General features: G+C 43.7%; 4 protein-coding genes across 10 annotated transcripts; 2 read left to right on the top strand and 2 right to left on the bottom strand.

Annotated features, from left to right (window-relative positions):
• The first annotated feature begins 2849 nt into the window (after positions 1-2849).
• Positions 2850-9931, top strand: LOC106607033 (intraflagellar transport protein 56). Of its 4 annotated transcripts, XM_014203583.2 has the most exons (20): positions 2850-3260; positions 3859-3993; positions 4137-4229; positions 4333-4447; positions 4564-4613; positions 4730-4875; positions 5042-5089; positions 5173-5344; positions 5507-5581; positions 5687-5789; positions 5910-5965; positions 6237-6275; positions 6438-6491; positions 7693-7756; positions 7881-7969; positions 8082-8165; positions 8285-8354; positions 8452-8558; positions 9261-9394; positions 9600-9931. In XM_014203583.2, exons 1-20 carry the CDS (start codon positions 3258-3260, stop codon positions 9709-9711), a joined length of 1749 nt encoding a protein of 582 aa, XP_014059058.1. In that variant the 5' UTR covers positions 2850-3257; the 3' UTR covers positions 9712-9931. The 4 variants fall into 4 exon arrangements, with proteins under 4 accessions (XP_014059058.1, XP_014059061.1, XP_014059060.1 ...); XM_014203586.3 differs by lacking the exon at positions 5042-5089; XM_014203585.3 differs by lacking the exon at positions 6237-6275.
• Positions 9932-10282: 351 nt separating this feature from the next.
• Positions 10283-20674, top strand: LOC106607034 (ubinuclein-2). 4 transcript variants are annotated; one of them, XM_014203589.3, is made up of 17 exons: positions 10283-10913; positions 11285-11416; positions 11536-11643; positions 12316-12426; positions 12543-12649; positions 12805-13267; positions 13890-13960; positions 14085-14214; positions 14374-14480; positions 14610-14720; positions 15577-15720; positions 16024-16074; positions 16192-16234; positions 16357-17481; positions 17948-18152; positions 19812-19880; positions 20101-20674. In XM_014203589.3, the coding sequence occupies exons 1-17, from the start codon at positions 10602-10604 to the stop codon at positions 20145-20147; spliced, it is 3336 nt and encodes a 1111-aa protein (XP_014059064.3). In that variant the 5' UTR covers positions 10283-10601; the 3' UTR covers positions 20148-20674. The 4 variants fall into 4 exon arrangements, with proteins under 4 accessions (XP_014059064.3, XP_014059063.3, XP_014059067.3 ...); XM_014203588.3 differs by having other exon boundaries at positions 20080-20674; XM_014203592.3 differs by lacking the exon at positions 19812-19880.
• Positions 20675-20951: 277 nt separating this feature from the next.
• On the bottom strand, positions 20952-23000 carry LOC106607035 (telomerase RNA component interacting RNase). Its single transcript, XM_014203593.3, has 3 exons — positions 22160-23000; positions 21724-21801; positions 20952-21629 (listed from the first exon to the last, which is right to left on the bottom strand). Exons 1-3 carry the CDS (start codon positions 22430-22432, stop codon positions 21525-21527), a joined length of 456 nt encoding a protein of 151 aa, XP_014059068.1. The 5' UTR covers positions 22433-23000; the 3' UTR covers positions 20952-21524.
• A 5489-nt stretch (positions 23001-28489) lies between these two features.
• LOC106607036 (protein Hook homolog 2) lies at positions 28490-43283 on the bottom strand. The gene is made up of 22 exons (XM_014203596.3): positions 42822-43283; positions 41891-41973; positions 40856-40928; positions 40649-40699; positions 38716-38848; positions 38371-38438; positions 38067-38129; positions 37801-37881; positions 35910-36073; positions 35665-35805; positions 35347-35548; positions 35114-35224; positions 34844-34931; positions 34607-34673; positions 33555-33692; positions 32800-32887; positions 32161-32195; positions 31962-32044; positions 31738-31841; positions 31473-31580; positions 31318-31389; positions 28490-31158 (listed from the first exon to the last, which is right to left on the bottom strand). Exons 1-22 carry the CDS (start codon positions 42864-42866, stop codon positions 31027-31029), a joined length of 2130 nt encoding a protein of 709 aa, XP_014059071.2. The 5' UTR covers positions 42867-43283; the 3' UTR covers positions 28490-31026.
• Positions 43284-56016: the final 12733 nt, after the last annotated feature.

The following is a 56016-nucleotide window of genomic DNA, read 5'->3' as shown; positions in this document are numbered from 1 at the left end:
TTCCCCTTTGCGCTACTGTTATCACATTCATAGAATCTAGTGATTTGTATTTTTTTTCTCTTCTGTGGCTGTTGTAATTCTGTTACATTGCTTTTTCCTGGAGTATTGAAGACTTGTTGGCCTGTTCATTTGCCCTCATTGCTTTTGCTGAAAATCCAAATTCTGTTTGCAGCTTTGACCAGGCTGTACTTTTTCAGGATGTCTGCATTTTGGAAGCCACTTGTTTGTCCTTGGCACTGCATGTTTTGATACTTTTGCTTTAACTCTGCAATAATGGCATTTTGAAACAAAATCCTTCAAGTTCTTCAGTTCCCATATTTGGGGTTCTTGTCTCCATTTTTATCAGTTAATCATACCTTTGGTATTTCTCAGCTTTCAGTAAAGATTTATCAAGTTTGACATTTGTCATGCAAAGATCTGTTTTTGAGTGACCTCTTCCAAACTTTTCCTTCCAGCAAGTATTTGACTTCTCATTCCTGTTGCAGATGCTAAGCGGCATCAGGGGCAGGTAAGTTAGGGTCATGTATGTTGCCCTCTGGCAAAGCTCCACAGAGGTTGGAGTATCTGTCCATAGGACAACTTTAAGCCGTACACTCTGCAGAACTGGGATTTACGGATGAGTGGCCAGAAAAGACATTGCTTAAGAAAAAAAATAAGCAAACGTGTTTGCTAAAAGGCATGTGGGGAAACTCCCCAAACATATGGAAGATGGTACTCTGGTCAGATAATACTAAAATTGAGCTTTTTGGCACTCAAGGAAACGCTGTCTGGCACAAACCCAACACCTGATGACCCCGAGAACACCATCCCCACAGTGAAGCATGGTGGTAGCGTCATGCTGTGGGGATATTCTTCATCGGCAAGGACTGGTAAACTGGTCAGAATTGAAGGAATGATGGATGGCGCTAAATACAGGGAAATTCTTGAGGGAAATCTGTTTTTGAGGTTCACCTTCCAGCAGAACAATGAACCTAAGCATACTGCTAAAGCAACACTCGAGTGGTTTAAGGTGAAACATTTAAATGTCTTGGAATGGCCTAGTCAAAGCCCAGACCTCAATCCAATTGAGAATCTGTGGTATGACTTAAAGATAGCTGTACACCAGCAGAACCCATCCAACTTGAAGGAGCTGGACCAGTTTTGCCTTGAAGAATGGGCAAAAATCCCAGTGGCTAGATGTGCAAAACCTATTGAGATGTACCCCAAGAGACTTGCAGCTGTAATTGCTGCAAAAGGTGGCTCTACAAAGTATTGACTTTGGGGGGGGGGGGGGGGGGGGGGTGAATAGTGATGCTGTTTTTTTAGGTCTTGTTTGTTTCACAAATATTTTGCATCATGTAAATCAAATGATACAAACCCCCCAATTATTATTTTTAATTCCAGGTTGTAAGGCAACAAAATAGGGAAAATGCCAAGGGGGGTGAATACTTTCGCAAGCCACTGTACGTTTGTGATGGAAATAACTGGGATGGAAATGACACTTCTACAGTTTTTTGGAGAAAAATGACAGACTGCTTAGCATGTTTTGGCTAGTATCAGAGCTAGCATATAGTTTACACTAAACACAAAATACATTTTAAAACATCAATTCTACCATAAATTAAAGAAATTATGGCCTGTTTGGAAATGACTGATAATAAAAAAATATTCTCTACACCAGCAATATTGAGTTTTCTTCAACTTCTGGACAGCACACCTGGAACAACTGTCCACTGCAGCCATATGCTTCAGTGTCACAATACGTTTCCATGGTAACTAAATTAACATTCTCTTGACTAAACGTTATGAGGAATTTTGCCCTCAGTGGCGGAAATGACACCACTACCAAAGGACAGATGTATTTTGTGCGGTGGTGGAAAAAGTACCCAATTGTTATACTTGAGTAAAAAATGACAAAGTAAAATGACTAAAGTAAAAAGTACAACTCCAACACTAAGACATAATTTAAAAACTAAGCATTTGTGTTAAGTGAGTGCCAGATCAGAGGCAGTAGGGATGACCAGGGATGTTCTATTGATAAATGTGTGAATTGGACCATTTTCATGTCCTGCTAAGCATTCGAAATGTAACGAGTACTTTTGGGTGTCAGGGAAATGTATGGAGTAAAAAGTACTTATTTTTGTGATGTAGTGAAGTAAAATTAAAAGTTGTCAAAAATATAAATAGTAAAGTACAGATACCCCCAAAACATTACTTAAGTAGTACTTGAAAGTATTTGTACTTTTTAAGTACTTTACACCACTTATTTTGTGTAAATATAAAGGTCATACTCACAAATATTGATACAGATTTTATTTAATTGACTCTCTCTACTAGATGACATTATATAATTAAGCAATAAGGCATGTGGTATATGGTATATGGCCAATAGCCCACGGCTAAGGGCTGTTCTTAGGACGACGCATCATGGAGTGCCTGGACACAGCCCTTAGCCGTGGTATATTGGCCATATACCACAAACCCTCGAGGTGCCTTATTGCTATTATAAACTGATTACCAACGTAATTAGAGCAGTAAAAATGAATGTTTTGTCATACTTGTGGTATAGGGTCTGATATACCACTGCTGTCAGCCAATCAGCATTCAGGGCTTGACCCACCCAGTTTATAATGTGTAATTATTCATGTTTTCTCATAGAAAAACATAGAAGCTCAGAAGTATGGGTCAGGGACAAGGGCAAAATAGTGAAATGTAGGTATAAAATGCATCTGAAAAGTAGCTAAAATACTTGATAGAAATGTGTTTAAAAAATCTGGGGTGATTGTAGTGTTAACTTAACAAATAAAGAATTAAAACATGTATTAATAAAATCCCCCCAAAATACCCGAGGACATAGTGCTGCAGAATCACCCTGTTACATCATATTGGGAGAAGTGGTACCATTTTCAACCACTGAGGAATCTGCTATTCCTCATCTGCTGTGATGATGAATGGATGTGAGACTTTATGTCCATTTATAAGACAAGCGTGTGTAATAGTGTTAGCAGTCTAAAACTTTAATGTTTTTTTGGCATACTCGCCTTGCGTCTATAATTCACTTTCTACAACTCCAGCTCTAAACACAGTGATAAACCAGTAGGCTAGGGAGGGGCAAAGACTGGTGGGGACGTTGCTTGGCGACAAGAGCTCCCATGCTTGTCAACAGCTATCTGTTACGCTAGCTGGTTAGCATATATTTCTCGATTAGAAAAACATGTATCTTGTCTGATTATCTGAGCGCTGTTACTGTGCTTTCGTGACGACTAACTCCATTGGCCATGGTAAGTGTTTGCTTTACTGTATGCAGCTACGCTAACATTAACGTACTGTTAGCTAGCTAGCTATTGAACCGTTTCTTAGTAGTCCATGCAATTTAGCATTAACGTTAGGTTAACTACCACACGAAGAAGTCTGTAAACATTTCCGTGCTGGATGATTATTATATTTTGTTGTTGTTGCAGAAATCTAACGTTACCTAGCACGCCAGCCTGGTCTCATAGACTAGACCGTAAAATACGTAACAGTACACTTAAATCCGGGATACTGAAATTAATATATTATGTTTGGTATGGTATGGTTACAAGACAGATGGTTACTTAGGTTGTATGGTTACATAGTGTATGTTTAGCAAATTCATAACATATCATACGAAATGGGTGATGGACATCCTCAAATTCATACATTTTATACGAAACATATAATTCTAAATGGGGTGTCTCGGATTTACATAGAGAATAATACGAAATGCTTTGAGACCAGGTTGCAGCCCAGCCACAGGTTTGAGACAAGTAACTAGTTGAATGGGCCCTTAGTAATTATGGCTGTTGTGGACAGAACCGGCTGTGGAGTTCTATATCATTTTCATATTCATTCTCTCAGATTCTGTCCAGAGTAAAGCCAGCAGCTGTTGGTGGGGAGATCCCAGTAAATAAGAAGATAAAAGAAAAAAAGTCACTGCTTGTGGAGGACTTCCTAATTCAAAGAGACTATCTGGGGGCCATTACATTGTTGGAGGTATAAATGCCACTCTGGCTGCATGCATCCTGAAGTGTGACATATAGGTTTATAGAGCTGTTATAACTTTGAACAATGCAGTGCTTACATTACTGTCTGCGAAATATGATGCTCATCCTATCAATATGGTTCAATTTGCTCAGTTTCAGCGCAATGTTGGCGAGCGAGGGGAGGATGCAGACCTGTGGTTGGCCTACTGTGCTTTCCACCTTGGTGACTACAAGAGAGCCATGGAGGTTTGAAAACCTTTATTGAATTTAGTAACATTGGTTTGGATGTGTGAAAGTATTTTCCTGTTTTTGTGAGACATGATCTAATACCTATGTGTTCCTTCCTCAGGAATACAAGGCCCTGACAGACAAACCAGACTGCCGCCCGGATGTGTGGGTCTACCTGGCCTGTACTCTCTTCTTCCTGGGGCTTTACAAAGAAGCAGAGGAGGCTTCACGCAAGGGTACCTCATCCACCTTGTTCCCCATTCTCACATTTTGTTGCTTTATTACAAAAGGTGATATTAAAAATTAAAGACCTTTTCTCCCTTACCTTACGTGCTTTCTCTACCTCTTTCAGCCCCTAAATGCCAGCTGCAGAATCGACTACTGTTCCACTTGGCTCACAAGGTCAGCTTTCGCCCTTATCGCTAACTCATTCATTCAGTGCTATGGTACCAAACAACTTATATAACAGAATTAGTTCTGTTATACCCTTATTTCTGGTCTATTTCTTTTTTTTCCAGTTCAATGATGAGAAGCAGCTGATGGGTTTCCACCAGGAGTTGGAGGATGTGACAGAGGACCAGCTCAGCCTGGCCTCCATCCACTACATGCGCTCCCACTACCAGGAGGCCATCGACATCTACAAACGCATCCTGCTGCAGAACAGGTGACAGGCAACAGAATGCACCACAGAGTGACAGAGACACCGGGCAACACTCCAAATGTAATCCTGACACATATATGGGAGTAGCGGCACAGACTGAGATGAGGAGAGGGGGAGTTAGAGAGTGAGTGGAGGGAGGGAGAGTGATAGTTTCCCTGTGTTGAGACAGAGAGAAGATAACGGAGACTGGAGAGGAGGATAGTGACTGCTTATGCAGGTGAGAGGGTGGGAAAGAGCGATTCATTGTACCTACTGTGAGTCGGGGGAGCTCATGCTGTGTTCATACTGTGTCTGCTGCAGAGACTTCCTGGCCCTGAATGTGTATGTGGCTCTGTGCTACTACAAGCTGGACTACTACGATGTGTCCCAGGAGGTGCTGGCTGTTTACCTGCAGAGCGTCCCAGACTCCACCATCGCTCTCAACCTCAAGGCCTGCAACCACTTCAGGCTCTACAACGGAAAAGCAGCAGAGGTAACGCAACTTGACAAGCGAGTCCTGAGCAAATCATTCTCAGAATTATACCTTGTTTGTCTGAATGTTGCTTTGTTAAAGTTTGTAAGGCTTCAGTCAGTGACTCAGCAATGTACAACATTGTAGTATTAAACAACTAAAATCACACTTTCCTTCTCTCAGACTGAGCTGAAAAACCTGATAGATATCTCCTCCAGCTCCTTTGAGTTTGCCAAGGAGTTAATCCGACACAACCTGGTGAGAGACATGATTTATCAGCCTAGGGAACATAGCAGTTTTGCACCTCACGTGTGTAACAGCATGCAAGCAAATTACCCTTTTGATTCTTTCTCTGGTGTTCAGGTGGTGTTTCGTAGCGGGGAGGGGGCCTTGCAAGTGCTGCCTGCACTGATTGATGTCATTACTGAGGCTCGTCTCAATCTGGTCATCTACTACCTTAGACAAGGTGGGCCGCCACTTTTATCACTGACTAGCCAATCTAATGATAACTGATTGATAACTAAGTGTTTTTTCTTTTTTTACTGTTAATATATGGATAGTAGTTGTATTTTTCTATCTCTCTCAGATGATGTCCAGGAGTCCTACCAGCTCATCAAAGACTTAGAACCCACCACACCACAGGTTAATTCCTCTATTTCCATTCACCATTTCCAGATTTCACTCCCTCCCTTTTTATTTTTTCATCCCGCCTATCATTCGTCTCCTGCCCCTCAGCTATTTTAGGGTCCAGTAATCTTACCCTCTCTTCCCTGCTCTCCCTTTTCCTCTTCCTCCTTCTACAAGGATAGTGTAGTTTGCGGTGTAGTTCTGCGTTTGCAGGGTAGTCATTTGTGGTAGGCGTTTGTGTATTAACCTCCCCCTTTCTCTCTCTCTCTCTCTCTTTCTTTCTCAGGTTCAGGGCAGTGTTAGTCTTAATGTACATCAGCGTACAGTAAGTGTGTGTGTGCAGCCAGCTCTCTCTCGCCATCTCCCCCTCTTTCCCTATCCTCCTCCTCTCTTTGCCAGGGTTAGTGCAGCCCTAGCCATGAACTCAATGGATTGTGGTGTATGGTAAGTGCATATGTGCTGTAACCTCTCCTTGCCTTTTTTTCAGGAGTACATCTTGAAGGGGGTTGTGAATGCTGCACTCGGACAGGAGATGGGGTCGGTGAGTACCAGAGATACATTTAGATACTACACTGAACAAAAATATAAGCACAACATGTAAAGTGTTGTTCCCTTGTTTCATGAGCTTTCTGTGCACAAATGTGTTTACATCTTAGTGAGCATTTCTCCTTTGCCAAGATAATCCATCTACCTGACAGGTGTGGCATATCAAGAAGCTGATTCATTTAAACAGCATGCTCAATGACACAGGTGCACTTTGGGCTGAGGACAATGAAAGGCCAATCTAAAATGTACAGTTTTGTCACACAACACAATGCCACAGATTTCTCAAGTTTTGAGGGAGCGTGTAATTGGCATGCTGACTGCAGAAATGTCCACGAGTTGTTGCCAGAGAATTGAATGTTTATTTCTCGATCATAAACCGCTGCCAACGTCGTTTTAGAGAATTTGGCAGTACGTCCAACTGGCCTCACAACTGCAGACCACGTGTACGGCGTCACGTGGGCGAATGGTTTGCTGATGTCAACGTTGTGAACAGAGTGCCCCATGGTGGCGGTGGGGTTATGGTAAGGACAGGCATAAGCTGATGAACACAATTGCATTTTATTGATGGTAATTTGAATGCACAGAGATACCGTGACAAGATCCTGAGGCTCATTGTTGTGCCATTCATCGGCCGCCAACACTTCATGTTTCAGCATGATAATGCCCGGCCCCATGTCACAAGTATCTGTGCACAATCCCTAGAAGCTGAAAATGTCCCAGTTCTTCCATGGCCTGCATAGTCACCAGACATGTCACCCATTGAGCATGTTTGGGATGCTCTGAATTGATGTGTAGGACAGCGTGTTCCAGTTCCCACCAATATCCAGCAACTTCGCATAGCCATTGAAGATGAGTGAGAACATTCCACAGGCCACAATCAACAGCCAGATCAACTCTATGCGAATGAGATGTGTAGCGCTGCATGATGCAAATAGTGGTCACACCAGATAATGACTGGTTTTCTGATCCATGCCCCAACCTTTTTTGAAGGTACCTGTGACACAGATGCATATCTGTATTTATTTCAATTGACTGATTTCCTTATATGAACTGTAAAATCCTGAAATTGTTGCGTTTTATATTTTTGTTCAGTGTATATATAACTATAGATTCATGTACAGTATATCTATAGTTCTGCCTTGATACCCGCCCTGATTTTGTTTGTGTGATATTATCATGTTATTTTTCCATTACAGAGAGATCATCTGAAGATTGCTCAGCAGTTTTTCCAGCTGGTTGGTGGCTCAGCTAGCGAATGTGGTGAGTGCTCCTCCAGATATTTAAAATACTGACTAGAGTGACATTTTTTGTACTGCACTAATTCAATGGTAAATACGTTTTTACACTGGTGCTTTCTTTAACAATTCCTTTCCCTGTGTCTTAGACACCATCCCTGGCAGACAGTGCATGGCTTCTTGTTTCTTTCTGCTCAGGCAGTTTGAGGATGTGCTCATCTACCTCAACTCTGTCAAGGTAAGCACAGCGTAATACCCTGACACACATTTGTGTCCACATTGATAATTATAGAACATCAATATTCTTTCTTCAATGGATTCTAAATACTCTGAACTCTCATTGCTCACAGAGTTACTTCTACAACGATGACGCCTTCAACTTCAACTATGCACAGGCCAAAGCTGCTGTTGGCAACTACAGGGAGGCAGAGGAGGTAAAACCTTGACATGTACTTTTGGGATTATTTGATGTCGTTTTGTTAGCTTTTTCACTGATACGAATGTATGTGTTTTATTGTCTGTTAAAAGTGTGTGCTTTCTCTTTGTCTCCCAGATCTTCCTGTTGATTCAAAATGACAAGAACAAGAGTGACTATGTGTACCTGAGCTGGCTGGCACGCTGCTGTATGTTCTCCTTCTCATTAAACGATGTAAACATTTGCTGGTATAACACTGTGTGGTTGTTCTATTGTTGTCAATGAACCCTGTTGTCCTATTTTAGACATTATGAACCAGAAGGCCCGTCTGGCCTGGGAGCTCTACATGAAGATGGAGACCTCAGCAGAGTCCTTCAGCCTCCTGCAGCTCATAGCCAACGATTGCTACAAGGTTACTCTCCTTTATTAATTCCAAAATCACTCAACTTCCTAAAAGTTTAATTTCCCCATCAGGACAGAAGTTATTTCATTCTGAGAGCACTTGCGCCAGTGGTGGGAAAAAGTACCCAATTGTCATACTTGAGTAAAAGTAAAGATGCCTTAATAGAAAATGACTCAAGTAAAAGTGAAAGTCACACTGTAAAATACTACTTGAGTAAAAGTCTAGAAGTATTTGGTTTTAAATATTCTTAAGTATTAAAAGTAAATGTCATTTCTAAAAAAGACTTAAGTATCAAAAGTACAAGTATAAAGAATTTCATATTCCTTATATTAAGCAAAGCATACGGACACCTTTTCTAGATTTTTTTATTTATTTACAGATAACCAGGGGCACACTCCAACATTCAGACATCATTTACAAATGAAGCATGTATTTATTGAGTCCACCAGATCAGAGGCAGTAGGCATGACCAGGGATGTTCTCTTGATAAGTATATGAATTCAAAATGTAACGAGTACTTTTGGGTGTCAGAGAAAATGTATGGAGTAAAAAGTACATCATTTTCTTTAGCAATGTAGTAAAGTAAAAGTAGTCAAAAATATAAATACTAAAGTACAGATACCCCCAAAAACTACTTAAATAGTATTTTTACTTAAGTACTTTACACCACTGATTTGCACCATGTGCAACTCTTCTCTCTCTCATCTACAGATGGGCCAGTTCTACTACTCAGCAAAGGCATTTGATGTCTTGGAGAGATTGGACCCCAACCCTGAGTACTGGGAGGGCAAAAGGGGAGCCTGTGTGGGTATCTTTCAGCTAATTTTGGCAAGCAGAGAACCCAGGTAGGTACCATGTCTACCATAGCAATCTATTGGATTGATATAGGATCATGAATGTCACCACTTTGTATAGCGTTGAAATAATCTGTCCTCAGCTCAGTGACCTAACAATTTTTTTTTACATGATGGGCTGTATTTTGCATTGCTGAAGTCTAACAATGTGAGTGTTTATGTTACCATAATGTGCTCAATTGTGTGTATTTTACAGGGAGGCTTTGAGGGAAGTGCTGCCCTTGCTGAGGAACACTGGGAATCCTCAGGTGGAATACATCATCAGGATTCTGAAGAAATGGGCCAAGGACAACAGGGTTTCTCTGTGATGTTATCATTCCTTACTTAAGAATGCATAGCCTATATGAAGAAAAGGGCCCTTTGGGCAAACTGACAGTCAAATGCAAAAATTCACCATAAGTGCCAGTTTGTTCATTATTCATTAATCTCTTTCCTGTTTGTTATTTTGCTAGTACATTGTATTGGTGTCGTTTTTCTGCACATTTATTCTGTACATATTTTCCTATGTGAATAAATATTTAAATCTTATACCACATCTGTGCTTTTACTATCTCTGGCCTTGACATTACGTTTTAGAGCACATAAAGACCAGTCCTTATCATGCATACAGAAATATATAACACTAGAATTTGTTGGTTTCAATGCATATTTTCTCATGAAGGGTAGTCCTGTGTTTCGGTGCGTTCAGTCCAGATAAGTGTTCAAGGATCCTCGTCAAAACATCCCGCGTGCCAGAGTCAGGGAACAATCGATTCTCCATATTCGCGCTAGTATGCAAAGTAGGCGGTTCTTGAGGGGCGTTCTCGCTCTATGATTGGTCAAAGACTGCTCCCCGACTTTTCTGTTTCCGCTTTCTTTTCGTACGCACGCCCAGTTACTACTCTCACTGAATAATGATAATAATGGTCAAGATGGCTACTTCAGATGCCTCCTTGCGGTAGCTACCGAACAATTTCATGGAAACAACTAAAACTACTCTTCCTCGTGATTTAAAGGCCCCGGAGCTAACCTGGGAGTCGCAGAAGATACCACTGTGTGGGTTAAGGCATTTTATTACCTGATATAGCTAGATGGTAAACTAACGTTAGTTGTCGAACATTCCCAATTTTAGATAGCAAGCTACAGTAACGTTAGTTCAGTGAAGTCTCGTCCTCCCTTGTGTGTTCGTACCGAGGGGCTCTGTGACGGTCAGCATCAAATGGCCGAACCGAGAAAAGTACCGTTTGTCACAATCTCTTCTTTTAACAACAATGCACCGCCTTCGGAATCCAAGAAACGCCGCCGGGAAGATGAGGCCGAAATCAGTTTGGAGGAAGATGGAGGGGGTGGAAGTGCAGCAACCAGGCCAGGAGGTGGTACTGGTGCTAGTCCATTCGGTATCGTGAAAGCCGGTGACGGGGATCCAGCGGAAACAAAACGTGTAACAGTGCGCTTGAACCTCTCCTTGCCCGAACCCAGCGAACGGGGATCTGCTGAATTCAACTACAGTGAACTTGTTCAATCTACTCAGGTAAAGACGTGAAATCAGTCAAGGCTACAAGTGATAACACAGCAGGCTGGGCCGGTGAACGCGTAGGCAGCTTGAAGTGTAAGCTCTCGAGGCTATGGTGCTGTTGTCAACAAGAGCGATGTTGGCCAACTGTAGCTACAGTATTCTTAGATATGATGTAAGCATGCCAACTTCATGTAGGCTATAACGTTCTAATTTTCATATGAATGTTTATATTACCGTTATATAAATCATATAATATGGTAATGACATCTATTTCCCATCTTGCTGGAGGTACAACTTTTAAGATGACATTTTAAGCTACTAAGAATCCACAGTTGAACCCATTTTACCTACTCTCATTTCCTGACATGCCTGATTGTCTCTTGAAGGTGAAGAAGCCTCCTGCTCCAGGACCTCCTGAAGGCCTGACGCCAGCCCTGGACCCCAACGACCCCTTTGCAGACGACGAGAAGGAGAGAAGAGAAGTAGAGGCGATTGCCAAGAAATTTGAGAGCAAATATGTAGGTTCCTTTACTTTGTGGGGGAAACAAATAGGTCTACACAGATCAAATAGATTGAATTACTTTCATTTGCCTTGTATATTTTCACCTAGCCAACTGTAGTTTTTTGTTTCCTCTAGTCACAGGCCAATACAGGGAAAAAGAAGCGGAAGGACAGGCTGCAGGATCTCATCGACATTGGTTTTGGCTACGATGAGACTGACCCATTCATTGATAACTCTGAGGCTGTAAGTACCCTCTGTCTGCTCATATACTGTAGAATCCTTCCTTTGTGAACAGACTCATGTAAACAAGCTTTAACATATTTACACTTTACCCCTAGCTCCTGTATCATAGATCCTTTTTCATTAACACATTGCATTCCTCTCCCCCATACTTGCTTATTAGTTTCTCTGCTGTTTGTAACCTGTTATACCATGGCATTGTTGAATAGTCTTTCCTGATTGGCTTGACGGGCATTCTAGAGCGGACATTATTTCCCTATAATGCACGGTATATCAGCACAGTAGAATTCAATAGCTACAGTTCATTCTTACATGTTCTATGTTTGAGCTGTATTTGAAAGCAAAAGTTGAGTTGAGAACATTATTGGCATTGTTGAATTTCATTTTCATAATAGCAAGCTGTTTGTTTGGTTACCAAGGCAATTACTGTAGCTACTATATCTACTAAACTTGCTAGCTACTTCAGTGGATGTTGAATGAATTTCTATCTGTAAATTTGTTAAATTATAGCCATGGTATAAAAGGGAAAATCAACTCGGAAAATAATGCAACTCCATGGAAGGTTAGTTCCACTCCGCTAGCGTGTAGTCGAACACACCTTCCATGTTGTTTATTATTTTCCAGAGAATACATAGCCCCTTGTTGATTATCCCTTAGCTACTTTCTTTCCCTCAGTATGATGAGCTGGTGCCAGCCTCCCTCAACACTAAGCTGGGAGGGTTCTACATCAACACTGGCACCCTGCAGTTCAGAGCAGCCTCCGAGTCAGAGGGAGAGGACTTCAAGGTGGGTTACACACACACACACACACACCTTTTCAATATGTGAACAAATGTTATTCAGTGTTAAACTCTATTTCTGTATCATGTGACAAGCTCAGTGTTTGTTCCTCCTGTCTGTAGAAGTTGAAAGATGGTGAGGAGCGTGTGATAAAGAAGAGAATGAAAAAGCAAGATGTTAGTAACATGGATGAGAAAAAGCCCAGGAAGATCAGGATGCCAAAGCAAGGGTGAGCAATGTTCTACATCTGTTGTGCCACTTCTGAAGTTAACTGATGTATAAGCTCATATCCGATGTATGAACTTTGACTTGAGCCGTGTGCTTCATAGTTATGCTATATGTCTATGGTATGTAGCAACTCAATGGTCCGATGTTATCTTCCAGAGCGTCTGGCCTGAATGTCCACCGGCCAGAGAAGAAGAAGAGGAAGAAGTTGATGAAGGACTCTCTGAATCTGGCCGCCATGCTCCGCCGCTTCACGCGGGAGAAGGAGGAGAACCGCAAGAAGAACCCCGGCCTGCCCCGTGGCCAGCACAACACCAACAGTGCCCTGCTCAACGCCCACCCTAAACCCAACGACATCAGCATGGCCGACCTGGCCAACGACCCTGCCATGATGTCACTGCTGGGCTCAGCCAATAACAACGACATGCTGCAGGACATGATGGGCGACCTGGACTTTGGGCTGCTGGACTCTCCTCAGCCCTCCAGCCCTGCGCAGGGGGAGAACGGTGCTCCGGGTAGGGTCCAGGGTAGGGTCCAGGGGGTACAAGGTCTCCTGCCCCCTCCTCCTCTGCCTAATGGACTGCCTGCCCCTCTCAGTAAGCGCATTGAGGACCTCCGAGTGGTAAGTGACTGACATCTTCAATCAAATCCAGCTGCAGATATATTTAATATTTAGATATTTTAGGTCTTAAGTCAGTTTCTTTATTTGATTTGTAGGGTCTAAAGGCCCTCACTGCTCGTTGAAAACGTTCAAGCACATTACATGTAGTGCATTGATCCCCCCCCCCCCCCCCCCCCTTAAAAACGAAAAGTGATGATTGTCACCATTTTGATATTTCCTTCCATAAAGAGACCTGAGTAACATATGCATTCTCTCAGGGGCACAAGTAGGAGTGAGAAGTAGAGGTTGCTGTGGCAACAAGAGAGCAGTGATGTTCTTTGAGGGAGATGATGAGGGGAAAACAAGTGCCAACTCTCTCTGACAGAACAGTGACGGGAAAGGGCAAGAGGGGAATATCTGGAAGAGGAGAGAAAGGTAGTGGAGGCAGGGAGGAGAGGAGGCCAAGAGCGAGAGGTACTGTAACGAAGGGACTCAAAAAGAAAAGCTTAGACGACAAGGTGAGGCTTAGAGGAGTGAAAGGGCAGGTGATTGATTGATTTGCATTACATTTCAGTGTCCATTTGAGCATAATATGTTTTGTTTTGGAGAATCTCTGAAATTGAATTATTCTCCCAACGAACAGGCTTCTCATCAGTTTGATCAAGAGGGCAGGAAAAAGTTCTTCACGCTGGACATGAACAACATCCTACTGGAGTGAGTCTCTGCTCTGAGCTCTTTACAACAGTACAAACCCTCTTTCCTCCCCTGACCGTCTCTCTGCATGTGTTAGTCTGTGTTTATCTCAATGTCTAACCCTCTTCCTCTGTGTGTTGGTCAGTATTGAGTTGCAGGTCCAGGAGCAGCCGGCAGCAGTGCGCTCTTCAGTCTACTCCCATCTAGAGGCCTTTGTGCCCTGCAACAAGGAGGCTCTGCTCAAACGCCTAAAGAAGCTCAGCCTCAATATCCAGGTGTGTGTTTGTTTGACATTTTATGTGTATGTTTATGTGTGCACATAATATGCCTGTTCTTGTCTTCTATCTAATTGTAGATTGTTTGTTAACGGAGTGTGTGGCGTAAGTGTCATCTGGTGTGCGTGGTTGTAACCTTTTCCATCTTCTGTCATCCAGGATGACCGTCTGCGTGCCCCGCTACTGAAGCTGAAGCTGGCTGTGTGCAGCGTGATGCCAGAGCAGATCGCCAGATACAACATGGACTGCATCGCCAAAGTGGCCAAGTAAGGCCTTCTCCTTTCTTCTCCTGCATTCTGTTCACCTCTTATTTCCTCTCATACCTCTCCTTTTGTCCCATGCTGTCTATTTTTCCACTCCTCGTCCAATATTCTCTCTGGGTTGTGTATTTACAGGCAGCAGTCAGAAGAAGGGGAAAAGAACGGATCAGAAGAGGAGGATGAGGAGAAGCCTGGGAAGAGAGTGATGGGACCTCGCAAAAAGTTTGTCTGGGATGAGAAGCTCAGGTGAGCTCTCATTTGTTAATTTAACGTCATACAATTATGTTATACAGGTGTTTTGGTTTAGTGTAGTGATGGGACGTTCGGCTCTTTTTACTGACGCCGATCTTTTCGACTCATTTTGTTCATTTGAGTCAGTAATGCCCAGAGCATGCAGGACCCCGGGGAACGATAACTAAAAACTAGAAATAGTCATAATTCTACAAGCCTCTCGTTCATAGGTCGTTCACCATAAGGGGCTTGTTGGAGATGTCGTTTGTGACAGACCTGTAAAATGGTGCTTTAAACAATGTATATTTGTTGATTGCTAGGCATACAAATACGATTATTTCTTGGTACATTTGAAACAAAGTCTAGTTGTGGCCGCAACCGGACAGGATTGTGAACGACTCTTGGCGGAATGCGATGCTTGAGTGGTGTGAGGGTGATGATAAGCACAATATCGTTTGCAGTTCATGATGATTCGAGTTTGTTGAGCAGAAGCTGTGTATCTTTTGGTTCTACAAAGCTGTGTCCATCATAGCATTTATTCTTGCACCATGCAATCATTAATTAGTTCTAAACATGTCTTTTTTCTTTTCTATGCTGCCTGCAGCATGATCTATTTTACCTGCGCTCATATGACGAACAGTTGTTGGTCGGAGCACATCTCCGGAGTGACTGAAGGAGTGCGTATCAATCCTGCTGTAGAACTAAATGCAGCCAGCAAGTCAAACGAATGACTAAAATTAACGAGTCGCCCAGAAAAGCGAATCATGACTCTCGAGTCAGTAAAAAGAGTTGTCCAAAAAGAATGAGTCATTCGCCAAAAGTGGAGCTGAAATTGTAATGCATAGTTGGTGGAACGTGTGTTGGTCTGTAGGGTGTTGCTGTGTAACCTGGTGAGGGTGAAGCTGGGATGCTATGAGCTGGAGGGCCAGAGCTCCCAGTCTCCAGAGGACTATCTCAAGGCCTTCATGGAGACTGAGGTGAAACCACTGTGGCCCAAGGGCTGGATGCAGGGCAGGTCAGTGTGTGCGTTTTCATAAAAGTATACAATTTGACCATTTTAACCTAGTTTGCATTTCACCACATCACATGGGGCGGCAGGTAGCCTAGTGGTTAGAGCTTTGGGCCAGTAACCAAAAGGTTGCTGGATCAAATCCATGAGCTGACAAGGTAAAAATCTGTCGTTCTGCCCCTGAACAAGGCAGAACTGTTGCCTGGTAGGCCGTCATTGTAAATAAGAATTTGACTGACTTGCCTGGTTAAATAAAGGTTAAAAAAAAATACATTTAAAAAAATCTCTCCACGTTCCTCTCCTCCTCAGGATGCTATTCAAAGAGAGCCTCATGGTTCATTGTCATCTCACTGGCAATCCGTGAGTCATTACTTTGATATACTTTACTTAAATATAGTGATTTTTAAAATAAGTAAAGGTTAACACTGGTGTTCTTAATTATGCACTCTTTTTCCTTTTGATTTCACTGTTATCCAGAGCCAAGAAAAAGATGGTTCCTACTCCCAAGTCTAAACCCAAGGTTAGTGTTTTGCAGTCTGATGCATTACGTGCATGATTGTCATTTCAATACCATTGTTTGAATAGATTTAGATCACACTAATTGTTTGCTCTTTCTATCTCCTATGCTGTTTGGTGATCCAGGAGGGTAGTTGGGTCCAGAGATCCACCCCCTCAGTTGGTGCGACCCCCTCCCCTGCAGCCCCAGTGGCCTGCCGGCCCTCCCAGTCCCCCGCTGAGACCATCTGTCTGCTGGACTCCCTGGATGAAGAGCTGACCGCCCCCGCCCTGGACTCCATCTCCCAGGCCCTGGCCCTCCTCAGCAACGCAGCCAAGGGCCTGATCCAAGGGGACAGTCCCCCCTCCCCTGATAGGCCCAAGACTGCCCCGTCCTCCCTCCACGCCTCACCTCTCCTCCAGAAGCACAAGAAGAGCACCATCAACACACCCAGCTCCAACACACCTCTCTACGTCTCTACCTCCTCCTCCTCTCTCTCTCGGCCTCCCACGGTCTCCCCTTCTCTGTCCTCAGCGAGGAGCGAGGGGTTGGGGTCGATGAAGGGTGGAGGTGCCCTGGCTCAGGCTCACAGACAATCAGTGCAGAGCACTCAGAGGCTTGCTGGGACGGGACTGAGTAAAGCCAACGCTCCCGGCTCTCACTCCCAGCCTAAGCCGCGGCCGCCCCCCAATCAGAAGGGCTTTGGCAGCAATAATACTAAAGCCAACAGCGGTGACACCCCCCTCTCCTCCCCCTCTCCCTCCTTCTCCCACTCTCTCTCAGGAGCCCAAGCTCAGCAGCAGTCCAACTTCATCACCCCCATGCAGGCCACTCTCACCAAGTCCTCCCACAGCAGCACCTCACCCATCATCAAACTCACCCCTCGCCTCCCCAACCCCTTAACGCCCACCACCTTCTCCTCACCCTCCCCCAATCCCAGGCCTCAGGCAGCTTCCAGTATGCACCAGTACTCCTCCAAAAGCCCAGCAGGGTTCCGCCCACCTTTCTCAGGTGCTCCGGGAGGGCCAGCCAAACTGGTCCAGGGCAGCTACACCCCTCCAGGAGGGCAGAAGACCCCCTCTCAGATCATCAGCAGCAGCGCCAACACCAGCCTTACCAACACCTCATCCATCAGCAAGCATTCGGGATCCAGTCCCTCCCCTACCACAGCCTCGGCCAATCAGCGACAAAGGCTGGCAGGTGGAACCATTCAGGGGGCTAAGCCTATTAAATCTGTCTCCACACAGTCTGTCTCTTCTCAGTTGCCACAGGTAAGTGAGAAGTAAGAGATGGTAGCTGGGTGGGACAAGGTCATGGTGCAGCAAATGTTCAAAATTTGTTTATCGTCTACTGTGTGGTTTGTGTTGTCTGTGTATTTATGTATTTTATCTCTTATGTTTTGTATATGTTGTCTGTTGGTCTGGGTCTATATTTCTAATTAAAAATTGGGTGGTTCAAGCCCTGAATGCTGAAAGCTGTGGTATATCAGACCGTATACCACGAGAATGACAAAACATTTATTTTTACTGCTCTAATTACGTTGGTAACCAGTTTATAATAGCTATAAGTCACCTCCAGGGGGTTATGCTATATTGCCAATATACCACGGCTAAGGGCTGTATCCAGGCACTCCGCGTTATGTCGTGCATAAGAACAGCCCGTAGCCGTGGTATATTGGCCATATACCACACCCCTCCCCCGGGCCTTATTGCTTAAGAATATGCCTTTGTTCTCCAGGTGTCCTCAGCCAGCAGCAGTCTTCTTGGCTCTGCTCCATCTCTCCCACTGGGCTTTGGGATGTTGGGGGGGCTGGTTCCCGTCTCCCTGCCCTTCCCGTTTCCTTCACTCTTAAACCTGCCCCCATTAGTGGGCACAGCTGGCTCCAGCACCGGGGCCAGCGGCTCCTCAGCCAGCAACAGCTCAGCATTCTCCCTGACCCAGAGTGAGTGACACAGCCAGTCCACAGAAACATGAAAAAACGGAAAAATGTACAGTGCTTTCGGAAAGTATTCAGACCCCCTCACTTTTTCCACATTTTGTTACAATACAGCCTTAATCTACGCACAATACCCCATAATGAAAACAGGTTTTTAGAAATGTTTGCAAATGTATTAAAAATAAAAATAAACTTATTTACGTAAGTATTCAGACCCTTTGCTATGAGACTCAATTGATCTCAGGTGCATCCTGTTTCCCTTTAATTATCCTTGAGATGTTTCTACAACTTGATTGGAGTCCACCTGTGGTAAATTCAATTGATTGGACATGATTTGGAAAGGCACACACCTGTCTATATAAGGTCCCACAGTTGACAGTGCATGTCAGAGCCAAAACCAGGCCCTGAGGTCGAAGGAATTGTCCGTAGATTGTTTTGAGGCACAGATCTGGGGAAGGGTACCAAAAAATGTCTGCAGCATTGAAGGTCCCCAAGAACACAATGACCTCCATTCTTAAATGTAAGAAGTTTGGAACCACCAAGACTCTTCCTAGAGCTGGCCGCCCGGCCAAACTGAGCAATCGGGGGAGAAGGGCCTTGGTCGGGGAGGTGACCAAGAACCCGATGGTCACCGACAGAGCTCCAGAGTTGCTTTGTGGATATGGGAGAACCTTCCAGAAGGACAACCATCTCTGCAGCACTCCACCAATCAGGTCTTTATGGTAGAGTGCCCAGACGGAAGCCACTCAGTAAAAGGCACGACAGCCCACTTGGAGTATGCCAAAAGGCACCTAAAGCACCCTTTGGCCTGAATGTCAAGCGTCACATCTGGAGAAAACCAGGCACCACTCATCACCTGGCCAATACCATCCCTATGGGGAACCATGGTCGTGGCAGTGTCATACTGTGGGAATTTTTCAGCGGCAGGGACTGGGAGACTAGTCAGGATTGAGGGAAAGATGAACAGAGCAAAGTACAGAGAGATACATCATGAAAACCTACTCCAGAGTGCTCAGGACCTCAGACTGTAGCATCATACCCAAGAAGACTAAGCTGTAATCGCTGGCAGAGGTGCTTCAACAAAAATACTGAGTAACGGGTCTGAATACTTATTTAAATGTGACATTTCAGGTTTTTTTGCAAACATTTCTAAAAACCTGTATTTGCTTAATCATTATAAGGGGGGGTGATTTAATTAATTTTAGAATAAGGCTGTAACGTAGCAGAAGTTGAATGTAGAACAGCTGATCGAGATGGGGTTGCTTTAGTCTAGTCTGTGCGGATGTTGATGTCTGGGTATGTGTATAGTTTGTGTATTTTATGTTGTTGGACCATTGTGTTAAATCCCCATGCTGTGTCTGGAAGCCTGCAATGTTTTTCTCCATTGTCTGACATTCTCCCATATTGTTTTTTTGGTTCATCCCTCATTTCTCCCCTTCTCCCTCTGTGCCTCTTCTTTAAAATGTTATTCTTCCATTAATCTCCTGTGCTTTTACATCCATCTACTATTTGACCTGGCTCATCTCTTTTCCTTTCAACCCGTTTCTTCTGTCTTGCTTCCTATTCTTGTTTCGTCTCCACTGCCTTTCCGAGCTCACCATGCCCTTGACCTACACTCTCCTGTGTGTCTCCTCCTCCCTCCCATGTCCTCCTGTCTCTCCTCAGATCTGTTAAAGAGTCTCCAGTCAGGGTCTCAGGTTGCTCTGCCTCCTCACTTACAGCTCGCTTTCTCAGGTAAAATCTGCCCTTCCCTGTGACCCCGCTCTCTCCTCTCAGCCCGCTGTCACTTCAAATGTCCCTGAGAAGAAAAACAGACATCTTCCCTGTCTGACCCTCCATAGTCTCTGTGCATGCCTGCCGCTTTCGTCATGTCGGTGGTTGTCATTTGTGTTATGTTTAAATATTTGTTTTTGTTTCCTATCAATATTTCAAGAACTCTACTCTTCCCGTCCAGATGTCAATCAAACCCAAGGAGGGGATGTGAAGAGGAAGTCTCTTTGACCACGCCTGTTTGGAACACTGAGGACATCCACTATGATATGACAGCTATCAGGACAAATCAGGAACTAGGATGACTTTGAATGACTAACAGAAGCTGCCCAAACACAGGATGGGGCTGAAATGGGGAATTGGACCCTCTCGATAATCTTCCGGCTGTTACTTATTTTTTAAACAGCAATTTGATAATTGTTTTAATATTATAAGGCTTAATGACAAGTTTGTTTTTGTCAACGTTTACAGAACAGACCTTTATCACTGTGGTCAGGGAGGGAGAATGAATGAGAGGTCTGCTTGTTGGTTTGTGTGTGAATGCACTATTTAGCATCAGTGTGCAAATTTGTTTGTGTAACCCTCCCTGATACCTGGGTTAGTGTGTCTATTTGATGGTGCTTTTTCAATGTAATTATCTAGACCTGTAAGAAATGATACTAAATGCGAATGTTGTTGAATTTGTTTAGGGACTGGAGCTGTATTTTTTTTTTGCTGTACATAACTCCACAATTCAATAAAACAAGCCATGAACTATGCAGGATTATTAAAAAAATGGTATATTGGTGACTTTCTATGGTCATCAGCATGGGTAATTCTGTTCCCTCATGTCTTGTGCCTTCACTCACTTTCATGAAGTACTACACTGCATAACTTTTATAAAAATGGAAAACAAGCCAATAACATCCACATAGTAAAAAGTATATAAGAGTGGGCTGAACAAACCCCCCCCCCCCCCCCCCCGTCTCAACATTGGCTCTTAAAATCCACAAATGGTCAGCGTTGCAAAGAAACACTTTACCATGCTACCTGGAGTCTGATTAATCAAAAGTTTATTTGATGGGTAACAAACCGGAGACACTACCTGACGGTTGCTTATCCAAAGCAGCCCAAAAGGTCAAATGAATCAACACAAGGCTGCACAACTTTCTGTGCCTCCACCAGACTGAGGTTGAAACAGCACAGAGGTTCTTTAGGGTTCTGGGTCCAGACAAAGCCAACACACCCAAGGCAAAACACACAGGTCAATGGGCGGTGCTTATAATTTAGCTGACATCAAATGCCATATCTCAAACAAACTCAGAAAATTACTCATGACTTAATCCAGGAGCTACAATCCTGACAGCATAACCCTTAAATAATCAAGCAGGACCAGTAATGTACTCCAATACAATCCCAAAAGCCTTTTTAACCCCACATCAAAATGCTATTGCCCCATACAGCACACAAGCTGACATTCATTTAAACCCAAAAAGAAAACTGGAAAAACAAGATTAAACATTAAAATAGGTGATCGCTTCTACAGCTGTAAAGAGTCTGGCAGTATGCAGAAGGTTTGATGGCTGTCCCAATCCCTGTTGGTTTTTCTTTCTAAAGGTCCTCCAGAGTCTATTTGACCAGGGGCCTGGTTTTGTCATCATCACCACACTGATGGGCTTTATACTTTTTCACCTCTGCCATGTATTTTGTCCAGGCATCCCCCTTGCCCTCCATCTGGAAAACAGAATAAATAATTAGACAATGGCTTAGAGGACACAAGTGAAGACAATGTCATGACAAAACGATCAGGAAAAAATATTTCTTGCACCTCAGGATCCACTTTCTGTTTCTTCGCAACCATGCCAGTCTTGAGGGCCAATTTAGAGCCACCTCTGCGCTTCCCCACCTGGGTTAGGGGATAGAAGACTGAAACCGTTATACGAGCCCTTGCGGGTGGACTGCCAATGATGGAGACTACACAAGACGAGAGAACACAGAACAAGCCAATGTTATCACGGGAAACAATCCTGAAGTCTTGAGTAGTTAATGAATGCTTTCCAATGTCTAGACCTGATGTGGATCTCAGGTTACTTGTTGGTGACACTGCAGTGCACCTCTTCAAGTGTGAATGTATCCCTCTATGGTGATGTAACTATTCACTAACGTGAGCTGTGTGTGGTGGATTTAAAAAAAAGTTTGTAATTTGTTAATTGAGACATTGCCATTGGCTACAATCTCTAGCTAACAACTGCCAAACCCCTTACAAAGCTGGTCACACTCGGAGTCTTCTTTTCCTGTGTCGACTGTCCTTCGTCAGCAGTACTTTTATCACCGCATCCTTGGTCCATTTCTTTTTTTCTTTTTTCTTCCTCCATTTTTTTCTTGAACATCTCCATAAAGCTTCCATCATTAGCAAATGTATTGGCCGCTGCTGCTTTGCTGACTCCCGGTGCAGGACTGTCTGGCGACCCCGGGCTGTTACTGCTCGAATCGCTGCTGTTTTGATGTCTTCTGTTGTATCCACGCTTCGGATCCATGTTAGCTTTTTTTTCACGTAAAAGGGTTCAGTTCCTTTAGGCCTTTCTGCAACTAGTGGTGTGCTCTCTGGTCGTTTTGTGTCAATAACACAAACTAAAGCCGGCTAGCTACTTGACAAAAAAATGCTATCGGTGACGGACTCCACCCGAACCCCAAACTAAGCAACAAACTTCGAGGCAAAGGCGCTAGCATACGAAGCCATCTAATTTAAAACGTGGAAATCCATAAATTAATCGGAGCGACACTTGTCCGCCTCCCAGCGTGCTAGCACGTCCTCGCGGCGAAAAAAACTCAGACTTGTTGTTGGAGGCTAGCTAACGTTAGCCCCGTCAGCGTTGTAGCTAACTAGCTATTCGAAAAATGTCAACTAGCTAATGACCAAACAATTGTGTCACGAGTAGCTAAACCATTGCAAAACACAAATCAACCACATTAGCTATATATAATAATATTTTTCTTCAAACGATTCTCAAAGTGAAGTATATTACTGATATATTGGCTGCATTTGTCCAGATGTGATCTTCTTTCACTTGTTATCGGCCATGTTGAATTTCGATTTATCATTTACGTCAGCACGTCAATCTTCTTATTCTATGGTATTATGGCGGTCCGCAAACATTCGTTAGAGGTGCATGCCGCCTCCTACTGTGTGGGCTGTGTCTTACTGTTCTGGAGTGTGAACTCATTACAGTTTGTGAAATAAAGGGGAGGATAAAGGGAAGAAAAATTGCCCTACGAACTAACTAACCCTTCACCCATTAAAACCTCCCTACTATTCCACTACTTGGCCCTATCTTTTTATTTAACCTTTTTTTCATCAGGGAGTCATACTTGGGGCTCCCGAGTGGCGCTGCGGTCTAAGACACTGCATCTCAGTGCTTGAGGCGTCAATACAGACACCGTGGTTCGTATCTAGGCTGTAACACAACCGACTGTGATTGGGTGGCGCACAATTGGCCCAGCGTTGGCAGGGTTTGGCTGGTGTAGGTCGTCACTGTAAATAAGATTTTCTTCTTAACTGACTTGCCTAGTTAAATAAAAGTTTAAGCAAAAATGGATCATTCGATAGAGATAATGTTAAAAGATTACATGGGAAATAGTCTCAGAAAAATATTGGCGTATGTCCACTTTTGGTAAAAGTACGGGGAATTGATTTACCCCTAACCAATAAAACTATAAATACTTATGGGATGCCCTCCGTCCTGGTAATACATTTTGAAACAAAACCTATAACCTGTCAAATAGAACCATTGAAATGTTGAACATGTAGAGATTTGTTTTTAAACTTAAGGCTATAATTTGTAGTCCCGATGGAGTTTGTTGATATTCCAAAGCTTGACGTTCTAAACCAATTCGTGAGTAGGTAAAACGGAGTGTCTGATTTCCTGTACGCCATCTCAGGCGCCAGACCTATTATGGACAGAGAGCGCCATCTACAGGGGACTGGTGGATAGTGCCAGGCATGTTTTTGTGAAAGTTATAATCAGAAAGAAATCTTGTCTCGAGAGCTACTTTAGAAAGTAAGTTCCCTCCAAATGTATAATTTCACTTCTGAAGTTGGCCGATGTAGTTTATAAATATTAATCTTAAAATAATAGACATTTAATGAGTCTGAAGCAAATTGTGAATATCCAACGGAGATTGGGCAACGGAGATTGGGTATAGTATATACAGTAAATGTTGGAGTGGATAAAAACACAAATGATTAAAGAGTGGAGGGAGGACAGTGGCCTCCCTGTTAACAGAAGTTATCATGTTTTGTTTTGTCTATAATTTAACACTTTTTGTTCACCTGGTAAAGTAATGTTAGACGGAGAGATTGTTGAGGGGAACAAGTATTTGAGTGGAAGAGAAATGTACTGGGTGATGGTGATTGAGAGGGCTTCTGAGTTAAAGTAAACAGATATGTAGAATAGTGAAAGTAACAAAGAAAGTGGGAAAGAAAGGAAATGGGGAGTTAATTGGAAAGAAAAATGGAAAATAAGAATTCAAAATTTGAATTGTTTGGACAGATTAAGATTTACAACATTTTTATTTTGTCCTTTAGGAGAGGATGGGGTGTCCCTATCTCTCCCTTTTAAAATTGTTCCATTATTGCAATAATTAATTGATATCAAATAAAGAATGATTGTTTGAAGAAATGACAAGTCTCTCTCACTTGACTAGAATTTCCACGACACTATGTACACGAAGAAGACAATCTTACTAGTCCTTCCACTCTCTATTGGTCTCGTCCTACTCACAGGGAGCATCTTAGCATCCCTTGCCCTGGATCCACCTTCATCTAATACTCTCTTCACTGCCTCAGCATACGACACCTTCTGTGCCACTCTGACCCTGGCAACCTTGACCTGCCTTTCTCTGAAATGAACACTTGTGTCTTCAGCAACATACAATAGGTACCCCTACAGCAGGGTTCCCCAACTGGCAGCCTGCGGGGGAATTTAGACACACAGCTTTTTCCACCAATACTACATACAGTGGGGGAAAAAAGTATTTGATCCCCTGCTGATTTTGTACGTTTGCCCACTGACAAAGAAAGGATCCGTCTATAATTTTAATGGTAGGTTTATTTGAACAGTGACAGACAGAATAACAACAAAAATATCCAGAAAAACACGTCAAACATTTTATAAATTCATTTGCATTTTAATGAGGGAAATAAGTGTTTGACCCCCTCTCAATCAGAAAGATTTCTGGCTCCCAGGTGTCTTTTATACAGGTAACGAGCTGAGATTAGGAGCACACTCTTAAAGGGAGTGCTCCTAACCGCAGCTTGTGACCTGTAAAAGAGACACTTGTCCACAGAAGCAATCAATCAATCAGATTCCAAACTCTCCACCATGGCCAAGACCAAAGAGCTCTCCAAGGATGTCAGGGACAAGATTGTAGACCTACACAAGGCTGGAATGGGCTACAAGACCATCGCCAAGCAGCTTGGTGAGAAGGTGACAACATTTGGTGCGATTATTCGCAAATGGAAGAAACACAAAAGAACTGTCAATATCCCTCTGCCTGGGGCTCCATGCAAGATCTCACCTCGTGGAGTTGCAATGATCATGAGAACGGTGAGGAATCAGCCCAGGACTACATGGGAGGATCTTGCCAATGATCTCAAGGCAGCTGGGACCATAGTCACCAAGAAAACAATTGGTAACACACTACGCCGTGAAGGACTGAAATCCTGCAGCGCCCGCAAGGTCCCCCTGCTCAAGAATACATATACATGCCCGTCTGAAGTTTGCCAATGAACATCTGAATGACTCAGAGGACAACTGGTGAAAGTGTTGTGGTCAGATGAGACCAAAATGGAGCTCTTTGGCATCAACTCAACTCGCCGTGTTTGGAGGAGGAGGAATGCTGCTTATGACCCCAAGAACTCCATCTCCACCGTCAAACATGGAGGTGGAAACATTATGCTTTGGGGGTGTTTTTCTGCTAAGGGGACAGGACAACTTCACCGCATCAAAGGGACGATGGACGGGGCCATGTACCGTCAAATCTTGGGTGAGAACCTCCTTCCCTCAGCCAGAAAATGGTTCGTGGATGGGTATTCCAGCATGACAATGACCCAAAACACACGGCCAAGGCAACAAAGGAGTGGCTCAAGAAGAAGCACATTAAGGTCCTGGAGTGGCCTAGCCAGTCTCCAGACCTTAATCCCATAGAAAATCTGTGGAGGGAGCTGAAGGTTCGAGTTGCCAAATGTCAGCCTCAAAACCTTAATGACTTGGAGAAGATCTGCAAAGAGGAGTGGGACAAAATCCCTCCTGAGATGTGTGCAAACCTGGTGGCCAACTACAAGAAACGTCTGACCTCTGTGATTGCCAACAAGGGTTTTGCCACCAAGTACTAAGTCATGTTTTGCAGAGGGGTCAAATACTTATTTCCCTCATTAAAATGCAAATCATTTTATAACATTTTTGACATGCATTTTTCAGGATTTTTTTGTTGTTATTCTGTCTCTCACTGTTCAAATAAACCTACTATTAAAATTATAGCCTGATCATTTCTTTGTAAGTGGGAAAACGTACAAAATCAGCAGGGGATCAAATACAGTGGGGGGAAAAAGTATTATTTTGTCTCATGCCCTCCTGCACACTTCTCACGTCTCCTTCCTACACACTGCTGCAACATGACCATAAACTTGGCACCTAAAACACCGTAATGGTTTTGGGACAAAAGCGCTCACGGAATAACTGACTCATCCTTACTTGACTTTATCGAGTCAAGACTGCATCAAAACTCAGCAAGATAGACAGTCTTCTCCGTTTCACAACGCTCTCCACCAGGTTTGCATTGCACCAAACGGCGGGTGTCAGAACCTAACGCCACCCCAGTTAGCGCTCCTTTCAATGACGCCCTGCTCCGGAGAGTAAAGCAAGTCACAGGTCTTTTCACGAGTCCACTTTAAGTTCCTTTCACAGACAGTCCCCAACCCCTTCTCCACCCAACCTGACACCACGTATGGATCAGCCAAAAGGAAAAGATCTCACTCGCACAGAATCATGGGGGGAGGCTCGAACTCCAGTCTTCACCACACCTGTCACCGCAGGTAATTCATCCTCACGCTCGTCACATTCAATTTCTGAGCAACCAGGATATTTTGATGTACTTGATGCCAATCTTCCTCACCATACCGCTTCCCTAAAGTCCTTTCCTTCTTCCTCGCTGTCAATATCCACATCTCCACAATCTTTCCGCTCCATACATTTAAGTCATTTGGCAGATGCTCTTATCCAGAGCGACTTACAGTAGTGAATGCATACATTTCATAATTTTTTTTCTTCTTCATACAGGTCCCCCCTGGGAATCGAACCCACAACCCTGGCGTTGCAAACACCATGCTCTACCAACTGAGCCACACGGGACCATATGCTGTAGTAGCAAACTGTTCAAATGGTTACTGTATCCATGTCGCTTGAACTCAAAAAGCTCTTCACTTCAGTCACGTCAATCGTCAGTTAGCCTAGTAAATGAATGCGTGTTGTCATCTACCGTACTGGAGGCCAATTTACAAAAACAATATCCTCATCACTGGCTTTTTCCAAATACAGGTTTCCCCATTTTATTTGTAGTGCAAAATACTAGAATACACTGGACTACAAACTTGTCCTTCACCTTTATATAACCCTCTATGCACTGATTAAAAAGTTATACAAAGAAAAAGACATAAAAACACAAACCCCTTCACACCGTGCATGCTTGAGTTACAAAAAAAGTGGCGAGTCCTTCATTTAGGAGGGTGTTTTGCTTTTGCCTGATACCTCAGCAAATGGTTACAGTGACTTAGTACAAGGCGTGGAGATGGGTTGCATGGTAGGTCCAGCCCGCCAGCCAGGTAGGTCAGTCAAGCCAGATAGCTGGTACTATCAACGGGTTACATGTTTGGTGAGTAATGCAGGCCATGGAAGAACTGGGACATGTTTAGCTTCCAGGAATGTTGTACAGATCCTTGCAACGTGGGGCCGTGCATTATCATGCTGAAACATGAGGTGATGGCGGTGGATGAATGGCACGACAATGGCCCTCAGGATCTCGTCACGGTATCTCTGTACATTCAAATTGACATCGATAAAATGCAATTGTGTTCATTGTTTGTAGCTTATGCCTGCCCATACCATAACCCCACCACCACTATGGGGCACTCTGTTCACAACGTTGACATCAGTAAACTGCTCACCCACACGACACCGGTTGTGAGGCCTGTTGGACATTCTGCCAAATTCTCTAAAACATTGGTAGAAAAATGAACATTCAATTCTCTGGCAAAAGCTCTGTAGGACATTCCTGCGGTAAGCATGCCAAATTGCACGCTCCTTCAAAACTTGAGACAGCTATGGCATTGCTTTGTCACAAAACTGTACATTTTAGTGGCCTTTTCTTGTCCCCAGGACAAGGTGCACCTTTGTAATGATCATGCACTTTAATCAGCTTCTTGATATGCCACACCTGTCAGGTGGATGGATTGTCTTGGCAAAGAAGAAATATTTACTAACAAAAATGTAAACAAAATTTGTGCAAAACATTTGAGAGATATGCTTTTTGTGCGTATGGAACATTTATGGAATCTTTTATTTCAGCTCATGAAACCAACACTTCACATGTTGCGTTTATATTTTTGTTCAGTAGAGTTGAAGTCCTTTAACTGCATGTTCAATTTGTGATGGTAAATGTCAATTGTAATATATTGCTAATGGACAGTGTCAACAAGTTATACTGCAATTAGACAGTACATTGACAATATATTTGAATAGGGATTTCCATTCACAAAAAGGACAGGTTGAATTGTGCAGGCCATATCTGTGCTAGAACATAGCAGTTCAGTTGGAATGTTGATTTACTACTTTGAAATTAAAAGCCTGACTTCCTGATTCAATACCAAATAAACACATCTACTTAAAGAGTAAAACACTAAGTGAAGTTAAATGTACACACAGTTGAGGTTTCATAGCCTGGTAGATAACATTGCACAGATAGTTACACACTTACAGAGGGTTAGGTACAAGTCATAGAGCGCAGTTTGGGTACCAAAGAGAAGTTCCATGTTTACGCAGATACTGTCAAAGTAATCAGATATATGTAGTGTTCAACAATAGTGTTGTCCTTCACAGGTTCATCTTGAGAAAATGATAGGTAAAATGCACATAAATTCAGTTGTAAATAATTCTGACATTAAAGAGCACACATTGTCTGTTCATTAGCTAGGTAAGTTCCAGTCTCAGTGAACAGAAACATCTATAGTTGAGTGCTTCTGCTGAGAGAAAAGCTACATACCATTGCCATCTTGAAACCTTACTTCCCTCCAGGATTACACAGTAACAACGTCCAGTGTGGCCAGTTTCCCCCCCATATCAATTAAATATGTGAATCAATAACCCCACATTCTGGTTCTCACAAGCACCAGCGTTTCCTACATTCACATCAGTCTAAAGTGGTGTGTGCAACCAATCATAATTCTTAAACACCATGTTTCACTCTTTAGAGGGGAAAAAAATTCAAGTAAAAAAAAAAAAAAGAACAAAATGTAGTCCATCAGGAAATCTAGTCAATCATTCAAAGAGTAAATTCCCATATTACAGCTTGAAACAAAAGCTTGTTCAATAGCCCGTGTGAATACTACCAGTAAAATGGTCATGACAAAAGAGGACCCATATCTGCAAGTCTTTCAGAGCGTCTGCCATTACATGTGAACACCATACTCCTAACAGGAATTTGATACAAAAGTCCTTCAAAGTAGATTGTTAACAGAGTCAGGGACATTTTTCTAGTCTTTCACAAGGAAATGAACCATTATCAAAAGGGAGGAAGTGCTTTTCTGTACACTGTGTACCCTTGCTGAACATTATTATACAGACTAACACAACTACATAAAATGCGAGGTTCATTTAAAAAAAATAATAATAATAATAAATGACTAGAAAGCTATTCTTCCTGCTCTTCAAAGTATAACTAACAAAACAACTCATAACAAAAGGAGAAAACAAGTAGATGATACAGCTTGAAAGAAAAGTCTAAACACATTCACAGAAATAAAGAGGTCATGACTATGTGTGCAGAGAAAATGTGTTCCTCTCATATCGAAGACGTATTATTGAGCTCTACTAGATGAGGGGTGCCAAACTCATTTTGCCCCGGGCGTCACATTCAGTCTTCAACAACATTTCCTCACCATCAAAATTGGCAAAAAGTGATGCTCCCTGACTGTCAGTTTGATGATTATTAGTGAGCTGGACAGAGTCAATAAACTGTATGAATATAGGTCCATTATCATTTCTACAGTTTCAAACTTGGTTTTCCTCATTGTAAAAGTATATTGAGTTAACCCCCCCCCGCAAAATATCTGGATCCGCACGACACCCCTGTTCTAGCGCTTCACCAGTGTCTCTCACCATGTACATTTAAAAGTGTCAGAGACACAGCACAAGCCAGAATCTCCAAATGACTTGGGCACAAATTAATAAAAATAAAAAAAAAATCACTTAAATTCACCATGATCTCTTATTAGTGTTTCCATGTCATAGTAAGAGGATAATATCTATTTAGCCTGACAGTGGGCTGGACAATAAGGGTGAACATATATAAAAGTAGTAGTAGGGGGAAGGTAAAGACCCCTACCCTATTGACAGCAGAAATCATCCCTTTCCATCTCTGTCATCATTGTGGCCTTCCAAAGCATTGATTCTCAATCTAAACCTTAAGAAAACATCAAATACATTAAAGCTAAAAAGAGGCTTGAAAGAAATGGACTGAGTGATAAACATTGTCTAAGAATTCCATGACAAAGGATTAGTCGCTCGGCTTCTTTCTATCCACTTTATGTTCCTTCATTCCAGCTCTCAATTAGACCCATTTCTCTCATCTTTGTTCAAATGAGTCCTGGCAGCTTTGAATGCAGTTAGTAGCTCTGCATCGCTGAAGCTCCAGAAAATCCTGTAACAGATGCCCAGCAGGGGGCAGCAATCTTCACAAAACACCAAGAGGAGAAGTAAAGGCATCAGAGCAGTGAGAGTAGGAGTACGGAAGTAGTGAACACTAAGATATAGACAATGTTTTGCCTCATCTCCACATCCTCCCCCAGATTTGAAATGTCTTATCTGGGCTGGTGGCGGGCTGCGAGGCCTCTCCTGGCGTGCGTGGACTGCCTCTGCTGGGCCAAGAAGGACTGGGCCTGGTTGGACGGACCCGACTGCTCTCCCACCACCTTCTGATGCAGGGCCATACCCTGGGGAGGGAGAGAGAGAGAAATAGAGCCATAAGACATGTAAATGTCTTACTACCAAAAAAAAACAAGACCAATATACAAGTAATTGCAGCACCCATCATGCCAACTGCTCCAATACTATGTAGATTAGGCACATACGGACAGAGATTTATTACTCACCATGTTGTACCAGGCACTTATGATGAGTTTCTCCTCCTGGTCATGTCTGGACCTGCTCTTCTCATAGTCATGCTGCACACAGAGGAGTTGTTCATGCATATGGAGGGTCAGACAACGCACCACTCATCTGCATCTCGTCAGTCAATGGCTCTTACCTCCAGGTGCTGGATCTTCCGGTCTCTCTCAGTCAACTGGTTCTTGAGGGCCTGAACATCAGGAGACACAGTCAGAGGCGGCTGCTTGGGGTCCAGAGTCTTGATCACCTGCACAATGAACACACACATACTTGGTGCAGAAATTCTCAACTATGTCACAATGTGCATGACAATCTTTGATGATATCTGCAACTCAGATTTAAGGCGGCGGCCAAGCACCGTTGTGCTGTATGGATGAGTTTAGTGTCAGGCAGTGTTGACTGACCGTCCTGGCCTTCTCCACATAGCGCTTGTAGCGTTCCTCCATCAGCTTCATGTCCTCATCCTTCTTCTTCAGGATCTCCTGCAGCTCATCGATCTTCTTCGCCACTGACAGGAGGGAGGTTGAAGAGGAAATATTAAACGGCATTTTCAGAGCTTGAAAGTGCTCTTAAATTGATACTATTTGATAGCACTGCTCCCAAGGGCAGGAAATAAGAGGCTGCTTACTGTTGCCGTCCGCTTTGGGCTCCAGGTCATCAATGACCTCCCTCTTCTTCTGCAGGTCTGAGTGGGCCTCATGGAGCTTCTCCCTGGGACGAGGACAGAGGAAAAGCATGGAGGAGCCGGACGTGCAAGAATCTACAGAGCAGTAATAATACTCCCTTCACAGGTGCAGTGTACAAACATCAGTGATAATAGTACTCACAGGTGCTCCTCAAGCTTCTTCTTCAGCAGGGAGGACTGAACGGGGAGGAAAAAAGTCAGTCAACACTCAAACTACTGAGAAACAGACTTCTGTCAGACAGAGACAAATAATAAGCATAATACACAACTGAAGTAGTCAAAGTCAAATCAGAGCCCAGGCAGGGCTGGGCCGTACTTACGATGGCCTGATTGGCCGAATGTCGGTCGGAGGGGGCAGGCGGAGAGACACAGAGGGGTAGGCGTTAATGGTGAATCAACACAGCAAACAAGGGTTAAAGTTCCCACACAAAATCTCAGAGAGCAGTCACAGGCAGGCAGTCAACGGAGGGGAAAGAAGGATACAATCTACAACAGTCCTCAAGGACTATATTGAGGTCTAGGTCTCTTTCCAGTTATAATGACTACAAAATAACAAATGATAAATTTTTTTTAAAAAAAACACATTTGAACTAAGACCCATAGATGGTCAACCGATTAAGAGAGATTGGTCCTTTCCATTCCTATACATTTTCAGCATACTGTCGTCATTGATGGGAGAGGACTGGGTCCACTCAGTGATTGGTATGGACAAGGTAACAGGAGTAAGAGGATGTTAGAGGAGGAGGAGGAGTGAATGAGGAGGGTCTGTCTCTACACTCACATCCTCAGCCTTGCTGCCCTGCTCCTGTAGAGCCTTCTGGAGATCCTCCACCTGGGACCGCAGCTCAGAGATCTGCTGCTGGTTCAACCTGGAAGGATGAGAGAGAACAAATAAGAAAAGTAGGAGGGAGAGAAGGGGAAAGGAAGAGAGAATGAGGAAATTCGATTAAGCTGGTTTTGATGAGTGAGTGGGAGAGGCTGGCGATGCATACAATGTCACATCAGCTGCTGCATTAGTCCATTCTAGCGGTGTCCCGCCCACCCACTCCCCTCTCTGTGTGTTGTGGTTCATTAGGGGAAGACTGAGCCACTTCAGGCATACTCATACTTCACAGCTCGGGATGCTCTCCTCCTCCTGCTGCTGAAGATGCCTGCCTGCCTCCCACACTCTGGACCCATCGTCACACACACGATCCACTCAGAAAAACCGCCCACACACACACACACACACACACACACACACGCTGTACGGACAGCCGGGGGACAATCTGGCCCATTGCTGTCCATCCTCCGCTCCAGCCCACACAACACAACTCAACACACAGACCAGAGAGTGAGCTGACATTTCACTAAATCGCTCCTCCGTTTAGCCAAATGTGAAACTCAAACAGAAACTCTGGCAATATATACTGTGACTAACAGTGTCACTGACTGACCTTGATACAATCAAATCACAATGTGCGTAACTAAAAACACTGCAGTGTTATTCGTATAGAACATATCTTTTATTTTACGCATGTCTACACACACACACACCTGTTTTGTGTCTCCAGGGTGTTCTGGCTGCGTTGAGACTCCTCCAGCTGACCCTGTACCTCCACCAGTCTCTGTCTGTAGCTCTCCTCCTGGACACACAGCATCTTGTTCTCACTCTGCAGACGCACCACCGTCTCCCTGTGGAGGAAGCAGAAGGGATGAGGTCAAAGAGAGAAGGCAGGGAAGTGGGGCAGAGAGGCACAGGTCTGTACACTACGCACCAACAGAAGTATTCAACGCCGCCTCAGCCAATTTAACAGCAGTGCCATCTGACGGGGAGCCATTCTATTCATGGAGCCAATGGCACATTCTGGTTCTAAAAATAGTGTGGCTGAGGAATAAGACCTTTGCCATTTATCACAGCTGAACACTATGTTTGGGCAGATCCAGATTTCCATATCGTTCCTGAACCATACCGGGGTTACGGCATTAACGGCAATGCACAAAGGGCATCACTTCTGTTCAAACGCTTACAAATGCTATGAAAGTACTAGCAAATTCCCATAGCGGACGTTAGCTAAATGCTAACAAGCGCAAGCGAACATAAACTAAAAGCGAAGACAGTTCTATAACTTTATGAGCTGGGTTCTATCTCAAAAGGCTACTCACACTTAATCTAGGAGGGGATTGATTGTCTCTGCTGTAACCAAGAAGCTTGATCTTGCAAGCTAGCCACCTATAGCTAGCAGGTTAGCAAACCAAATGCATAGCTGGAGAAAATGTATTTGGAATTAAAATAGTTAATGTATAGCTATATTTAGCTGGCAAACAGTAGTGAATTTCAAGTGTAACTTGATCAGCTCTTGTACTGCTCGACAGTGGACGTCACGAAACTTCAGTTTGCACCACATGCTCGTAGTAAACAAATATACCATGTGACTGACTCAACTGAATTGTAGTTTAAAAAAAAAAAAAATAACATTTCTAAATACCCCGGTACCGCCCAAGTCTACAGTTGAAAATGAGCAATTGAATTCTGACACCCCTGTATGTCTATTGATAGCTTCATCTGTTAGGTCAGATAACACCCATCTTCACACACTCTCACATACTTGAACTCTGTGGGCATCATCTCGGAGGCCAGGTTTCCCACTGTGCCAGAGTCCTCACATAATCCACCTGAAGGGGAGAGAGAGAGCCAAGATGTCAGGGGGAAATATCTCACATTTGTTTTGACAGTAGTCTTATCAACTGCCACAAAAAGGTCAAACAATCCCCCTCTACCATCTTGTCATTCAGTAAAACTGAGGCTGAAGATTCAGGATGTTAGTTGTGTCCATTGGACTCACCTGGTTGATTGAGGCCCTTCTGTTGGACCTGTGCACATCTAAGCTCATCATTGGTTTCCCGCAGTGTGTCTCGCTCTGAGATCAAACGCTGGAAAACACATTGGGATAACGTGGGGATTAGACTGCACTCAATCTGATCCTACTAGAAGTGTTCAAAGTGACTGCCTCAGAATTTCAGAGATTTTAAATCCACATCCACTTTGACATCATGCCCTTTTAAGTAATACATCTTAGTCTGGAGAAGAGTTGTCCCAGGCCATCCTCTCTCACCTCTTTCTCCTTAAGCAGGGCGTCATACTTGTCCTGAAGGTTCTTGTACTCAAACTGCCACTTCTCAGCCTTCAGTGCCTCTGACGAATGCTTGGTGTGAAGCTCATGGACCTGACAGCAGGGAGGAAAACACATTCAGGGTCTGAAGAGAGTTCATAGCATCCTATGTCATACACACATCCATCTCCACACCTTTGTTAACCCTCCCCCATTCTCTAGCCCTCTCTGCCCACCTGTCTCTTGTAGGTGTCCAGCTGGGTTCGGACTGAGTTGGCCCTGCGCAGCTCCTCCTCCAGCTCACATGTGCGCTGCATGTAGACAGTGTTGCGCTCCTCCAGCAGACGCACCTGTCTGCGCAGGTCCCCCAGGTCCTCCAGCTTACGCTTGTACGTCTCCACCAGCGCCTCCAGCCGGCTCACCCGGTCAGACGAATGCCTGTGGGAGGGGAGAGGGTGAGATGGGGGAGCTGTTTTGAGGACGTGGCAGGAAGGAAAGGAGAGAAGGATAGGAGGCCATAGACTACTGAGAGGCTGCTCTCCCCCTGGGCTCACCGGAGGATGTCCATCTCATCTTTGAGAGTCTGGGCCTCCTGGGCGAGGCTGGTCAGTTCATCGTTACGGTGAGTGAGGTCCAAAACGTCACGCTCCAGAATCTCCCCGCGCACACGCATGTCATCTCGGCTGTTCTCTAGTCTGTGTCACAAACAGAAAATGATAAATTAATTGTATCAAAAGAGTACAGGCACAGAGTAGAATGCATTTAGTTTGGAAGTCGGCATTGAGGGTATGACTCTGACCTGTAGTTCTCCTCCTGTAGCTGCTCCATCTGGCTCTGCAGCAGCAGCAGCTTCTTGCCAGTGATGGTGGTGGAAGCATCCTGTGGGTCACTGAGGCTGAGCTTCTCCCTCAGGGACTGTGTCTCCACCTGCAGGGACGACTTCTCCTCCAGGACGGCTGCCAACTGAGGACCAAACACAGACAGAGTCAGGGGTGGAGAGGGCAGAGAGAGAACCAGAGGAAGTGGCATGAAACCAAGGCTAGAGAGAGGGAGGAGACCTAGAGACAAATGAACAAACAGTCACACATTGAGCCATAGAAAGTGCTGAGCACAGAAAAAGGACACACTTCAAAATGCAGAACACCGCCAAAAAACAAATTTACTCATGAAAATGCTGAACACAAATGAGACACTCCACAAGTGCTAAAGAAAACAGAGCCACACTCACATATCCAGTAACAGACACTGTACATTGCTTGCAACACATGCAATGTTTTTCCATGAGGGTTGGTGGTAACTTCACATGCACAAACATCAAAGCAGTTAGTCAGCTGGTCTGCTATGTTCTCAGTCAGGTGGGCCACTTTCTCAATGGAGCAGTTGTAAGCATTACCCCTCAAGGAGGTGAATAGAAAAACAGATGTCTGAGTCAGTCTGACTAACAGTTACAATGTGGGGAGACTGGAGAGTGGGCTCAGAAAGGGATTGATTAAGGACTCAAGCTAGTGAGGCTTGATGAAAGATGAACTATCCTTGGGCTTATCACAGACAAGAATGTTGGTTGGTGTTTTAGGGTAAAATGTCCACCCTGAATATGTTTATGTGGGTTAGGCAAGCAGGCATGCCAATATTAAAAGGGGGGGGTCTATTACTTACCTGTTGGACATCTTTCCAGTTTGAGCACAGCAAAACTCTACACTGAACTTTAAGGACAAATGGCTTGCTTTAGCATCATACCAGGGAGAAAGTAAAGAACTACAAACTACTGAGAATTTCTTAATGTGTTGAATGTTAACATACTAAGAAATATGCTGAATACATAACAGTGGTAATTGCCTTCTAATCCTAAATACTATACAATGTAATTATTGGGGATCAATGACTTAAGTCTTTGTACCCAATGACATTGCCTAATCAGAGGCAGCATTAGCAGCACAGTTCGCACTGTTTCATGGAGAATAATAGAGGATTCTAGTACCCAAAAGCCCATTTTAGCATGTGCAGCGCCATTGAGAACTTTCACCATTTTGAAGTAGTCAACTGGGTGGGGCTTCCTATTGGTTAAGGAAGGATCACAAAATTCCATTCAGGACATCAGGAAGGATCAGCCAATTAATCATTTGTGAGCAAACATTCCATAACTGCAGAGGTGGCAGTACATCGCAAACCTTGGCTTTATACCTGTTCAAACAACACACTCCAGGTGGCAGTATGCACCCTTTAAGTTTGTTTACCAACTCAGAAGTAGTAGAAGAAAATGTACAACTTCAAAATCAGTGGAGGCTGGTGGGAGGAGCTATAGAGGACAGACTCATAATGTCTAGAATGGAATAAATGGAACGGTATCAAACATACGGAAACCACATGTTTGACTCCGTTCCTTTAATTCCATAACAGCCATTACAATGAGCCTGTCCTCCTATAGCTCCTCCCACCAGCCTCCACTGATCAAGATGGAGATGGCCTCAATGGCGCTGCCCGTGCACTCACAGAAGCCATAATGGGACAGATACAAAGAAGAGTCCTCTATCACTCTCTATGCACCGTTTACACAACAAACCATCAGGGGGAATCAGTCAGACTGGACAACAATCTTCAGCCAAGCGAATAAATAGGGTCACTTCACTCATGGCAAAGAGCTGCAGATACACACTCAACATGCTAACTAACAAACAGTCCTCTCTGCCCACCTGGTGCTCCAGGTCCCGACAGCGCTGGCCCAGATCCTCCTTTGCCTCCACCTCCTCACTGAGAAAATAATACTTCCTGGACTGCAGACACGGAGAGAAGCACAAGGGAGGTTATAGACAGCACAGTGGGAGGTAGAGAACGAGAGAGATACCACAAAAGACATGTAAATGAGACGGCAATTGAAGAATAGCGATAAAACCAGCTTGCAGGGGAGTGAAAGTTTAATGTATTCAGAGAAGCAGTGTAAGAAGAGAGCGGGTCCCACCTGGTAGTCAAAATCCCCGTAGGTCTCAGGACTTCCAGGAACAGTTGGCTCTTTAGCTAGGAGCTACACCACAACAACACAGTCAATTGCTGTTTCAAACTCCAGAAAGACAGATCACGTGGTGAAACCCATTGTCAATATAGAGGTAAGCAGGACAATAAGTGAGCTATTGCCTGTTTTATAGTGTATATTGCTGTTAAATACAGAAAGGTTTCAGGGAGCAAAGAATTGTGCTTGTAGGTGCAATCTCACAAGAGGACAGACAGATCTACAAAGAGGATAATATCCAAGACTGATCTCTCACCTCCTGAATGGCTGTCATGACAACGTGCTGGACAGACTCCTCTAGGGTCATTATCTGCTGGATTTGCTCTATGAGAAAACAACATGGAGGAGTCCACTGAATATCACATCCACATCTGACAGCCAGACACTCAAACACACCGCTTTACACACAGTGCAACAGTTTGAGTAAAACTCGGTTTTATCATAATCTGTATACAGTACATGGTTGAAGCTTTGTAGGAATGAACCAGTGAATGCTCAGTTTATCAACTTGTGATAGTCAGGTGATTGCATTAATCCTGCATTTTCTCCATAGGTGACTTCCTGTTACCCAGCATTGCCTCCTCTATCCCAGCTAGCTCACCTTGCTTCTTCTCACAGCTGACAGCACAGCCAAGCACCAACTGCACCAGTTTGCCAAGTTCAGTCACATCTCCAAACTCCCCAATCAGATTGATGTCTGGCAGGTGCTCGTCTGCTACCTGGTGGCCAAGTACCTGTTCATGGAGGGATGGAGACAATGGGGGATTGTGAGAAAATATACAGTTGAAGTCAGAAGTTCACATACACCTTAGCCAAATACATTTAAACTCAGTTTCACAATTCCTGACATTTAATCCTAATAACAATTCCCTGTCTTAGGTCAGTTAGGATCACCACTTTATTTTAAGAATGTGAAATGTCAGAATAATAGTAGAGAATGATTTATTTCAGCTTTTATTTCTTTCATCACATTCCCGGTGGGTCATAAGTTTACATACACTCAATTAGTATTTGGTAGCATTGCCTTTAAATTGTTTAACTTGGGTCAAACGTTTTGGGTAGCCTTCCACAAGTTAGTTGAATTTTCTCCCATTCCTCTTGACAGAGCTGGTGTAACTGAGTCAGGTTTGTAGGCCTCCTTGCACACACACTTTTTCAGTTCTGCTCACAAATGTTCTATAGGCTTGAGGTCAGGGCTTTGTGATGGCCACTCAAATACCTTGACTTTGTTGTCCTTAAGCCATTTTGCCACAACTTCGGAAGCATGCTTGGGGTCATTGATCATTTGGAAGGCCCATTTGCGACCAAGCTTTAACTTCCTGACTGATGTCTTGAGATGTTGCTTCAATATATCCACATAATTTTACTTCCTCATCATGCCATCTATTTTGTGAAGTGCACCAGTCTCTCATGCAGCAAAGCACCCCCACAACATGACGCTGCCACCCCCGTGCTTCACGGTTGGGATGGTGTTCTTCGGCTTGCAAGCGTCCCCCTTTTTCCTCCAAACATAACGATGGTCATTATGGCAAAACGGTTCTATTTTTGTTTCATCAGACCAGAGGAAATTTCTCCAAAAAGTATGATCTTTGTCCCCATGTGTAGTTGCAAACCGTAGTCTGGCTTTTTTTTAAAGGCTGTTTTAGAGCAGTTGCTTCTTCCTTGCTGAGTGGCCTTTCAGGTTATGTCGATATAAGACTTGTTTTACTGTGGATATAGATATTTTGTACCTGTTTTCTCCAGCATCTTCACAAGGTCCTTTGCTGTTGTTCTGGGATGGATTTGCACATCTCGCACGTTCATCTCTAGGAGACAGAACACGTCTCCTTCCTGAGAGGTATGATGGCTGCGTGGTCCCATGGTGTTTATACTTGCGTACTATTGTTTGTACACATGAACGTGGTACCTTCAAGCGTTCGGAAATTACTCCCAAGGATGAACCAGACTTGTGGAGGTCTACAATTGTGGCTGATTTCTTTTGATTTTCCCATAATGTCAAGCAAAGAGGCACTGAGTTTGAAGGTAGGCCTTGAAATACATCCACAGGTACACCTCCAATTGACTGAAATTATGTCAATAAGCCTATCAGAAGCTTCTAAAGCCATGACATCATTTTCTGGAATTTTCCAAGCTGTTTAAAGGCACAGTCAAATTAGTACATGTAAACCTCTGACCCACTGGAATTGTGATACAGTGAATTATAAGTGAAATAATCTGTCTGTAAATAATTGTTGGGAAAATTACTTGTGTCATGCACAAAGTAGATGTCCTAACCGACTTGCCAAAACTATAGTTTGTTTACAAGAAATTTGTGGAGTGGCTGAAAAACAAGTTAATGACTCCAACCTAAGTGTATATAAACTTCTGACTTCAACTGTATGCATTGAGCAATGACATTTCAAATGGACTAAGACAGGTGCAAACACTGAGGAACAAGGAGGAGATTGAGCTCTTAAAAGAAATGCAAGAAACATGCATATACCATCCATCCCTTCCTTCCTTCTGATCTTTAATGAGGAAAAGCCTTTACTCACATCATGGTAATACTCAAGCATGCTCTGAAGAATCTTCTTCAGGTTGCTGACCTGGAGGAAAATTAAATAAATCTGAGCTGGAGGATACAGGCATCTTTGCCTTGGTGAAAATACACCATCTTTAAACAGTGAGGCCAGTGGTCACTCTAGGTTGCCTAGGTGACAACCTAGAGGCACTGTGTCATATCCTTATGTCTCATACTGTACCTTGAGGCGCCAGTTGGCCTCACTCTCCTCCTTGATCCTGCCCAGCCATGCCTCATTAAACCAGGAGGGGTCTCTGTTAACAAGATGAAACACTTAACAAGACATATTCTAGGGACATACAATACACAGGAAGCCACAGGGCAGAGTATTTCTAAACTGGAAACTGCAAACTCCCTAATATGTGACACTCAATGAATGTCACAACAAGCAAGCAATCATTGGAAACTTGCCTGAGGCTTGAGTTATCATATAAAAAAAAACAGGCATCATAGAATTGCCATTACCCAATTCAACTAACCTTCAGATAAAAGCACTGCTTGTTTCCAGTTCGACACAAAAACAGATACATTTCTGTGTGTGCATGTGTGGACAGAAAGGCACACAAATACTATAGCAGATGAGGTAAGAAGGTAATTTGGCTTGGACAGACAGTACACTAAAATGGACAGGCCCTTACACAAAATCCCACCTGGGCACAATCTGCCAGACCCAGGCCTTGAGAAATATAGACCTATTCCCTATCAAGCATAGGAATAGAAATAAAACAGACAAACAGCCCATCCTCTAACTTTACAAAAAGGCTTTTGAATAGATGATTGAATTTGCTCTAATCAGGCTCTATTCAAAGTAGTTAAAGGCCAAAAACAAAAATGTCAGTGTGCAACTGATAAGCAAATCGGTCTGTGAATTGAGAATGACTGGGATTGAATGGACTCCACAAATCTCTTACTATTGCCATTTGCCACTGTGACAGGGTAATGGGATCTGCAAGTAAGGACCTTTTGCCGCGTTCACATGCTAGTTCGAACTAGGCATTTCGGAAATGTCCAACTTGCTCAATGGTTGCAGTTATACACGTGCCGCGTTCATTGAATCAGCAAGTCGGACATTTCTGAGTTTCCTAGTTCCGACTAGCATGTGAAGACGGCATAAATCTCCTAGATTTCCTAAGCTTAGCTGGTGTCTACTCGTGTTAACCCACCACCACCATTATCACTAACCTCAAAACACAAAATAAAAATGTTTTGCCCTTACATCCTGTGTAGAACGTGTGCAATAGCCACTCCGCTCGTCAGGTCCTGCTTAGTGGTGCATGAGGGCACCTGAAATGTCTGTAGCTGGAAGGGTTGGACATGAGGAATGAGAAGAAAATGTGTTAGTGTGTCATTTATTCTATTTCACATGACAATCAATTAGAAATCAAATGATCGAGAAGAGGAACAATGCAAATGCTATTGCCAACACGTTGGACAAATTGCTTGCTGTTTTAGGATGGGTATCTATTAAGCACTGTGTGACAACTGTTAATAAAAAAGGGCTTTATAAAATACTGACTGTGCCGTCTAGAAGTGCTGGAAAGCCATTCTACTTATGTGTTGTACAGCTAAAGTGTTTGCTAACCACTAAATGATAGACCTCAGCTAGCTACTTCGCTGGCAAGTTGTTTGTAATGCAAGTTAAGAGATCATTCCACATTTCTAGCCAATTTTAAAATAGCCTAAACAACCTATATTTGGAGGGTTCATGGCTGAGTTTTTCAACTATGTACCATCTCAATGGTACATATCGTGGAGTTGGGAAACTCAGAGGCTAGCTAGGAGAGTGACACTGGCTTGCTGGGGCTTGGCTAGACCTTTGTACTGATTGCATAAGATGGTGGCTAACTCAGTTGCTGGCATTACATTTCTGATGTGGACAGTAGACCATCAAAACAATTTAGCTAGTTAGTTAGCTAGCTTTATTTGACAGTGACAGCTAGTTAATGATGTTATTTTTATTTGAGCTGGTTCAAGGCACTATTAACGATTCAATGCCTAACTACATTTAATTGTAAAAAAAAAAAAGTATTTTCATTTAGCTACATTTCACTGCTAGCGAAAGGTCGCTTTGGATGACGACTAAGTCTGGCTAGCAAGATATCCCATTTACCCAACTTGGCATTCATATTTAACTTTGTAAAACTTACCCAATTTAGTAACGAATCGCATAGTTTTGCTTTATCCAGACTCATTTTGGTTTGTCTAACCGATACTCTGCAGTTAACACCCTAGCAATCGAGACTTTCAGCTGAAAATTTGTTTTTAGCTTGCACTATCACGTCAACAAACCTTGGCCTCCTGTTAGCTAGCTTAACTTTCGCGTTTTAGCTCCATAAACTATCCGAGTGAGCCTCCGTAGTAAGACCATTGTCATGGCAACAGATGACCGTATTTCATGTGTTGTTGTCACAGAGTTTCTAAACCCAGAGACTTCCGGAACGAAGCAGACCAGGCCGGGGTTTGGTGTTTGAGAAGTCAATGAGAGAAGTAGCAAATTCTTCCTTCGTTGTTAGTTTTATCGAAATCGTAAGGCACAACCTAGATTCGAGATAATGTACTAAGTATCTGAACATGTTATTACTCCAACCTCGTGAAAGTGACAAAATGACACGTTTTTAGTTATTGCACATGCGCAGTTTGGCGCGAGACAACCGTTACACCCGATTACGTGATTTTGCGCATGAGCAGTTTCCGCGTTCGTTTGCTAATTGGAACATGGAAACTCCAATATTTCCAACACACTGATTCGTTGAACGCGGCACGTGTATAACTCCAACCAGTTAGGAGGTTGGACATCACCGAGTTTCCTAGTTCCGACAAACGCTTGAACGCGGCACCATCTGGCCAACGTCGCCATGACATCGCCTACAAGCGTGATAAGGGAATTATATTGGGGAAGCAGTTTCTGCCTATCTTCATACTGTACTGTCTTTGTTGTTTGCTCGCTTGTATGTTGCTCTAAACAGAGCGGTATTGTAGTGATAATTTGTGGGCGTTATGTTGTGTATGTTTCGAAAACCTTTAGCATGCTTTTTGGAATAAAAAAATGAATTTGTTCGAAAAAGTTCCACAAAAGAACAGTAGATGGCTCAAGTTGACAAAATGACACAGAACTGAGGAGTGGTGTCTCGAGTCCGAGTAAAACTGACCATGTAGCTAGCCTAGCAGAAACAAGTACATAAATCAATTCTGTTTAGCAATTAAAATAGAAAACACCATTCCCTCCAGTTGACATATTTAAAAAATAGAGACAGTGTGCTTTATCAGCTCAATGTGAGGGCCTCCTTGTGTCATAACATGCAGACAAACTTATTTTCCTTAGTACTCCCTGTTTACATCGCTCCCTTCTTGCTCCAATACTCACAGTTCAACCTGATGTATTTGCCAACTTCTTGTTTGCTCTGGCCAGCCCTACAAGTCAGGTTTCCTCCCTGGCCACCCCCTGTAGGCTACCTGCTCTCCTAGAACACCATGTGTGACATGTCTGTTTCACTACTTACAGTGGCTTGCGAAATTATTCCCACCCTTGGCATTTTTCCTATTTTGTTGCCTTACAACCTGTAATTAAAAAATATTTTTGGGGGGTTTGTATCATTTGATTTACACAACATGCCTACCACTTTGAAAATGCAAACTATTTTTATTGTGAAACAAACAAGAAATAAGACAAAAAACTGAAAACTTGAGTGTGCATAATTATTCACCCCCACCAAAGTCAATACTTTGTAGAGCCACCTTTTGCAGCAATTACAGCTCTTGGGGTATGTCTCTATAAGCCTGGCACATCTAGCCACTGGAATTTTTGCCCATTCTTCAAGGCAAAACTGCTCCAGCTCCTTCAAGTTGGATGGGTTCCAGTGGTGTACAGCAATCTTTAAATCATACCATAGATTCTCAATTGGATTGAGGTCTGGGCTTTGACTAGGCCATTCCAAGACATTTAAATGTTTCACCTTAAACCACTCGAGTGTTGTTTTAGCAGTATGCTTAGGGTCATTGTCCTGCTGGAAGGTGAACCCCCGTCCCAGTCTCAAATCTCTGGAATACTGAAATAGGTTTCCTCAAGAATTTCCCTGTATTTAGCGCCATCCATCATTCCTTCAATTCTGACCAGTTTCCCAGTCCCTACAGATGAAAAACATCCCCACAGCATGATGCTGCCACCACCATGCTTCACTGTGGGGATGGTGTTCTCGGGGTGATGAGAGGTGTTGGGTTTGCGCCAGACATTGTTTCCCTTGATGGCCAAAAAGCAAAATTGTAGACTCATCTAACCAGAGTACCTTCTTCCATATGTTTGGGGAGTCTCCAAACGTGTTTGCTTATTTTTTTCTTTTAGCAATGGCTTATTTTCTGGCCACTCTTCCATAAAGCCCAGCTCTGTGGAGTGTACTGTTGAAAGTGGTCCTATGGACAGATACTCCAATCTCTGCTGTGGAGCTTTGCAGCTCCTTCAGGGTTATCTTTGGTCTCTTTGTTGCCTCTCTGATTAATGCCCTCCTTGCCTGGTCTGTGAGTTTTGGTGGGCGGCCCTCTCATGGCAGGTTTGTTGTGGTGGCATATTCTTTCAATTTTTGAATAATGGATTTAATGGTGCTCCGTGGGATGTTCAAAGTTTATGATATTCTTTTATAACCCAACCCTGATCTGTACTTCTCCACAACTTTGTCCCTGACCTGTTTGGAGAGCTCCTTGGTCTTCATGGTGCCGCTTGCTTGGTGGTGCCCCTTGCTTAGGGGTGTTGCAGACTCTGGGGCCTTTCAGAACAGGTGTATATATACACACATATATAGATCATGTGACAAATTATGTGACACTTAGATTGCACACAGGTGGACTTTATTTAACAAATTATGTGACTTCTGAAGGTAATTGGTTGCACCAGATCTTAGGGGGTGCATACATATGCAAGCACCACTTTTAAGTTTTTTATAATCTTTTGAAACAAGTCATTTTTTTCATTTCACTTCACCAATTTGGACTATTTTGTGTATGTCCGTTACATGAAATCCAAATAAAAATCAATTTAAATTACAGGTTGTAATGCAACAAAATAGAAAAAATTACAAGGGGGATGAATACTTTTGCAAGGCACTGTATGTCTCCCAGCCAGACCAGCCTGTAAACTTTGTTTGGTCACTACTGAATAGTAAACTCAGTCTTACATGCAGCTTCACCATATTTGTCAAACCACCAGAGCCAATGTTCTGTGTAAATGACTGTACATGTTGTCCGTTATAGACTACATCTCTGCTCACCCACCATCTACCAATATAGTAAAAAAAAATGTGTTTAGATGTTATATAATGTATACATCATAGAAGTATAATACAATAACCCTATGGTATTTATTGAGGGATATTCACGATAATAATTAAAAAAATATATTTTATAAGAATATGTGTACCTGCCAGTTTGTTAACTGTCACGACTTCCGCCAAGGTCGGTCCCTCTCCTTGTTCGGGCAGCGTTCGGCGTCACCGGTCTTCTAGCCATCGCTGATCCATCTTTCATTCTCCATTGGTTTTGTCTTTATTTTCTACACACCTGGTTTTCATTATCCAATTACATGTTCATGTATTTAACCGTCTGTTTCCCCCATGTTTGTTGTGTGTGATTATTTCTATGTTCAGTTTGGTTCATGATGGCTGGTTTTTCCAGGTGCTGTGTTCACCCGTGCGTAATGTTTACCGTTGGTTATTGGTCAAGTGTATTTGTTTACCTTGTGCCTTTGTTTTTTGAGTAAAGTATGTTGCTCACTCATTTTGCTCTCCTGCGCCTGACTTCATGCACCAGCTCCACTCACCTTTTGACATTAACGAATCAAATGTTCCCCTATAGGTAGGCTACAACACTATAGTACTGGGTTTACGTGATCCTTTGTGGAAATGGTTTTGACACATATTTACCTGCTCTTCCTCCCACACTCCCCACTACCCGACCCCTGTGGGGAACACTTCAGGGGTGTGTGCATGTTTGGTTAGTGAGAGGGGGTCGCAATCTGAATAACCCAGAGAAAGAGTATGAGACCTGGGAGGAAGTAAGGTTCATGGCTGGGGGTTCGGTGGTTTAGTCATCCACTGAGGGAGGGGTCTGCTGACTAACACCGTGTGGTGGGCTGGGGATATTGGCGAGGCCTGAGAGGAGGTTGACTATTTTTGGCCCGCTCCCCCTCCTTCACTCTAATTCCTCTTTTTGCTTGTTCTTTCTTTACATTATTCCCCAGATGTGTTTCCTTCCTGAAAGTCAGAAAGCAGTACTTCTCCTCTTTTCCAACCCCAGTCTGACGCACATTCGTCCTCCAGGGAAGTGGGGAGGGGTGGAGGTGGGGAGGGCAAACAGAAAAAGATTGGGTAATTATAATTTTTTTTAAATGTTGTGGTTTCTTCGGTTGGAAAACTATTTGGTGATGGTTCCTTATTCACTCTTCACGGACCTACACACTTCACAGCTTTCACATCATTGCCTTTTCCACACAGGTTTCAGTAACTTTATCCATGGCGTAGACACACATGTACAGAGCACATGGTTCAGAGTTCTTCTGTTGAAGGCTATCATAATGTCATGCTGATCTGGCACTGGTGTATAAGAAGAATAAAGAGCAAACATCTTAGCTCTCAAGTTCCCCTTCATGTATTTAGCCTATCCCTGCACATGAATTAAGTGTATGGTCGTGAGAAACAATAGCACACTGCGCCTTTAAATAAAGGAATGCGAACAATCCACTGCTGTGCCCAGGCATTGGGGCTGGAATTTGTTGGAATGTTGGCAGAAGTTTCATCTCCCCACAGCTCTTTCCCAGGCCAGGTGTTGGAAATGCAGGAAAACAAAACTATCTGAAAAGAGGGAATAGAGCAGTGGGGGTGAAAGAGGGAGTGCAGGGTTAGTGAGAGATACGCAGAAGTCCAATTAAAACCCAAGCTCTCTAGACATGAAGTCATCCAGCCTATACAGTTATACTGAAAAGACATAAAATGGGAGGGAAAAACCTGACTGAGATTTACTGTTCCTCCTTATCGGCCGTCTCTTCCTCCACTCTCTAAACAGAGATTTATGGCTTTGGCAATATCAGGTATTTGATAAGTGTTCATCACGAAATGCACGTACACAAAAACAAGGTGACCTGGCCTAACTGGGTGCTGTGCCACTGACTGTAGTGATGCCTGTAGAACATCGTTCCGGGAGTAGCTAGTCTATACTTTATTATTGTGTAGTTTAGCCCTGTCTGGTGACTCAGTGATAGGTCAATGTAGTTTGGACCACTGAAGTTAAGTTACAGGTTATGTTATGTAACAAAGATGAGATGACCCTCAATGTTATTGAAATAGATCTCGCTCTATGCAACAGCCACAACATACCAACCTCCTATTATAAAGCAAGATCCACAGCATCAAAACAAGGGCATTAGCACTGGGTAATACACTGGATTTAACCAATTGATGTAAGAGTACAAGTCTATCACTCCCATAGCATCTGGACATTAAAAACTAGGTGGGCCTCATTTCACTCACCTAGTTTTACATTCAGAAAGACACTTTTGGTTGGCATTGCTAAGTGTAAGAGTTTGTGTAATCCTCTCTCACCCATTCTCTCTCTCTCTCTCTCTCTCTCCCTCACACACACACACACACACACACACACACACACACACACACACACACACACACACACACACACACACACACACACACACACACACACACACACACACACACACACACACACTCACACTCACACTCACACACACACTCCCATGCAGAGGCAGCACACAGCCAGTGTAGGGTGAGTCACAGTGACCTGGCAGGGAGTGCCTCCCCTTGGGAGAGTCCTTACATGCATCCCTGTGATTATGGCCAAACCCCCTGAGGGCATCAGGTGGGCCTTCTCTCTGGGCAACGTGAGAACTCCACCCATTGTTAGGTTCACAATGCTGAGCTCACTTGAAAGGTGATACAAACATTTCACAAGATGAAAAGGGTTTAGCAGTGTATATCAATTGATAGCTGTTTTTGGCCCAGTTCTCCTCTTTTATAGTGTTGTTATGTTTCAGTTGTAGCCTAATATGGCGCCAGTATTGTATGGTTAAAACATTTTCATTTTGAAGCATATGCGATCAGGCATAGCAATCCTATATGAATCATCGCTGCATGCAGAACCATCTTTGTTCTGGTGCTGACAAGAGATCTGCCTGCTGTCCCCTCACCAGAGCCCCATACAGGGGTAGACTGGCCATCTGGCATTTCGGCAAATGGGCCAGTGTGGGGGCCACAAGAAAAAAAATGGTCCGGTATGTTAGAAATACCAGGGCTAATTTCTAGTCCCGATCCGCCCCTGGCCCATGGACACAGGATGGTTGACCTCCTCTGGGAAGAAGCATCTTAGCTCTGCACAACACATGGAGATTATATTATACAACCACTGTGTAATGTATAATGTATTTAACAATCTATAGGCTACATTATGACAAGACTGTGTTACATTTAACTGGCCCTTCTGCATTTTTCCCATGTTGAATTTAGGCCAAGTTACTTAATAGGAATATATCAGTTTATTTAACCTATGGAGAACCAGTGCTTGTTTGGTTTGTTTATATTACTTGCATATCTGTAGTGAAGAACATACACAGAGTGGACAAAACATTAGGAACACCTGCACTTTTCATGATATAGACTGATCAGGTGAATCCAGGTGAAAGCTATGATCCCTTATTGATGTCACTTGTTAAATCCACTTCAATCATTGTAGATTAAGGGGAGGAAAAGTTTAAAGAAGGATTTTTAAGCTGTGAGGCAATTGAGACATGGATTGTGTATGTGTGCTATTCAGAGGGTGAATGGACAAGACAAAAGATTTAAGGGCCTTTGAACAGGGTATGGTAGTAGGTGGCAGGCGCACCGGTTTGAGTGTGTCAAGAACTGCAAAGCTGCTGGGTTTTTCATGCTCAACGGTTTCCTGTGTGTATCAAGAACGGTCCACCGCCCAAACGACATCCAGCCTACTTGACACAACTGTGGGAAGCATTGGAGCCAACATGGGCCAGAACGCTTTTGGAACACCATGCCCCGGCGAATTTAGGCTGTTCGGAGGGCAAAAGGGGAGGGCAACTCAAGATTAGGAAGGTATTCCTAATGTTTTGTACACGCAGTGTATATACAGTATGTCATCAGTTACAAATAACAAATGCTTGAATCTTGCTAGAAGGAGCTTGGGGACACTGTTTTTCAATTGTAATACATTCAGTAATTGCAGAGTAAGACTAATAATAAGCTAGACTCCACCTGAACCTGTTTCTCTACAGGACGTGGTGAAGTACTGCAAACACACACGTCGCCCACACAGCCTAAACAATGAAACACCCTGTACCACCCTGCACCACCCTGGCCCTTGCCCTTTCAGACACATTCCATACGCCCTTTAACCAAATTGTTGAGACCATTGAGATTGCCTGGTGGCATGGTTGGGGCCCTGTTGAACCTGGGGATGTGTGTGTTTGTGTTGCTACGTGACTGTGCTTGCCGGCATAATGAAGTATTTTAGGATAGAATAAAAAGTCCTCATAAGTATAGTAATACAGAGCTGTGTGTGTGTGTGCGCGCATGTGTGCATGTGTGTGTATGTATGTGTGTGGTTACTTATCTATAAATGCACTCTCTATAGGGTGTGAGACCAAATTCTAAAGAATCTTTTCAAAAAGAGCCTGCCACACCTCCAAGCTTGCACAACTTCCCAATTTTTCTTGTCCACATTCTCCACAGACACACACACCCATATTCAGCCGTTTACCCTGCTACAGATGGCTGCAGCTCTGCCAATTGATGCCCTTCCCTAACAACCTTAATTATACAGCAGCACTTGAGCTCTGCTTGTCAACAAGTGTGGGTTCAGAGTGAAGCCACAGCCCTTCACCCAGAGTGACAAGCCACCTGACTCAGCAATCTGGCCCTGTTTACTGGACCTGTCCACCGCAATCAACATGCCTGCATCTAGCCTGTCTTTAATTCCACCGGGGCAGGGCAGTGCAGCGCTTTTAACCCTGTGAGTGCCCTCTCCCCTGTCCCCCCTCATCCTCATCACAGAGTCCACACAGAGCTGTCACACACACACACACACACACACACACACACACACACACACACACACACACACGCACGCACGCACGCACGCACGCACGCACAGCACGCACACACACACACACACACACACACACACACACACACACACACACACACACACACACACACACACACACACACACACACACACACACACACACACACACACAGGTCTGATGGACACTCTTGGACCACACAGGATGGCTAATTCTAGCTTTGAGCGCTATGATGAAACTGGCTCTCATGAGGACCGCCACAGGAAAGAGACCCAGAGTTACCTCTGTTGCAGAGGATAAGTTCATTAGAGTTACCAGTCTCAGAAATGTAGCCCAAATAAATGCTTCACAGAGTTCAAGTAACAGACACATCTCAACATCAACTGTTCAGAGGAGATTGCGTGAATCAGGCCTTCATGGTCGAATTGCTACAAAGAAACCACTACTAAAGGACACCAATAAGAAGAATAGACTTGCTTGGGCCAAGAAACACGAGCAATCTGTCTTTTGGTCTGATGAGTCTAAATTTGGGATTTTTGGTTCCAACCGCCATGTCTTTGTGAGATGCAGAGTAGGTGAACGGCTGATCTCTGCATGTGTGGTTCCCACCGTGAAGCATGGAGGAGGAGGTGTGATGGTGTGGGGGTGCTTTGCTGGTGACACCTTCAGTGATTTATTTAGAATTGAAGGCACACTTAACCAGAATGGCTACCACAGCATTCTGCAGCGATATGCCATCCCATCTGGTTTGCGCTTAGTGGGACGATCATTTGTTTTTCAACAGGACAATGACCCAACATACCTCCAGACTCTGTAAGGGCTATTTGACCAAGAATGGGAGTGATGGAGTGCTGCATCAGATGAACTGGCCTCCACAATCACCCGACAACCCAATTGAGATGGTTTGGGATGAGATGGACCACAGAGTGAAGGAAAAGCAGCCAACAAGTGCCCAGCATATGTGGGAACTCCTTCAAGACTGTTGGGAAGCATTCCAGGTGAAGCTGGTTGAGAGAATGCCAAGAGTGTGCAAAGCTGTCATCAAGGCAAAGAGTGTCTACTTTGAAGAATCTCAAATATAAAATACATTTTGATATGTTTAACACTTTTTTGGTTACTACATGATTCCATATGTGTTATTTCATAGTTTTGATGTCTTCACTATTATTCTACAATGTAGAAAATAGTAAAAATAAGAAAAACTGAGTAGGTGTGTCCAACATTTAACTCTTACTGTACATAGTCACTTTAATGTTTACATACTGTTTTACCCACTTTATATGTATATACTGTATTTATAATGAACACATCTTAACAAAACATATTTGCTGTAGAAAATAAAAATAAAAACATTGATGGTCTGTCCTCCTCTATCCCAGCCTCTCCTCTCTGTTTGCTTGACTTGTTTGGCATCCTTCATTCCAGCTGTTCCCCAGTGTGGGAGGCTGGGGCTGGCTGCCCATCTGTTGCTCTCCCATCTATCTGCCTTTAGCACTGTTAACAGACCAGTCATTGTCTAGGTCTGGGGGTGCAGGGCGTCCTGTACCTCCAGACACTGATCCACTAAGACAGCATCTAGTGACTGATCCAAGACTAGGTGAATTGCTGTCCACTCCACTCACCCACACAGTGACGGATGGACTGCTCCATTGATTGACATGCCAACCAAGTGACAGATGAACTGACTGGTGACCATACAGACTGAGTGACTGATGATTCTCTCCTTCCAGCACAAACTCCTGTCATGTTCTAAACACATTGCATCAGTTTTCGTATCGTTTGAAGATGTTCAAGCCATGGTTACTGCCATCAAATAAACACTGATAAGAAGACTGCATAGGGATAGTCAAAGAAGACTGTATAGACATAGTCAAAAAAGACTGCATAGAGGTAGTCAATGAAGACTACAAAGAGATAGTCAAAGAAGACTACGAAGAGGTAGTCAAAGAAGACTACAAAGTGGTAGTCAATGAAGACTACAAAGAGGTAGTCAATGAAGACTACAAAGAGGTAGTCAATGAAGACTACACAGAGGTAGTCAAAGAAGACTACAAAGAGGTAGTCAAAGAAGACTACAAAGAGGTAGTCAATGAAGACTACAAAGAGGTAGTCAATGAAGACTACAAAGAGGTAGTCAAAGAAGATAAGGATAGGAGAGTGCAGTACAGCTGAGTGAGCAGGTACACTCTGGAGGTGTTTGGAAAGGTAAGATTAGAGCTTTGTTGAAAGCATGACCCCTGTGAACTTTCAACCTTTAATGAAGGGTCAGCTACAGTTCCACCCACTCACACCCTGCAGGGCAGAGAAAAGCAGACCTAATCTCAGGCAGCTCAACCTCACTACTCCACCTCTCCCTATCACAATGCATTGCTTTTGTTATCTGTGGGGCGGGCCCTGGCCTTCAGTGTTCACTGATAAACAATACTTTGGTGTGTAAATTGCAGCCTATAGTAGGCTACTGTACCTAGGTCCAATGTAATGGAACCTAATAATGCATAGATATCTCTTATGTGCATTTATTGGTTTAACATTGACTTGAAGAGTCAGCAAGCCTATATACTGTATTAGTGTCTCATAGGCATCCGTATACATTTCTGTGATAAATAAATGTGTTATAAATGCCCATTGTCGTCCATTGACATATCCCATCCAGACTCTCTCACCGCTCACACAAATCCCATACTTAAACAATGGAGAGGAAACGTCCCCCAAATTCCCAGTAGCTCTGGAAATGTCTGTTTAATTATGCCTGTTTTAAGCCAAAAAATGTAGGGCAACTGGACAGGATCCAATTAACCAAAAGCTAATTAACCAAAAGCTTCTTATTAAGTGATTATATGAACCAGTATAACCAGTATAATAACATAACCCTTTTAAAAAGGTGGTAAATTAAGTTTTGGCAGTTGGTGAGCCCAGCTAAAGAAAAGCCAATGCTCTGGTTTTGGGTCCAAAACAAAGAGATATCTGTCTAACAAGCCTTCCTTCCCCCGCACTGCTAACAAACTTTCAAATGGCCACGTCCACAATTACCCATTCGCCTGAAGGAAAGATTAAACAGCCACACAGACAAACATTAACCCAGAGTCTGACCCCACAGCCTGTCAAAAAAAGATAAATGCCTGGGACTGGGAGAAAAAAAAGGAAACAACATTCCTGTTCCCGTAAATCGTGATGGGGGAGGGGGATTTTGGGAAGTTCGGTGAGTCATCATTTTTTCTTTTCTATCGGCGCTCCCCCCGGCGTTGCTCCACAGACTCTGAATACCTCCACTACAGTTTGCCCTGTCATGCTTTGCAGCGTGCCGTATCGAATTTTGACAAGCGACTCGCACAGTGCTCGTCCTGCGTTTGCAGCTGCCTGGCCGGCTGTGACCGCTGGCGGAGCTCTTTGAAGTGTAGAACAGAGATAGTAGCCTAGCAGTCAACACTGAAACTTGGTTGGATAACAAGAAATACCTCCAGCAGCTAGAGTGGCCTGAAAAGGCCCCTAACTGCTACTGAACTATCATTTTTTGTCACTCCAACCTGTCATTGAATGTGGTAAGCGCGTGCCAAGTGCTTGTCCAGACGTGGTCAAGATGATATTTAAAACATGGTAGAGGTAAAACATGGTAGAGCTAAAACATGGTAGAGGTAAAACATGGGAGAACCACACAATGGTAAGTATTTATATATCTCATGGAGAGAACCGCATATTTTATAGCCATTATTTCCTCTATTTCTGGACAGCCTTTCTGTTTGACCATTCATCCACCCTCAAAGCGGTTCATTTCACAAATGGTCTGACATCATTCTGCGGTTAGGTTCCCCCCCCCCCCCACCAGGACCCCTGGCCCCCTGCAACCACACAACACCCTCACCCCCCAATTAGAAAACGTTTAGCCTGCAAACCAAGCACCTCTCCCCCCTCTTCAATATATGGGACATTTATCACTCTTTAATGACAGTCTCCGCAAGGGATGACGTCAACGTCCGCAACACACCAACATACAACAAAAGGGCCCCGTCCCACTCTCCCTTCTGCTTAACCACAGTGACCTCACATGATTGATAGGCTTCAGTCTCACTGGACTCTTTGTGCCACTGTGGCCGCTGTGGTATGTGGCCCATGAGGCCACGCTGCTGCTGCCGCTGATGAGTAACACTGAGTAATAATAACAATTGGTAAGAAAAAGCCCCACTTCACAGCCACGGATGTTAGGCTACCATTAAAGTGTCATCAGGTAGTTGATATAAAACAGAGATACTTCTAGGCTATGTTAAGTGCATGGTCTTCATTTGCCTGGCTGCGCTGTTTATTAGTGGTGGGAGTAAAGGCCTGTGTTTGTCAGTTGTGTTGTGTCAGCCCATGCTCTCTCTGTGTCGCCTGCCTGTCAGGCTCCATTCGGAGGGTTGCCAGTTGCTGTCGCAGGCCGTTTGTTCGTCATCAGTCACAAACACACATTGTGTTCAAAACAATAGCTGTCATGTCCATGCAAACCCTCCCTCCCCTTTCTGTTGCTTTCACTTAGGAAGACGGGCGTAAAGTCACTTCCACACACTAATACATGAGCTGCTCATACAGCGCTATTCGTTATAACACTCAGCCTTTTCTGATTAAGATTAAACACACACGCACACACACACACAGACACCATCATAAATATGTTTTCGTTAAACCACAATACACATCTCACAGCAATAACACACACAACTCCCTTTCAGTTTCCAGGGAGACTAAATCCTTTTTAATAGCGTTTCTGTTAACGTGGTCCCCGGGGTGTAAACACACGGACACATACAGTATTTCAGTCAAGCACACAACTACAAAGACCTTCCGTTTGAAACAGAAAAAAAAGAAACAACCTCGGCAGTGATTTATGAAAAACAAACTGCTTTACTTCTCCAAAGCCCTGGTGTGGTTTTCCTTCAAACGCGGCCTAGCGGGCTGACTCACTGACTGAAGTGCAGCGGATTTCCACATCCATTTTGTCCCGTTCCACTGAAATAGTGCAGAAAAACAGGGAGCATAACAGAGGGAGGAAGAGATTGGCTGGATCTGGATGCCATTAGCAGCTGGCAGCTGTGGCCCGGTGCGGCTGAATCACAGAGAGAAAGAATGAGAGATGGAGGGAGGGATCGGCACATGATTGCCATTATGATTTTAATATCTTTCTGTGTGTGTGTGGATCGTTAGATCGTTATTTGCAGACGGGTTATTTTGCAGCAAGGGAGGGAAGGACGGGAGGTGGAGAA

Source organism: Salmo salar, chromosome 06 (assembly GCF_965601325.2).
Source record: "Salmo salar chromosome 06, fSalSal1, whole genome shotgun sequence".
Classification (NCBI taxonomy): Eukaryota; Metazoa; Chordata; class Actinopteri; order Salmoniformes; family Salmonidae; genus Salmo; species Salmo salar.
Note: the sequence above shows the minus strand (reverse complement) of the source record. Positions and strands in the feature narration are given on the sequence as shown.

Excerpts from the sequence above, each read along its gene's own strand:
- LOC106607036 (XM_014203596.3), bottom strand. The coding sequence starts at position 42,866 with ATGAGTCTGGATAAAGCAAAACTATGCGATTCGTTACTAAATTGG. Across the intron at positions 41,974-42,821 it reads GCGATTCGTTACTAAATTGG|CTACAGACATTTCAGGTGCC; the intron begins GTAAGTTTTACA and ends CAACCCTTCCAG. Across the intron at positions 37,882-38,066 it reads ACGGGGATTTTGACTACCAG|TCCAGGAAGTATTATTTTCT; the intron begins GTGGGACCCGCT and ends CCGTGTCTGCAG.
- LOC106607035 (XM_014203593.3), bottom strand. The coding sequence starts at position 22,432 with ATGGATCCGAAGCGTGGATACAACAGAAGACATCAAAACAGCAGCGAT. Across the intron at positions 21,802-22,159 it reads CTCCGAGTGTGACCAGCTTT|GTGGGGAAGCGCAGAGGTGG; the intron begins GTAAGGGGTTTG and ends CCCCTAACCCAG. Across the intron at positions 21,630-21,723 it reads AACAGAAAGTGGATCCTGAG|ATGGAGGGCAAGGGGGATGC; the intron begins GTGCAAGAAATA and ends TCTGTTTTCCAG.
- LOC106607034 (XM_014203588.3), top strand. The coding sequence starts at position 10,602 with ATGGCCGAACCGAGAAAAGTACCGTTTGTCACAATCTCTTCTTTTAAC. Across the intron at positions 12,427-12,542 it reads CAGAGGGAGAGGACTTCAAG|AAGTTGAAAGATGGTGAGGA; the intron begins GTGGGTTACACA and ends TCCTGTCTGTAG. Across the intron at positions 14,215-14,373 it reads AGCTCAGCCTCAATATCCAG|GATGACCGTCTGCGTGCCCC; the intron begins GTGTGTGTTTGT and ends TCTGTCATCCAG.
- LOC106607033 (XM_014203583.2), top strand. Across the intron at positions 4,614-4,729 it reads TGTTCCACTTGGCTCACAAG|TTCAATGATGAGAAGCAGCT; the intron begins GTCAGCTTTCGC and ends TTTTTTTTCCAG. Across the intron at positions 5,345-5,506 it reads ACAACGGAAAAGCAGCAGAG|ACTGAGCTGAAAAACCTGAT; the intron begins GTAACGCAACTT and ends TCCTTCTCTCAG.